Below are 72,089 nucleotides of genomic sequence, written 5' to 3'. Positions count from 1 at the left end.
GTATATGGTAATAACATTCCTGCAGTTTCTCGTATAACTCCCAGGCAGTTTTATCGTTCTCTGGGAGGAGTGTGTAGGACAGAAACTGCCTTCAATTCACTATATATATATATATATATATATATATATATATATATATACATATATATATATATATATATACATATATATATATATATGTTACAGACCTCTAATAATGTGGTAAAATTCCTGATCCAAATCTGAATTTGCTGCACATCATAGAAACACCCTTTATGGCAGAACTGCTCATATGACAGCACCCTGTGAAAGTTATTTTCAAAAATTCGGGGCATTTTAAAAATGGAAGAGCAAGCCCATAAAATGATTGTGAAGCAGTTGTCTCGGTTCATTGTCAGATTTCAGATAATAAAACCAGGTGTGTGATATAGAAAAGACAGATGGTTTCCACCAGGTGACCATAGACTATCCTGTTGTTGCAAGCATCTAGATTAAATCCTACACATCTGGTTTTGTTTTGGGCCAACCTATGATCATCATACTACTTCCCAAAACTAGATACCCCAGGGGTAAAGGTATCTCTATTTTATACTAGTGAGATTATAGAGTCACACAGGTATTTAGTCAGTTCTGGGCAATATTACAGGTTGACAACGACCTCATTACAATTGTGTGGCGATAAACCCCTCTTTTTTTTAGGAGGAATTGTATGATTTTGAAGAAGACTTTTCATGGTAATCAACATAGCTGTTCCCCTACACAAGTTGGCATACATAACTACACCTTGTGGTAATGTGTATTTTGGATATATTATTACCAACAAAGATCAATAGGGTCTTGTGTGACAGATGCGTGAACATCTTTATCATATTACGAAGGGCTCTTTAATGCCCTTTCCAAGCATATTATGAATAATGATGCCTCGCATACGTTCAGTTTTAGGGTCATTGAAACTTTGCAACCTAGTGTTAGGGGTGGTGATTTACCCACCCATACTGAGTATAGGGAGCCCTGTTAGATTATTATACTACATGCTAACAGGGGTAGTGGCTTAAATGAAAGGTCATCCATAAAACCTGCCCTTAGGAAAAGGAGACTTTGTAAATAAGTCTCTCTTAATTTTTGTTTTTTAAGTTATTTATTTATGTTTATATGTTTGTTTCTGTATATTGTTATGTATATATTTGTTTATATATTTATATATTTGTTTATTTTATTAGATAGGGATCTGTGTTCCAATTTTTGAGTTTTTGTTTTTGGTTTTGTTACTTTAAGTATTTGCTTGACTTAATTGATGTGAACATATCATAGGTTGTTTTTAACTCTTCCCTATTATATATAGTGTGTGTGTGTCAGTAGTTGCTTGATGGTGTGATGAAGCCATGCTGTGAAAGTGCTCACCTATGGTTGACTACAAATAAAGGATTTTATATATTTTTTGGAAAATCGTCATGTCCCTGAGTTCTCCTTCCTGCATGTTCTAGTATTTTGGACTGTATCTACCTTTTCCATGGTTTTGAACCTCTGCTTACCATTACCTGTGGTTTTTGAATTGCTGATGTTTTGAATTATTGGACTCTGGGCCGCTCGTTATCCGTTGCTGGTTTTATTTATATCTGTAACTGTGTTGTAACAGTGTCCATAGACAGCATTTATATGCAGCATAGCTGTCACTGAGTTGCATTACTACTGCTTGCTATTCATGCTGTTTGTATCATTTACATGGGTATTGCTCATCAGTTGGCGTCTAACATGAGAAGCCTTCACTTTTGCAGCCATACTGTGCAGCTGTCCTTGAATCTGATCTAGAGTTTTTTTCCCTGCTTTCTCCACACACTGACATTGTCTCTGAATCTCATTAATGATGGGAACACAGTAGTGTGTGTGCGCATGAGTATGTATAGATAGATATGTAGATAGGTGTACATATAGATATAATGACTCTATTCATCCACAACCCCTTTTCCCATTTTTACATAAGTGTTTGGGGTATCACTGTAACCGTGACAATCATCAAGAGCCAAGGTTCGCACTGCCGGGTGGTTGGCCTTGCCACGGCTGTTCCTCTATACCAAACTCCCACACCTATGGCCAATTTAGAGTGTCCAATCCACCTATTTCATGTCTTTAGAATGTGAGAGGAAACAGGAGCACCCAGAGGAAACCCATGCAAACACAGGGCGGACATGCAAACTCCACACACAAGGCACCCCAGCTGAGAATCAAACTGGGGAACCTGTTGCTGTGAGGTGACGACACTATCCACTGTGTAGCTGAATATAATGACAAAAAGTCTTGAGGCAAAGATATGGGAGCAATGGAAAAAGCAGCGTTGTGCCATACCTAAATTGAATGTGAGCTACTCAGCTGCACAAGGCAAATGCTTTGCTGCTTTTTTCTAAGTGTTTAAATTTGCCATTCATTCAGTCATGATAGTATTATCATCATGTATAGTTAGTACAAAAATAATCACCTTCGTGTCCATTGACCTGTTTCTAACTCGTTTGTTACTGGTAGTTTTCCAGAAATAAGTATTCAGGGAGAGAAAATGACAGACTGACATCCGTTTGTAACGCAGTAAGTAAAACTATACTATATAACATGATTTTACATTTTTTTGTTAATGAAAATTAATTGCATTTATTGGTGATCAGTAGCTATATGTTTTACAGGGTGAAGTAACGTTAATATCAAGTTGTCATGGAAATTGTTTAAAGCAGGGTACAGCTATGCATATGTTGTGTTGCTTAAAGTATAATTTTCCAATCGAGGTTTTATCACTTCTGTCATTGCAATTGTTTAACCAGATGTCAGTGAAAGGAAAATGACATGCAAATGCCAAGTTTTCCTGATTACATATGCTTTCCTTTCCTATAAGTAAAACCTTATATCTCTATGAATAAAGGTATGTAATTTCTGTATTTCTCCTCCTTCTCTGTACCCGATTCTGCAGTCTGTCTGCACATCATTTTAGCTTTTTGTAAAACTTTGCATTTTATAGAAAGTTTTTGTAATCCAGTACAACCTTTTTGTCATTTATAGCAATTGCTCTCACTTTTTCACAGATGAATGGGCTTACAGTCATGTATTACCAGAAAACCAGAAATATCAATAGCGGAGACACAAAGGGGTATCTCTACTAATACACTTAAAACATTTAGTTTAGCAAGCAATCTCTGGTTACTGTTTTTTTGCTAAACCAAGAGAAAGGAAGTTTACAGCTAAAGAAAATCAGAGAGCGCGTTGGAAAAAAAATTTACTGACGTTTTCTAGAAATACTCAGGGAAAGACCGATTTACGCTATTACCATTCTTAGTGTGCAGCGGTTAGTGTTGTCACCTCTCAGCAAGAGGTTCTCCCGTTCGATTCTCAGCTGGAGCGCGTTCTGTGTGGAGTCTGCATGTCCTCCCCACAGTCAAGTGACATCTAAAGACATGCAGGTAGATGCGTGTGTGACTGAGTGTGCTTTCTTTGAAGGTTGGGCGTTGGACTGGCAACTCGGCACCATAAAAATCAACTGCCAATCATTAGTGGACCGGAGTTCCGCTGTGGCGACCCCTAACTGGGATAAGCCGAAATACATACTACTACCATTCTTAGTCAGTGGAGAGAGGAGACTGAAGGAAAAACATTTAATTGAGGGTTGTATAATGCAGTGTTTGAAAAAATCTTGTCGTGGTAAAAAAGTCACAGCTGTATGAATGCCCTTTTATGCCATTTTAGATTACAGCAAATTGTACAATATTGCTAATAACTCAGAATGATCAAGGAACATTAATACTATGTAAAAAATGCAATATGATCAAGACTTTTTTTAGTGACTACCAGAAGTTTTACTTATTTGTATGTCTATCAATAAGTTGGTACATTAACTATGTTTATGTTTGTAGGAAAGGACAGAGAAGAGGGAGAGTACAAGAGTGATAATATCTGAGAATTTGAGCAAGTAAAACTTGATACAAACATATTGTAATGAATATCTGTTTTTAGACTCATACGGGACACCAGCATTACCATCAGTGCATTATTCTCAACCTGTTAGTTCAAGAATTGGCAAAAGATTAAAACTTGAAAAGAGACCACAGCTCTATCTCTTGTGAGTCACACAGAAATGTTTCCCACCAGGTTAATGCTGTGTTCTTAAACACCACGTTCTTTCTAGTTACCTTCCCCTTATGTTAATTTGACCATATAGCTCATTTCCTCTCTGCTTTTACTGGCTTTTGTGAGTAAGCACAAAATTATCATTTTGTGAAATCACTCCCCTTCAACTATTTTAATTTATTGGCCATCCTACTGTATTCCATAGTACCAGAGTAGAAAAGTGACCACCCCCTTTCAATCCGTCTTGCTGTTTTAAAAATAGTGACTCTCCACTAAAACTTTACTTTTTAGACAAGTTACCTACTTTCACATCTAACTCCTCTACTGAACACTGCAGTGTTTAGGATAAACCATTTTTTTCATCTTACCTTTAAGTATCTATTGCAAGATCACCAGTTATTGGAGAGCCCACATTCTGCCTCTCAGTAGTCATCTTGGGATTAGTGTTTCTGTTTTCTCCTGGTGAGAGAATGAGCACAGTTACCTTATTTCCTGGAGACTGCTGATCACCAGAAAGCTTAGTAACTGTTTATAGGTGACAGCTTGGAATCTGTGTTTATATTCTGATCCTGGTGAGAGTAGGAGCAGAGTGCATTGATTCCTGACTCATTCTGGTTGAAGAGTGAGTGTCTGTGCTTAACATACCTGATTGGTCTGGTTGCTGTTTGAGCCATCTACCAGAAAAAAGCTACATGCCTGCAGACCATTGCATCATTTGGGACAAGACTGTGGATCACCAAACAGGCTGAGTCCTGCTTCTCATCTTGGGATTGGTGCTAACATTTTGCTTCTGGTGAGAGAAGAAGCAGAGGAGTATTGTATCCCAACAGAGTGAAGCTGTGCTGAAACCAGCATTAGTAGTAGCCAGACAGTAGCCATTCTTGCGACTCCCCTCTTTTCACCATTCTTGACAAGCTCATTCTTTATTTTCAGTAAGTACTGCTTGATTTCTTTCTAACTTCAGAATATCTGCCTAAATACTTCATCCTTAAAATTTTCAGGGTCTACGTATTAGTTTCCTCTCAAGTGTTTGGCAGTGCCCCATACAGACTCGGACATCTTGAGTGACATTTTTTGTGTAAAAGGAATATATAAGGAAACCGCTCCAGTACTTAGTAATAATTACCATCCCTCCTAGGATGTCTAAAAGTCAGTTCCCTGTACTTTCTCCTATTACACTGCCTCAGAATCCCAGAGGTCACCAGGTTAACAACTTCCTCATGTACACAGCAACCCTCTCCTCTTACCTCCCAACACTCAGACTTGTAAGAGATGCACTTGTATATCCAAATTGGAAGCCATGCACTCTCAAGCCAAGACCGGAATAGCTGGTCAAGAGGAGAAGGTCAACACCTGCACCACACCAATTGCAACACATAGCCCTCCAGAATACCCACCATCACAGCTCTCACATAAAAACACAAAACCACACATCCACCTTTGCGGATGGTCTCCATAGAAATCTACCCAAACAGCAGAGACCTCCAAGGCAGAAACACACTCGACCACCACAACACAGCACAAACCACAAGACACATAGCTCACTTACACAGTGTGCCCCTTAAGCTAAGCCCCTAAGGAAAAACAACTTGCTCAATACACTAATCATAGGTGACTCGATAGTGAGGCACACTGATGTCCCACTCACTAGGTTGAATAAGGAGAAGGTAACAGTCCGCTGTCTATCAGGTGCCAGAATCTGACATATAACACATGCACTCAGGTCACTCCACAACAAGTACAAGTATGACTCTGTCACTGTCCATGTAAGGTGTGAATGACCTGAGATGCACCTGCCTGGACTACATGAAAAGAGACATGGAGGAGCTCTCAGATTATGTGGCCCAGGCAGGTATGACCCTAGCCCTGAGCATCATTCTACCATCGCCCAGAATGATACCGCAGTACAAGCAGAAAATTATTGACTTCAACAATTGGCTTTGTTTCTGGTGTCCTAAGGGGATCCAGTATCTGTCTGCTTGATTGCAGACCTCGATGCTTTGCAAGAGATGGCCTGCATCTGTCACCCCTAGGTATTTGGATACTGGCTAAGGCTTTTGCCACCCCATATAGTGCCTTTTTTAGGTGATGTTCCAAAACCAAATTACTACAGTAACAGCTATAAATAAATGCAATCTGAGGGTCATGCTGCTCAACGCTAGAAGTCTAAATCTCAAGATGCACTTGCTTGAAGCACTCATCAAAATGGAGAACATCGACATTTGTGCTGTAACAGAGACCTGGGTTAAAACAGCAGAAAGCACCCCTGTGCTACCAGGCTATAACTCATTCCACACCTTTCGGCCCCAGAAAATGAACCAAAGCTCCAAAGCCGGTGGTGTCTCCATATTCATAAAGGATATGAACACCTCTAGACTAGTAGCCCAGCATAACTCCAGGTACAACTAACATTGGGTAAGAGTTGATTCATGTTGTAGCCTGCTATAGGTCCCCAACCATGTCCCAAGACTCTCTCACTCCACATTCCTAAGCACCCTGGAAACTATTAAGATCCAACCCAGCACACTCATACTAGATGACTTCAACTACCCCTCCATCAGCTGGGAAAACTATTCATGCACCAATACATTGGCCCAACGCTTTCTGTAATTCATCAATTTCAATGCCCTGGACCAGCTCATTCTTAACCCCACTAGAGGAAGCAACATCCTTGACCTGGTTATTACTAACATGGGCAACTGTTGCTCTACACCAATAGTCATTTCCTCCCTGGTTAGATTTGACCACAAACTAATTACCATGGAAATCCACATCTTACCCACACCCCCCGCAAAAGAAGCCACCATGTAAAACTTCTCCAAAGCTGACTTTGGGCTCCTAAAAACAGAGGTGGCTAACTTCACAACACCCATGTCAATGGAAAATAGATGCATGACTGCTGAATCATACACCAATGCACTGTACGAATATGTACATAAATGCATGGAACTAGCCATACCCAACAGAACCAAGATGCTCTCCTCCAAAAAAAGGAAGCCAATCAGGTGGTCCCCTGCCATTAATAAACTCTACAACAGAAGGAAGAAACTGTTGCAGAAAAAGATGAAGTCCCAAGACTGGAAAAACTCCCTTATTAGCCTCAACAAAAAGTTGAGATCCGTCATCAAAACCTCTAAAGCCAACTATGAAGCAGAATTGCAGCAGACACTAAAAACAACCACAACGCCTTCTATAGTTATATAAAGACTCTCCACGGCAATACCCAGGTTTGCTCTGAGTTACTGCACAATGGTACCTCCTATACTGAGCCAACAGATCTTGCCAACATACTGGCTGACAGATTCAGGGCCAACTTTACCCCTCTCTCCCCCTCTAAAGGACCAATCACAACACTGGAGCAATGCCAGGCACCCAGCATTACTGCAGCACAGATTAAAGCGGCGTTGTCCAAGACCAAGAATACAGCTTCCATGGGACCTGACAATATCCCTGGATGTGTTCTACATGAACTACAAAGTGAATTGGCACCACATCTGTGCGCCCTGTTCAATCTCAGCCTCACCTCAGGCTTTGTCCCTACCAAATGGCGCACTGTTACAGTCATCCCTCTCCATAAAGGGGGAGTGACTACAGACCCTGGGAATTATCGGCCCATTAGCCTGAGTCTGATATGTAAGGCTATGGAGCACACCATCATAGACCTAATTAACAAGGATATAGGCAATCTCCAAACTCTAGATCACACGCAATTTCGTTTTGTGAAAGGTAGATCATGCCTGCTCAACCTGGTTGACTTCATTGAGTCAGTCACCAGAGGTGTGGATGAGGGCAAGGGAGTTCAAGCAGCCTACCTCGATCTGGCCAAGGCCTTTGATACCATTCCCCACTCAGGAATTATTGATAAACTCACCAAACTAGGCATCAACCCCTATATCACTAGGTGGGATGCAAATTGGCTCACAGATAAAACCCACAGTGTGAAAGTAGTGGACTCCAAGTCAGATTGCCAACCAGTCACTAGTAGAGTCCCACAGGGATTGGTCCTGGGTCCTTTCCTGTTTGGCATCTGAAGTCCAGGCTAACACTGAGGGACTCTGGCTGACCAAGTTCACAGGCGACTGCAAGCTTGGAGCCATTATTAACTCGCCAAGTGACGTAGACATTCTACAGAAAGGCCTCACTGAGACCAATGACTGGTGTCGAAACCATAGCCTTAAGCTTAATGTCAAAAAATGTGTCATCATCCCATTTGGGAAAAACTCTGTTCCCACTAATTACCACATCGATGGGAGCCCACTGAACACTGTAGGCATTAGATCTGGGGACGTAAGTTGACAGCAACCTCTCCTTCGACCACCACATTGCCACTGTGGTCAGAAAGTCCTTCTATGTGGTACATCTCATTACAAAGGGTTTTGCATCAAGGAAGAAAGAGGTCATCATCTCTCTTTACTCTTCCCTCATTAGACCAATCATCAAGTATAATGCCCCATTTGGCATATACCTCACTAGACACATACAACAGCTGGAAAGGCCACAAAAGTACCTCACGAAGCGGATCCCAGGCCTTAAACACATGTCCTGCATGGACATACTCAAACAAACTCCAGCTATTCTCCATCTCATATAGTCTACTAAGAGGCAATCTCTGCTTGACTTACAAAGCTATGTCTGACCCAGATCTGTTAGAAATGCCACATCTAAATAAATCCCAATCCCTCCTCACCAAACGCTCCAGAGACCTCAACCTCATTACCACAATCAACAGAACATGCTGGAGGGATAGGTTTATAACCCAGAGACTGCCCATGCTATGGAATAGACTTCCCATACATGTCAAGCAGAGCACCTCACTGGCCCTCTTCAAGAGAAATCTGAGTGGAAGGGAAATAGAAAGTTCACCCTGGGGATCACTCCAGTGGCTCTACTCGACAGAGGCACTTGAAACTAACGTCGGGCGGCATGATGCCAGGGCACCTCTATGGGCTAGGCTTGTAAAGGCTCCAGCGTCATTAGCCTAATACACACCTATGAACCTATGAAACAAAAGTAATATGGGTACAATGGGCCAAAAACTGGAACATAATTCATAAATTGCTCTTCTAAACCTAAAAATTTGCTAGAATAACAAAATTTGCATTAGCATGCCTTTTCTTTGGGATACCATGTCTGAAACTCAAATATCTGTCATTATTTAGTGACTGGAATATTCAATGATTTGTTAGAAAGCCATCAGTTTTGTGAAGGCAAACCAAAAATCTGGACATTCTACAAATCTCTGGGCAGTTGAGAGGGTTGCATCTCTGAAACTTGCAACAAGCAAGAATTTCCAGGTTTGGCTCTTTTTATCTTTAAATAAATCTTTTTGCTCTATTTTTTGTTTTAATCTGATAAGAGCATTTTCACCTACTCACTTTAAGGTTCTTTTAAGAACTTCATCTAATTATTTTTGATTGGATTTGTAGTAGGTCCATTTTGGCCACTGATCCAGCTGCACTCTTCCACTTCAGATAAAAGCCATCTTTAATACAGTTGACAGCATACTACAAGGGTTGGCTCGTGCTATCAGATTGCTGGACTGCAGCCCTCCCACCTACAAAAAACAAAAGAAAAAAAATCTGTGAAACAAAAAATCACGAGTCCCGACTCCTCTGCGCATGCGCGGACCCTCAGACTGCCTTTATCAGCAGTCCGGATGCAGAGAAAGAGGTACCCAGCAACCTGTGCTGTGGGATACCCAGGAATCTGTGCGGTCAAAGACAAATGGTCACTGGCTGGATGGGATGTTCGTGAAACGAGTAGGACAAATGGTCGCTGGCTGGATGGATGGGGATGTTCTTGAAACAAGTAGGTGAGGCTTTGGACATGTTCTTTTCATGAAACAGGTATGTGTGTGTGTATGTACTGCCCCAGTTGCTATATACTGGTGGCTCAAGAGAACAAATGGTGGTGGGTAGAGATACTCAGGCTTGAACCCTGTACCTTGGATGCAGGTGGCAAAGACCTGAATTCCCTATCCACCACCATTTCTAAAAGAATTTGCAGATTTTTGCCTCATATTTGTTCTGCTCCTCATAAAGTCTGTGGTTTCTGTATCTACAATTTTCCTTGGCTTGCAAAGTCTGTAGTGCAGTGGTGCACTGGTAGCATTGCTGCCTGACAGCTACAGGTTATCTGGTTTGATTCTTGGCTGGGGTGCCTTCTGTGTGGAGTCTGCATGTCCTCCCATCTTCCAAAGATGTGTCTGGAGTTTCTCCCTGCTCTGCCGAAAATTGTCTTTTGTTCCAAGTCAGACTAGTTTCCTGGTTAAATGTTTAAAAATAACAGGCATTTGAATTTCAGACTTCATATTCTTCAGAAAGTACATGGTAACACAAAACTGTTTATTCTAGCAGATGTCTAAGTTTATAACATGGATATTTGAATTTTGTCCCTATTTTTGGGACTGTATTCCCCCATTACTGGCTTTGTCCAGGTATTTTGTGCTAAGGTTGAGAGCTATCTATGGTGAGAACTGAATTCATTGAATGTTTGGGGGCTGTAATCTCCCCCCCCCCCCCATTACTGGCTTTGTCCACATGTTTTTTGCTAAGAGGTTGAGAGCTATGGTGAGAACTGAATTCACTAAATATGTTTGGGGGCTGTATTCCCCCATTATTGGCTTTATTCAGGTGTTTTGTGCCAGGAGGTTGACAGCTATGGTGAGAACTGAATTCACTAAATGGTAGCCATTTAAGTTTGTCTTCCTGTCTTTCACAAAACAGCTGATTTGGCATAGTGGTATGTTTCTCTGACTGTTTTGCACAGGGCCCCCTGGGTTAAAGACGTGGCAGTGAAATGTACGGTGGTAACACACCATTTTATTCTAGCAACTTTCCAACATTGTACAAGCAATGTTTAAAATGTGTCCCTGGTTTTTGGGCTTTTGCCCCCCCCCAATAAATTTCAGCTTTTTCCAGATTTCTTGTGCTGCAAAGTTCAGAGATACAACTGTGTGTCGAGTAGATTTTACAAGGAGCTGAGAGCTGCAGGGGAACAAAACTTTAGTGCTGCTTATTCTGAGTATGCTTGCATTGTTAATAGCACAACAGGTAGTGTACTTGCTTTTGATGCAGAAGGTTGTGGGTTCTACTCCCACAGTAGATAGATGCATTGCTGATACTGTACTGTGTTGTAAAGTGGGTGGATGCTGCAGTCCTTTTTGGCAAAGATACCTAGAGTAGTAACTATGAACCTGTTATCAGTTTGCCATACAGTCCCTGTTGTGATATTACTAGCTTATTTTTGTAATGCATGCAACATAGGCAATTTATTCCTCAAGGGCAACAGGCACTTTATTTGTAGATGAATAAACAATGAAATATAAAGTTGTTTGCTAGCAGCAACCTCTTCATTGTTACAGATTTCTTTAATGTGGAATTATTTAGATGACTTTTACACTTCAGAGATTGTGCATATTTACTGATACTGGTGGAGTGTAGTAGGTTGTGTAGACTTTTTTGATGGAAATGTTCTGAATTGGGTAGTTTTGTCATTGGTGCATGCATTTTGTTTCATTGTTTACTAATGTTCAAAACAATAAATTTAAAATGCCCTCCAACTGTACTGTATTGTACAAGGAATACAATTTAATACAATCGGGAAGGTGCATCAAAGAGTATGTGTGTTTCGTGTTCAAGGGGCCTATGATTTGAAAACAGTCCAAAAGGGGCCTATGATTTGAAAATAGCCCAAAGTTAATATTTATCTGCCACTGTCAAAATGATTTTTCTTTGAATGTGGGTTTCAATGCTGTTTCAATGCATGTGAGCTTCAAGGGCAGAGAAGTTTTAATGCTAAGTCTGTTTTCATTGTGAGACTGCATTGCTTTGTTTAGCAGATATCTATTGGGGTTTGTGCTGTAAAAATGCAAAATAAAACTTTCAAATGAAATCCAAATCATCGCAGAAGTAAAGCAGTATGCACATTACAGTTTTTATGGTAAATGGGGCAAAATAACCAAGAAATGAGACACTGGAATGGTTGCAGGGAGGAGGCTCCAATCGACCATGATTTTGAGAGGGGAAGGGCAGCAAACTCAGACAGCCCTGGTTGAACTATACCTCTCAGCTGTATATATTTTTGCAGAATGAATAGATATTTGCTTCTTATTTTTGGTTTGTTCCTCAAAAAAATGTGTGGTTTTCTGGCAAATCATTTAGGAATGAAGTCACTAAATGATAGACTTTGAGTTTTACGTCATAACCTTCAGGAAAATGCATGCTAAAGCAAGACCTGTTATTCTATCAACTGTCTTAAGTTTATACAAGAGCAAGTTTTAGTAGTGTTTGTATGTTCCCCCAATATATTTGGCCTTGTCCAGAGTTCCTGCATTAACAGGTTGAGAGGTAACGTGCAAATAAAATTGTTTTATAGAATTAGGCATATCCAAACCTCTCAACTGTCCCCAATTGTGGCTCAAAATGTTGCTCTTCCCCTAATAATCCCTCTGCAAAATGGCAATTTTGGAAGAAAATATGGAGGGTTTACAATTATTAAATAACTGTAATAATCAGTTATAGATTACTTTTATTTCAGAAATTCATGTAGATTCTTTTATTTTGTCAGCTGCTCAAGTTAGCAGTACTAATATTAAAAGTGTCCCTTCTTTGACAGGTTCCCAGCTGTATTGTGTGGCTATTTTATATTTTTGCATCACATTTTTCATATAATTGTGTTTTTTTTGGCAAATTAGTGGTAATCATTAAAGACTGAAGTTAGAAAATAATGAAAGACATTTGAGTTTCAGATTTCGTACCTTTCAGAAAATTCATACTAATGCAAGACCTACTGTTCTATTATCTTTCTAAGTTTATAAGAGCAATATTTAAAAATTGTCCTTATTGTTGGGCCTTTGTCCCACTTCTATGTATGGTTTGTCCAGCTTTCTTGCTCTGAGGTTGAGAGGTATGACAAATGTGTCAGGGCCATCGCAGTCAGCCAGAGACATTTCAAATTGTGACAAACTTGTTGCACCCCACTCCCCCATGTAGTGACTCTGGATGTGTCCAAGCAAGGCAAGGAGCAGTTATGTAGTGTAAATGTGCAGACTATTCCCCCCATCCAAGGCAAACACAAGTACTACAGTGGCTTTTCATCTGTCATTGATTTTACAGAATGTTCTGGTTTCTGTCATTTTTATACTGTTGATATATGCTTATTATTATTCAGAAAGTGCCTTTTACTCTGCGTTTAAGTAGCAGTGCTTTAATGACCATCAGGTAAGCTTGTCTGATATTGTAAGATGCAAGTAAGTTTTAATAAGCAGTATTGCCAACATTGAAAGCCTTTCTGTTGTTGCTATGCAGAGAATACTTACATAACTAAATAATGTATAAGCCTTGGGTATTGAAATGCATATGACAGTATTTGTAATAAAGGCCAGGATTAGATTATGTTAAGCTCATTACAGGCTTTACCTGAAAACTGAACAGAATGCCAATCTATCATCCGTGGTGCATATCCTGTGCAGTAATCCTTTAAGCAATATATGTTGAGCTTGTTTCTTGTTTGCTTTTCATTTTTTACTTTGATCATGTTTTCCCCATGAAACAAGTAGATAGTTGTCAGGCAGCAGGTCTTTTTTGGTTAAGAAACATTTTTACAAGTGAGGGCATCACAGAGATTGCTACTTTCAGCATGTTACTTGGTACTTTAATAAAGCTGAATATAAATTATAATTAGAACTGGAGTGCAAGGAGAAGAGATTTGAGTGAAGTGCTGCTTGTTTTTCATATACATGATTTTGACTGGCATTCCAGTAATGTATTTAAAAAGTAATTTATTTTTTCATGCCTGACATCCTTTTTGTTTCCATCTAGATATTAAGTAAGCTGTCATGCAGCCAATGGATTGAAATCTTTTTTTTTTTTCTTCTACACTTCATTTTGTCTTGATTGGACTCCCATAATGATGGTTTGGCACCCAGGGCAGCGTATTTAATTAAAGTTTTTGTGGGTTTGAGCATAGCTCCTCCCCTTTCTAGTTGGTCACACCCATTCCCATTGACCCCACCCATTCAGCTGTCTCCTGCAGCCCCGCTTTGATTTGAAGTCACCAGCCGCCACTGTGTACTACATTGAATCACTTCCGACCTAACAAATAGAGCTTTAAATGGACCTACTGTATCCGACAGCAGGAGTAACTCAAGGCTCAATCCTGGGTCCAGTATTATTTCCCACATTCATTAACAACATACCTTTTGATATATCAACTCTAAACTGTATGATTTGCAAAGATCATATCATTATCATAATTAGATAAGTTATACCACAAATTACAAGAAAGACAATAAAAACACTTAACCTTAGTAAGGAACTGGTTTTCTGACATGCAGCTTCTATTAGTGTAAAACCTCAACTAGCATGCTGTTTGAGATACACCAAAATTTTAAATCCAGTCCTACATTAAACATTACTGCCTGTCAAGGCAACCACCTTCTTAAGTTGCTGAACAAAGGTGTCCAAGTATAACTTTTTTGACTAACAACTCACCTTTGTTCCACATGTACAAAACATCACAAGTATCACTCATTCAACTTGTATCAACATACAAATGCTCTCACCTGCTCTCAAGAGAATCTAAAAAAAAAAAAAACTAGCATTAGAAATAATGTCCAAAATCGAATATCTATCATTTATTTGTTCTAAAAGTCTACGCATAACACTCGCACTCTACAAGTGACTGAAAACAAGATCAGCAGATTCATAACCCTGGGTGAGTTCAGAGAACAACAAAACCACACCAAGAACTTTATTAGATAAAGCTTTCGGGTCTACACCCTTCATCAGTATATACTGATGAAGGGTGTAGACCCGAAAGCTTTATCTAATAAAGTTCTTGGTGTGGTTTTGTTGTCTTGCTGAATTATAGCAGTATCACCAATTGTTGTTTTTCGTTTTGAGTTCAGAGAACATCATTGTATCTCTCTACAAAAATACAAACTGCTACCAGTAAAAACTAGGGTCACTTTCCTGCTCGACTTTAGTGCATACATTGCAACACCGGCAAACATACTATTTCTTTTTCTCCTCTACAGACAATTCTTTCTGTTTGTCAAGATCCCATTATAACAAGGCAATAGATGAGAAAAGCCTTTTCAAAACTTGAATCTGTAGTACTCACAGTATTTGAAAACAACAGGAATTAAATGCATTTAAAACAGAGTTTGTTCAGTTTCTTAGTAATGAATAGAAATGGTAGTGTTTCCTCGATGGTTAAATCAGGCCTAAAGCAACTGGTTCATGTATTTTCACAACTAAATGCTATTTTATTTCTAAACTGCATTAGAACAGTTGAATGACACGTTGTACATATGTAAATGCTGCTTGCTTTTCCTTGTTTAATCTTTTCTAGCTCTTATTTCTGTAAAGTTATGTGCTGCTCTCTTCAAACTGTAAATTGGTTCATGGTGTATCATTGCCGCTTGTATATCTTCCACATGTCACTTCATTGTTGCTCTACAAATGAATTATCACACTGTTTGAATTGCACAAATAACATACTCCTGGCCCAATTTGGGACATTTTTGGGGACCCCCCCAAGCCGCAATCCCTCTTCTCACCTACCCCACCCTATGCCACATTCCCTCTTCCCCACAGCCTACTGGATTTATTTTAGATTAGGATTAGATTATAGATTTTTATAGAATTCTAAAATGCTTTTCACCAAATGTCAAACATAAAGGATCCAAATTGCCATAAGACTAATGATGGTGGTGCTGTCAAAGAACCAGTAACAATATTATGCAGATTTCTCAGAAAAAATATACTGACCCTCACCTAAACTTACTTAGAAATATCAGTTAAAAAACATGGTAATAACTGGTGATGGTGACACTCTCCAAGCAGTCCTTCTGGATGGTGATGGTGACACTCTCCAAGCAGTCCTTCTGGATGATTCCCAAATGAAATATATTTCTGTCACATTCCTCGAGTAATTGAAAATACAGAACTTTTTAGAAGTAAATATCCAGTGCTATCTATCTCTGGTAAAATTATGGAAACTGTAAAAAAAAATCACATAACCAGAAATCAGCTATTTAAATTCACTTCCTGCTTGCACTATGGTACCATGGCGACTAACTCTTCAGCCAACCACTGCAATTAGTTTGTAGACCATACCTAAAAAGGAACAGCTGCAGCTTGATGGTCCAGTCTGAATTTCAGCAACTTAAAAGTAAAAATAAATAGATAAAACCAGGCTCGGTTCTTTGTGGACTCATCCTCATTAAAACTTCAGCCAACTACATTGTAAAACTGCACAGTCTCTCATTATAGACTGACTGTTATCCTTTGTAATTTGAGACTAACAAAATACTAAGGACAGATCAAAACTTTGAGAAAATATCAATGACAGTCTGCAAAAGTGGGAATAGTTGAAGGTTGCACCACACCCACATCACTCAACTATTCTAGTGTACTCCAAGTATAAGCAATGCAGACAAAATCTGGTTTGTGATTGTAGATACAAGGAAACCATGTAGTGCAGTAAAAAAAAAAGAAAACAAACATAACCAGAAAAGAGCATCCTGAACAAACCCAAAATAATGAGGGAGGGAATAGGCTCACATTCTGGGATCAATTTTAAATATTGCTCTTATAAACTTCTACATTGCCCACCTGATCACTTCTACATTGCCCACCTGATCATGAAGGGATTCACATCTAGATCAAGGGAGGTCATCGTCCCCCTGTACTCATCACTCATTAGACCTATGATTGAGTACAATGCCCCATTCGGAATGTATCTGACCCGACACCTGCAACAGCTGGAAAGGCCCCAAAAGTTCCTCACCAAAAGGATAAAGGGTCTCAAAAATATGTCTTATGCTGCCCGACTGAAAGAACTCCAGCTCTATTCAGTCTCATACCGCTTGCTCAGAGGTGACCTGTGCCTGACAATATAAGGCCATGTCAAACCCAGATTTGATGAATATGCTTCACCTCAAAAAATCTAGATCCCTCAGAACCACAAGGGCGGAGACTTAAACCTTGACACGGTTATTAATAGAACGTGCTGGAGGGACAAATTCATCACCCAGAGACTCCCTATGCTGTGGAACAAAATCCCGGTACATGTGAGGCAGAGCACTCTGGCCTTGTTCAAGAGGAATCTTGACCAATGGATGGGAGATCGCAGATATACCCCAGGGATTACTTCAGTGTCACTGCTTGACAGAGGCACAGCAAAATAATAGGCATAGTTTTATTCAAACTAAAGGGGTGGCGAAAGCCACATAACTATGGGCTAGGCTTATAAATGCCCTTGGGCAGATAGCCTAGTATGAACCTATGAACCTATTAAAATGTTATTAGGATAGCAGGCATACCTATCAACTGTCCAGATTTTTGTAGAATGTGCTGATTTTTTCTCATAAAATTTGTAGTTTTCTGGCAAATCAGGGGGAGGATTTAAGTCACTAAATAATGACAGGCCTTTGCGTTTCATACTTCAAATCCTTCACAAAATGCATGCTTAAGCAAAACCTGTTGTTCTAACAATTTTCTAAGTTTATAAGATCAATTTTTAAAACTGGTCCCAATTTTTGGGCATTTGTGCCAATATTATTTTTATTATTTTTAGTTTTGTCCAAATTTCTTGCACTAATAGTTTGAAAAGTATGAAAACAGGTTTTGCATTAGCATGCATTTTCTGGAAGATAAATTGTGAAATGCAAATGTCTGTCATTATTTAGTGATTTACCAGAGGACAGACAGCAATCCACTTATTTACCCAATGACTCTTGCAAGATCAGCACAGTGGTCTTTTTATTATTAGGCCTTTGCCAATATTATTATTTATGCGGGACTTGACATTATCGTATGGATAACCACTGTAATTGCTTAGTTTCTTCCATTATGTTAGATGTTCTGAGGTAGAATTCTATATTGTCAGTAATCTGAGCACTAGCTCCAAGATAAAATACCGTTAACAAAAATGTAATTATGACGGAGGTTTGTCAATTTCAGTGCTTTGCTCACTTTATTACAAACTTTTAAGTCTTTCAGCGTATCTAACTAATATTACGTCTAGGACACAGTCCACATCATAACATAATAAAGCAGAATGTTACCAGATCTAAGAAAACAGAATGTTACCAGATCTAAGAAAAGCCTCTTTCACCCCCATGCATGTACTGTTCAGTCTCCTCTCAACGTGTCTCTCATAGGTGGTTACACTGGTATCCCTACTTTATAAGCCTAGCCCAAATTTTTGTGGCTTACGCCACCCCTTATATGAAAAAATACTGTGCCCATTAGTTTGTTGTGCCTCTGTCCAGCAGTGACACAGAGATGATTCCCGGGATAAACCTACGATCTCCCATCCACAGGTCAAGATTTCTCTTGAACAGAGCCAGCGAGGTGCTCTGCCTCACATGGACCGGGATTTTATTCCACAGCATAGGGAGTCTCTGAGTGATAAATCTATCCCTCCAGCACGCCCTATTTATATCCGTGCTAAGGTTTAAGTTGCTTGCTCTAGTGGTTTTGGTGGATTTGGATTTTTGAGGTGGAGCATGTCCATTAATTCCGGGTTGGACATGGCCTTGTATGTCAGGCACATGTCACCTCTGAGCAGATGGTATGCAACTGAATAGAGCTGGAGTTTCTTCAATCTGGCAGCATATGACAGATTTTGGAGTCCCTTTATCCTTTTGGTGAGGAACTTTTGGGGTCTCTCCAATTGCTGCAGATGTCGGGTGAGATACATCCCGAATGGGGCATTGTACTCGATCATTGGTCTGATAAGTGAAGAGTACAGGGGAACAATGACCTCACTAGATCTGGATGTGAATCCCTTCATGATCAGGTGGGCAATGTAGAAGGTCTTTCTAACCACTTTAGCAACGTGAGTGTCAAAAGAAAGGCCACTGTCAACCTGGGTCCCCAGGTCCCTGATAACCTCTTCTGTGCTTAGTGGATTGCTACCTATATGGTAGCTTGGGGTTACCTTGTTTTTCCCGAAGGGTATGACTATACATTTTTTGGCGTTTAACTTCAGGCCATGGTTCTGGCACCAGCTATCTGTTTCCGTGAGTCCCTTCTGAAGGATATCCGTATCCGATGCACTTTCCACTATGGCCCAGTTTGCAGTCGCCTGCAAACTTTGTCAGCCAAAGTCCTCCCATGTTGGCCTGTACTTCTGAGAAGTAGATGCCGAACAATAGGGGCCAAGGACCGAGTCCTGTGGGACACCACTTGTGACCGGCTTGGAGTCTGACATAGCGCCAGCAACTCTAACCCTGTGGGTTCTGTCCTTAAGCCAGTTTGCAACTCATCTTGTGACATATGGGTTTACATTTAAGCTGGTAAGTTTTTCTACAATACCCGAGTGGGTATTGTGTCAAGGCCTTTGCAAGGTCAAGGTAGGCTGTATGGACTGCCTTCCCTCATCAATGGCCTTGGTGACTGTTTCTAAGAAGTTGACCAAGTTCAAAAGGCATGATCTGCCCTTGACAAAGCCAAACTGGGTTGGGTCCAATGTCTGCAAGTCCCCTGTATCTTTGTTTATGAGCTCCATTATGATCCTCTCCATAGCTTTGCAGACTAGACTTGTTAAGCTTATGGGGCAGTAATTACCAGGGTCCATAGAGGCACCGCCTTTGTGGAGTGGGACCACAGTTGCGGTACGCCACTCCTTGGGCACGTATCCTGTGGTAAGGCTGAGATTAAACAGCTGCCTTATGTGCGGGTTTAATTCCTCATTTAGCTCGTGTAGCACACAGCCGGGACACCATCCGTCCCATTGATGCTGTGTTTTTAGCTTTAGAGAGAGCAGCTTTCACCTGCGCATTTGAGATGTCTGGGAGGCTACACTCTGCTGGGATAGTTATCTCTCCTTTAGGGGAGAGGGGTGAAGTTTGCACTGAACCTGTCTGTCAGTATGTTGGCAATGTCTGTGGGTTCAGTGATTTTTGTATCATTTTGGACTAATTCTGAGCATATCTGGGAGTTTCCACCCAGGTTCCTAACATAGCTGAAAAAGGCCTTATGATTGTCCTTTGAATCCATGGCAATTTTTCTCTCAAAATTGGCCTTAGTTGATTTTATGAGTGCTCGTATTTTTTTACTAATAATGATCAGGGGTGACTTCCCTTTTATGGATTTTGTTCTATCATGTAATAGCTTTCTCCTCTTATTGTAAAGTTTGTTAATGGCTGGGGTCCACCAGACTGGACGTTTGCCCTTTGTGGAAAGAGTCTTGGTTTTATTTGGGATTGCCTGATCCATGCAGTCCTGGAGGTGTTCATAGAAGGCATTTGTAAGGGCTTCGCAGCTTGGGTTGTGGTTTCCACTGGCTCAGGGGCTTTGAAGGATACCACACCAGTCTTGAGTAGTGTAAAGTTTGCTTTAGAGAAGTTCTTCACTGTGGTCTTTTTGTTTGGGGTGGGGTGGGATGTGGATTTCCAGTGAGATTAGTTTATGATCAGATCTCACCAATGAGGGATATACTTCCGGTGTGGAGCATTTTGTCCCCATGTTTGTGATAATGAGATCTAGTATATTTTCTCCTCTCGTGGGAACAGTGACTAGCTGTTCCATGGCATTTGAATTTATGAACTCCAGGAACCGTTGGGCTAGAAAGTTAGGGCTTGAGTAATGTTCCCAGTCTATATTCGGGTAGTTGAAGTCATCCAATATGATGGTGTTTGGAGATACATTTATACCCTCCATTGTCTTCAGGAAGGCTGTGTGGGGTTCCTGAGTTTGAGAGGGTGGCTTGTAGCATGCTACAATTTGTAGAGCAGTTTTGCCTATGGTTAGTTGCACCTGGATGGTTTCAAGCTTAGGCGTTGCCACCAATCTGGAGGTGTGGGTATCCTTTATAAATATGGATACACCCCCTCCTTTTGTGGTGTGGTCCGGGTTTTGGGGCTGGAACGCATGATATGAGGTAAAACCTAATAGTGCCGGGGTGCTCTCAGGAGCCTTGAACCAGATTTCAGTTACAGCACAGACATCAATGTTCTCCATACTGAGAACGGCCTCGAGTGCGTGCATTTTGAGATTTAGACTTCTGGCATTGAGCAGCATTACCCTCAGTTTCTTCCCATTTTTGTTTTCTAGGGTGGTAGGTTTAGAATTTGAGCCTTGCCTAAAAAAGGCACTATGGGGGTGGCAAGAGCCTTAGCCAATATCCGGAATCCCAAAGGTGACAGGTGCAAGCCGTCCCTTCATGGCAGCGTGGCTTGTCAAGCATGTCATCCCAGGCAGATAGACACTGGATCCCCTTTGAATGACACCAGACATTAAGCCAATTGTTAAAGCTGATCATCTTGTCTCTATATTGTGGCATCATTCTTGGTGAAGGAAGGATACTGCTCAGGGTCAGGGTCATACCTGCCTGGGCTACATAGTCAAAGAGCTCCTCTATGTCTTTTTTCATGTAGTCCAGGGAGGTACGTCTCAGGTCGTTCACACCAGCATGGACAATGACTGTGTCATATTTGTACTTGCCATGGAGTGACCAGAGTGCTTGTGTTATGTGGTGGATTCTAGCACCCGATAGGCAGCTTACTGTGACCCTCTCCTTGTTCAGCCACTACTGAGGTTTGTGATTTCTGGCCACCCCACCCCCTTGAATTTTGCAGAATTAGGAAAAGAAGCTGATCATTGTTTTTGTGAAAATATATTGCCGAAATTGTACCCTCATAGTGAAGAAAAACAGGAAAAAAATACTTATCTAATAGTATGTTTGTATTTCTCCACTTAAAAAAAAATCCACTGGCAAACTTATGCTTTGCATGCAGAGTAATCAACATACTACAAACGGTCTTTAAGAAAAGTAAGATGGGGGTAGGCATGGCACAAGGGATTTATGGATCTGTATTCTGCTTCGCTAATCAGGATTATAGAAAGAGTGACATACTCATCCTGAAAGGCCTTGCTCCACTAATCACATCATTTTAGCCCACCAGGACCAAAGTAAACCTCTCATTGGACTGCTGAGATGGTTCTTTGCTGGTCTTCATGGTTGAGGTTACAGAACTAGGACTGGGTGTACTAATTGTAGCAGTGAAATCCAAGGATCATCTTAGCCACTGGGCATTATTACATCCAGTCAGCCTTAGGCAGGCCCTGCTCCCACTGTATCCTTGTCATTTATACTTATCGTCCCTAAGTAACATCATTATTCTTCTGCGAATGAGCTGGCACACTTTGAATTGCACAGATAACACAGAATTGTAACTATCAGTTGAAACTTGTGAATGCCTAACTGGACTGAGCCATGGCCAGAAATGGTCTGTGGACCAGTCTACATATTCTGTCAAAGTTAATTAATAAATGCCCCAATGTTGCTTTCACCTACTCAGAAACATCTTTCACTCATTAATGTTTTGATTATGTGTATTATTGTCCCTCCTTAATTCATGCTTCTTTGCCTTCCAGGGCTAATGCCTGTACATCATTTAATTCATGATTAAGTGAGGGATTCGGCATGCCTTCTGACTGCTATGGAATGCACTGACCACTTTGGATCTCTGTGGTCCTCTTACATGTTTCTGATAGTGTGTAACCTATGCTGCTGCATGAAAAGTAGTGAATCCCCTTCACATTGATTTACTGATCCATAACTCTCATAATTATATGCAGTGAATTATTATTTCATTCCCTGCCAGATCTATTGCTGACTCTAGGCCTCTTGCAAGGCGATTGGATTAATCCAGTGGTGATCTCCCCTTACAGGTTGCCGATCCAGCTGTGTGGGAATTCATCATTGAAGCAGATTAGACCTTCATTAAGGACTTAAAAGTCTAGGCTATAGAATTTAGATGTCATGTCACCATATTAGATTTGCTGCTCATCAAAAAAAGAGCAATAACAAAACTGAAATGACTTTAGTTTTGATAGAAAAACTATGTTTATCATGCAGTGACAACTTGGATTCTCATCCTTCTGTATATTAATCATAATGAATTGAATAGTTGCCACTTAAGTAGTAAAAAACACAACTTTGTAGCACTTGCACTAAGTTCAAGTATCCGGTTGCCAAAATGAATAAATATGGCAATAATTGTAGTGGCAAATTATCTGGTGTCTGTTTTGGTGGTGTTAATGGAACTGCAACATCTTAATGCGCTTGTTAGCAGTGTGACTGTAATGAGGGAGATGATAAAGACGTTTACAGGAATCCCTGTTGCACTTCCTTGCCAAGTTTTGAGTTGTCTGCACAGAAAGTTATATTTCATCTGAAAGGTGTAGTTATTGTCTTACTTAACTGATGTACTTTATTATCCTGTATGGTTGCCCCATTTTCACTAACGTACACACATCTCTCCTGAACAAACTGCAGTTGTGCTACTATACAATAGCTACGTTTGTATCTAACATGCCAACTCGCACACATCATTGCCTGGCCATTAAATCTATAAACTGGTTTGAGTTCCCTTATTACCTACATTACTCCCTAAATATTCCAAACTACTGTCCATCCCTACACACACACACACACACACACACACACACACACCCTCTGACAAACAACTTCTTACCATAACTAAACCCAACAAAAGAGCTGGACAATGTCTCTATTCCCATGCCATTGCCAAACTTTCTATTACTCAACTAGACTCTCTAAAAACATTTGAATTTGCACTAAAAGAACAATAACCTTGTCTGTTCTTGTAGTCACATGATTAAACCACCTTAAATGTTTTGGCCACTATACACTACAAATACTTTTACTAACTTAAAATAGTTGCAATTTACACTATCTTTCTTCATATCCAATCTCTCTTGCTTTCTTTATATCTGTGGCTGAATAAACTTAATTGATTAAACAGTATTCTTACTTATGAGAATATACAAACAGAATTACTAAGTAATTTACACACTGGGTTTATTTTCTTGTATTGTATACCTCTATAATATATATTTGTCTTGTATATCTACTTCAATTTGTATTATGTAAAAACTTTCTTGACTTTCAAAGTTAAGCTGATGTTATGCAAAAATTTCTGTGATTGTATGAAGCTTTTCTCCCCAGGCCTCCACTGAAAATGGGTCGTTGGGCCCAGTGGACTTTCCCAGTCAACAAATGTCAATAAATAATAGTAATACATATAATTTCTAATCTTAGAATACCCCAAACCAGCCTGCTTGGTTCATGTTGAAGTCTACAGTGAGTCACTCAAAAAGTAAAAATATTCTGTCTTGAATACACACAACTGCTGTCAGAACAGAGTGAAAATACATTTGTCCAAAATTAGCATTTTCTGCAAGGAGGAAGTTCCCCATATCACCTGAATAGTCGCCTTTGCTTAAACCAAAGGCAAATGCTTGAATTTTGAAAAAAAAAAAAAACTTGACAAGAAGAAATTAATTCCATCAGCTATATGCTTCACTCTTCACTCACTCTATGCCCCCTAGTGTTTAATAAAACAAATATTGCACTGTATCTTTCAGATGGCATTTAGCACTAGTGACAGTATGTTTAGATGAATTTACTGTACAACCTCGAAGTATTGAAATGTCGAATTTCAGTATTTCGAGACTGAATAGTCGAAAACTCACATACACGAAAACCCACAATCACAAATACCACAACCGCGACCATTCACACACACATACACCTACCTAACTAAGCAAACATAACACACACAAACACACCTAACCTACCTATAAGCAGGGGGGCAAGTCCCCCTGCGCGCCCCCACACCCCCCTACTTATTATTCTAACTCAGAGGTTGCACTAAACACACAGACACACAAAAAACACCACCGCACACACTCATACACAGTAAAATCCCTACCCAATATTCTCAAACACACAACACTTACCTGAAACCCTAGTTAAATCCACAAACCACACCACACGTAACAAATGCGACACCATGATAGCAGCGGATTCGACATTTGCAGATTTGACACGTCCGTATTCGGCATAGTGTAATTTCGAGTAACTACACTTTCCACTATTCGTTCTTGACATACTGAAATTCGAGATTTCAGTATGTCGAGATTGTCTAGTGTATCCCGTTAGATTGACGCATTATTGCTTTGATCCATATGCTGGTTCTTTAATATTTTTAGCACCATTTTGCTGATTTTTTTTTTTTTTTTTTTTTTTAATTTAATTCCAGTAAAATTTAACTGTCATTGGGGCAACTGGTGAAAGGCATAAATTGTAATCCAGAATATTCCATACTTTTGCAGTACATTTTGCATCAGGATGAGTTTAGTTTCTGTGGCCTGTTTCCCGAAGTCATGTTGCCATTAGGAAATGAGTAATAACATTAGAACAGAAAGTGCTGACTTCCTTGTACAAGAAACCATGGATGCTACTGATGTTCTGCTTCTGTTTCACTAGTGTTGGAAGAAGAGCTGATCATTTTAATTTCCATCAATGTCTACCCAATCATCTTGTTTACAGCTGTGCTGTATTTAAAACGTTTATTGTCATTTGAAGATTCTGATGTTTTCGCATTCCCCAACTTTTCATCTGTTTACTTTTTATTGTCTGAAAGAATAAATTCTAAAACTGTTTCAGCCCTAGTCTGAAAGGGAGAAATTTGGACCAGCTCAGGTAAAGGGAAAAATGAAAACAAATGAAAAACTGTTGGTCCCAGTGCATGAAAATGTTAGGAAGCAGAGTGGGTTTAAGTGAGGGGGCACTGAAATGTAATGAAATGGAGTTTAGGCAGTGGAAAGTAAATTATTTTTCTATTAAATTCACTAAGTCATGCATGGAAATATAATTTTGTTGTTAAAGGGGTTAAAACCGGTTCTTTTTTGTCAGAATAAGTTAATCAGTTTGGTAGCTGGTAGCACCAAGCACAATATCTGAGTTTACTTCATTTAAGGGACAATACCTATTTACATTTCAATATTACATACTGCACAGTCTCAGAACACCAATCCCATTATCTGCAAGAACAGGTACTTTGCAATCCTAGTTGGGAGGAAGATGAATATGAAAACCTTAGGGAAGACATGCCAGGCAACATACTGCCATATTCCTGTCATAAGGAGAAGAAGCCTATCCCAGTAGTAAATGGAGGTATCATTCTCTTCCAAGTAACTAAGGTGTGACAGTAAAGTAGGCTTTAAGTGGGGGACACGCCTACACAAATTACACTTTTTGTCCCTTGCATGATGTATGTATTTGTGGGTTTGAACACCAAGGGTAAAAGAAATTATGTATTAAGATGATTGCTGTATCTGTGGCATTGTCTTCTATGTGGAGTCTGCATGTCCTCCCCGCAGTTGGGTGGCATTTGAAAGACATGCGTAAATGGGCGTGCCTTCGTTGAAGGTTGGACGTCGAGCTGGCACATCTGCATTCGTGAAAATCTACTGCCAATCATTAGCAGACCAGAGTTCCACTGTGGCAACCCCTAACTGGGAAAAGCCGAAAGACAAACAACAACAAGAAGCTGTATCTGTGGCATTTGATGATACGATTTCCCTGCTGCTCAGCTGAAGTGCTGAGTTCTAAAATACCCCTCCCCCATAAAAGTGAAAAGAACCCATTGAAGGCTTCACGGTGATAGGGGGGTCAGTAATTCAGGGACAGCAAATGGAATTGCAGTGTGCATGGCTGTCAGACAGAGGTCAGCAAATCATAATATTTAAAGTGACAGAAGGAAAACAGAAGGTGAATCATATTACAGATGTTGTTTTTGTATATACCTGACCAAATATTCTGCATAAACTGGTTTCTGATATTTTTTAACTTTCTGTAGTAATGTTTCTGATTAGTTCCGTCCAGGAGAAGTTGCATCTTTTCTCTTGTTTTATTATGTGTTCTGGATGTGATTGCAGCAGTTATACTATACATGGGAACAGTTTGGTAGAAGTACAGCCATTGAAATTTGTGAGATTGTAGACAAGTATAGGGAAGCTTACCTTTAACCTCTATGCAATGTGATATCAGAGTTAGCATGTATAGAGGTGTGTGTTTGTGTGTGTTAAAGCTGACATTATGCATTGCCATTGTAATGTCTTAATTTATATGTGTTCCAGTGTAATTAGGTTTATTAATTGTAAACAAAACTTCAATATATATTAAGTACACCTTTATATATAAAAAAGAAGAGAGACTGAAACTGATCGCTCCCCTACCCTGTCCCCATTTCCCACCCACCTCCACTTTTGTGAGTTTATAATCAATTAATTAAACTAAGCCACACCTTCTAACTCATTATCCTGTAACTTACAGCTACCTCATCAAACACACCCACAATCATTTCTTTCACTTTCCTCCCGCCCACCTCACTAAACATTGTTTTATCCCTCACTTAGCACTTTGTCTCCTACCACATCACTTTGTCAGTACACTTCTCTCTTTACTAAACTTCACACAGCAACCCACCCATATTTTTCTCCTATTTCTCTATTGTTCACCATGTCCGTTATCACGACTCTTCTGAGCAACTCTGTCCTACTCTTTACCCTCAACCTAGCCTCACACTCTACTACCTTCATCACATCAAACATAACACACCACTCCTGTCCTATACTCCCCACTATTACATACTATAAAAAAACAAATATGCATTTTCACATCTGTTCTAACCTCTACAATAACTCTTAATAACTCTTCCACTAAAAATATGTTCATACCCCAACCCTCCTTCCTATCCAGATTTCTTTCATCGACTAATATCCAAGCTTAAATTCTCTCTTCTTCTACACTCACTAACAGAAATCAAACTATAAACGGACATACATCCTAACCCAGGGCCCACACAGCTACTCCCACCCAGTAACACCCTCAACACGTGCTAATACTACCCTCTATCTTTCTCCCCTAAAAAATTCCAAATCAGACTTCTTCATAACTAATTTTAAACTCAGAAGTATCAGAAAAAAAATAGTGAATTTTATGCATCCCTAGCTACTTGCACTCCTGATATAGTAATTATTGCTGAGACATGGCTAAAACCCCACATTAACAAATACAGAAATACTTACTAGTGATTATAATGTTATTAGACAAGATAGACTCAACAAGCATGGTGGAGGCATTGCTATAATGTATAAAAATTTCCTCAGAATTGAAAAATGAATCTGTACTCACCCAGATCTAGCAGAAGCAGAATGTTAACCACCTAATTTGAAGTAAATCCACACAAAACCATCATAATTATTGCCTCCTACCTACCACCAGGAAATAATCTACCTACCATTGAAAGTCTCCTATCCTAGGCATCCTCTACTTTCAACTAAGAAGCTATAGTGCTAGGCGATTTCAACTTGGACTGCCTATCCTGCTTTTCTGGCAACTCCAATTTTATCAATCTATTCAATTTCACGCAAACTATAAACTCCCCCACTAGAATCAATAAACACACTAAGAAAGAATCTTTTCCAGTCTGGATACTAACCAATAAACCCAACCTTGCCCACCATGCTGGGTGCCTCTCCCCGATTCTTTCGGTGATCTCTCCCCTACCTTTCTACTAAAGAAATGCATTCACTCCCCCTGTATTATCATTTTCAAACATATACACAACAAAAAACCTTTTCCCCTACTATCTTAAAGTCTCTACTTCAAAACTGCAACTGGTCACCTCTAAAATCACTCCATCTAGACCAAGCCGTACAATATTCTAATGATACCTTCCTCAACATCCTTAATAACCTCTGTCCAACAAGAAAAATATACTCCAATACCAAATAAGCCAACATTAGATAACCAAAGACACTAAATATCTCATTAAACAAAGGGATAGAGCCTGGACTTCTTATCAAATCTGCAAATCCTCAGAAAACCTTACCTCTTGCAAACAACTAAGAAACCTAGCTAAGAAGCAAATATCATCTGACAAAAAAAAATCTTATTTTCTACCCTGTAAGCAAAAGCACATAAATAACCCACACATATTTTGACAAAACATTAACTACCTCCTCAATCCTGGCAAAACCTCTACCCCTGCATCATCTACAACAAATAGCCTTGAATGCTTAGCATCCCAATTTAACTCTTCATTTCATCACAACTATCACCTCACTTTTAAATAACAACAAATCTAACCAACCCCTTACATTCCCTACCTCTACTAACTCTAAATCCAGCTACTTCTCTTTCAAACCCATACAAACCTCTTCTATAAAAAAACTCCTAACAAAACTAAAACCTACCTGTCTAGCAGGTGACCAACTCCCTAGTGACTTCTTAAAAACTGCTGCCAGCTCCATCACCTATCCTATATCTAGCCTAATCAATCAATCTATCTCACAAGAATATGCCCCCATACTCAGGAAAATGTCCCATATCATCCCCCTTTACAAGGGAGGTCCTTCCACAGATCTCTCTAATTATCAGTCTATCGCCATTCTCTCACCCTAGTCAAAATCTTAGAGAAGTGTATCCATAAGCAGCTCCTAAACTACCTCACTACAAATAACCTCTTATCTTGTTCACAGCACGGCTTCTGTCCAAAACACAGTACCTCCACAGCTCTCATAAGTTTCTCTAACTACATCAATCTCCTCAAAAACAATGGACAACTAGTCTCTACTATATTCCTTGATATGTCCAAAGCTTTAGATACGGTATCCTACCAACTACTACTCGACACTCTAGCCTCCTTTAACCTCAACTCTACAGCTCTTAATTGGTTCTTTACTTGCCTTACTAATTGACAATAGGCAACTAAATGGGATAATAAACTCTCCCCATTCCTCCCAATCTCCATTGGGGTTCCTCAGGGTTCCATCATTGGCCCTCTCCTTTTATTATATTCACAAATGGTCTAAATACTGCCCATATATCTGCTTCTATCATTTAATATGCCAACGACTCTTATTTGCTATGCTCCCACACCTCAAGAACTCCAGGATAAACTTCAAAAATTATTTCTAGATATTGCAAATTACCTAAATGAACTTCAATGCATCCTAAAAAAACAAAATTAATAATCTTCTCCAACAGGAAATCCAAAGCAAACCCACCTCCTCTCTCCATCTGTTCCATCAATGACACTATAATAGAACCAGTTAATCAAACAAAACTACTTGGTGTTACAACAGACAACAACCTAACGTTTGATAAACACATATCACTCACAGTTAAAAAAAGCTCACATCAAACAGTTAACTATATAGGGCCAAACATTATCTCACTCAAAACACCAGTCTAGCCACAGCCAGATCCCACCTCCTATCTCCTCTTCTCAAATTTTCACTAACCTGCTCATGTCTGATTTAAATCTGCTTGATTCCTGGTGTGACAAAATAGCAAAATTTGCTGCTAATGTACCCAACAGAACTCATCATTGCCTTACTCTTCAAAAACTCTTCCCAATCTGTTAACGCTCAATCAGTTACCACTGCCCACTCCATTATGCACAAACCTGAAAACTGCCCTGCACTCTCCAACCTAGTGTGACTAAATACCAAGTGCAGGACTGTTAGCTCATGGGATAAACTTCTACTCAAGGAAACAAAGTCTCATAATTACTTGGGGACTCTCTCTTCTCCTGTGAAGTACAACCAAAACATCACCGGTTAGACAGCCAGAACCAAAGTACTCTTTTTTTTTTTTTTTTTTTTTTAATGTGAACAACATTAATCCCCAGTTAAGCGCTTTCATCTTATCCAGACATCTTCAGAACTATGGAGAACCAAATTAAAACACAGGTTAAAATAGAGAGTGAACCTCCCCTATCAGCATCAGCCAATAAAAGACATACTTCAATTAATACCTTAAAGAAGTGCAAATAAAGCTTAAACAACAGAAGCTCTCATTCTTAATTCACTATTAACAGAAATACTGTCATTAAGTTATGGAAAATTTGAAGCATCAAGTTTCAGTTGCCAACACATTTCTCTGTGCAGAATCCTGTTTTTCCAGTCACCACAGTAAATAGATCTCCACACTTGTTCTAATACAAAAAAGGTAAAGTTTGTAAATCTCTCACAAGTCAAGGAATATTTTGCAAGTGCACTTTTACAACCACCTTTCAGAGTAGTGTACAAGTGCTGATAAATACGCTTAGAAAAGGCATTTTTAGTTTTGTCTATATAGAAGGCTGAACATGCCTCACCAGGAGCCTTGTATTCAACTCTAGATGATTTGCAAGTGCAAACTTTAGTAACATCAGTTTGTCCCAACATTCCCCTTAAGAAACCCGTGTAGTTGATGTTAATATAAGGACGAAGGTGACATGACCCACACCTTCTAGTAACTGGCACTCCTTTGGACTTACTACCAGACTTTTCAAGTAACATTTTCATATTGGATTTGTTTCTATAGTTGAAACTAACACTTTTGTCAAACAGTGCCTTAGTAACATCGTCACATTCAAAATTACATCAGTTTCTGTTAGTCTGTAGGTTGAGGGGAGTGGTGTCTTTACACTCTCTTAATACCCTCAAGTCTGTGCAAAATAATTTGTCTACCACACCAAACCTCCTGACTTACTTGCTCCAGGAGGCCATTGGGGTAACCCCTCTCAGCAAACATCCTTGTAACTTTGTTGAACTCCGATAAACAAGTATTGTCCTCAGAGGTCAATCTTGCCCCCCCCCCCCCCTTATAAATTGGCTATTAACAATGCCTCTTGGTTTGGTGCATGGGATGACAGCTAGTGTAAAACAGAAAAGAATTACAATAGGTAGGTTTTCTGTATACTGAGGCAGACAATTTGCTGCCTGTCCTGTTGCACAACTCGACCTCTAAATATGCAATTTTTTGATAATCATGATGGAAAGTAAAAGACAGAAAATCAGCACTTGTTTACATGGACTCATAAAATACCACAAACTGGTCAAATGTACCTTCCCAAATGATCAAAAGATCATTCAAAAAGTTGGTAGTATGCTTTGCAGTACTTGTACTGTGGGTGGAGAAATAAAAAGTTCAGTTCCCACCACAACATCACAGCATTGGCAAGTAAAGGGGCACAGGCTACCCCCATAGCTATACCTGTGTTTTGCTTGTAAAATTCCCCCTCAAACAACAAAAAATTACAACTAAGAATAAGGTCCATAAAGTCGCCAACAAGAGATTGTTCAGAATTGGAAGTCCGTCCATATTTACTGGTAATCTAGTTGAACTATTGCAACCCCACCTCATGGGGAATAATTGTAAATAACCTTTGCACATCACCTTCATACTTTCCTGAGCTGATGTCACTTTTCTCAATTTGTGCAGCAAGTCCCATAAATCTTTAAGAATGTGGGGAAAGACCTTAAGTAAATGTTTTAACTTGTCTATATATTTTTCAGATGTCCAAGTAAATGATGATGTGTATTCACTGGTGTCTATTAATGAAATTAACATCACATATCATGGTATGAAGGTGGTACTTGACTTGTTGCTTTTCGACAGGAAATCACAGGGTCTATATGACTACCTAAGAATAGACTTTCCAGTGATTCCTACGATTTTCAGAACCCCCAAGATTCATTCAGAACTTAACCCCCCCATGTCCTGTTGTTGCAGCAAGAGGTTTGGTTACTGAGCCTTTAGCCAAATATGTGGACAACAAGTTAAATCATTTACTTAACGGCTTTCCCCACATTCTTAAAGATTCATGTGACTTGCTGGACAAATTGAGAAAAGTGACACCAGCTCAGGAAAGTATGATCATTACCTGTGATGTGCAGAGTTCACAGCTTCAAACTCCTAAAAAAATATCTTACTCAACGATGGCTATGCTCCTGTAATACTCCTGGCTAGCGTTTCATGCCATCAATCAAATGTTCTTTCCTGCTGTCTTCACCTTATCTTACTTCTACCAAATGAAAATACCACAATGGTTTATTTTAGTTATGTATCTAATGAGTTTCATATTGCTGTCTTGGGAAATGTAATGTTTTCGGTTTACATTCTCTTTTTGGAAATTGTGATTTCAGGCAACTGTTAAACGTTTTGTATATTCTTTGTAAATCTTTGTAAAATTTTTGTAATCTTTTTTTGTACTGTTGCTTTGGAGTTTTTCTCCCTGGGCCTCCACTGAAAATGGGCTACTTGCCCAGCCAGACACTACCCAGTTAACAAATGTAAAATAAATAAATAAATAAATGAGATTTGAAGCAACCTTTTACATCGCTGACATTTAGAGGATTACCCACACATTCGGAAAGTGTAGCTTTCTTAAAGGGACAGAGTCACAATTAACATTTACTACATTCATTGTCTTAAGTTAAAGAAAAAGCTGTTGTTGAAAGTTCTTTGCATAAATAAATTTAAAGCATGTAATGTGTTTTTTTTTTTTTTTAAATTGACTGTTTATTCTTTCTGCTTTTAAACATGTGTACTGAGAATTGTTGAAAAGCTAAAGATATCCAGTAGTGATTTATGTATTTATTTTATTTATTTAACATTTGTTTACTGGGAAAGTCCAACTTGGAACGAAGCTAATTTTCAGCGGAGGCCCGGGGAGAAACACTCTAGACGCATGTTTATAACCTGGGAGGAAACTGGAGCACCTGGAGGAAACCCACATGAATGCAGGAAGGATATGCAGACTCTGCACAGAAGGCACCCCAGCCAAGAATCGAACCGGAGAACCTCTTGATGTGAGGTGACAACGCTACCACTGCACCATCCAATTTTTACTGATAAAAAATTCTTTATTATGATTATGATGATAAAAAATGATAAAGAATTCAGATGTTCTTGTCTAGCTAGCTATCATTGCTCATATGCATCATTAACAAATACTTGGTTGTATTATATTGTATAACTTTGCTTGTTAAAAGTGTTCAATTTTCAGTAATAGGATGGGCCTAGGAGGTGCCACATGCTATGCCAGAGAAATTTGAAAAAAGTAAAAAGAACTGTAAATAACAACTATATGGACAAAACAATCTTAACAAATTCTGTTGAGAAAGAGTAAATTAAAATAAACAGAGCATGTAACTGCAGGAAATTGTAGACATAGAAAACATACATTACAGAGAGGCAGCATCCTGTGTGCATACCTGCTTGTGAATTCTTTTTCTTTTTCTTTCTCAGCATTGTCTCCCCATCTGACATCACGAGCACTCACCCACTGTGATTCTCATAGCAACATGCAGATTTTTTCAATTGTTATGATTTGATTGCCACTTGTTGTACTGTTTTTGTTAAGTGGATATCCACATGAGTGTTGAGGTACCTTGCAGCATTAGAGAGGGGTGTAGGAGCCCGTCTCATTGGTGACTGGGGGGGGGGTTCTTTTCTTGCAAGTAATTAAGGTGTGACAGCAAGGTAGGCCTTGTTGAGTGGAAGGCACACACACACACACACACACACACACACACACACACACACACACACACACACACACACACTAATGACAGTGCTTTTACCCCTTGAATGCTGTACTTTGTTGGTGGGCAGACCTGGGGGAAAAATGGTGTAGTAAGATGATTGCTTTATGTGTGGCATTTGATGGTATGGCTCCTCTGCTGCTTGGCTGAAGTGCTGAGCTCTAAAATGATAAATTCCTCCATAGATATGAAAAGCACCTAGGTACTGCGGTGGTGGTGCTGCGGTAGCGTTGTCGCTTCACAGTAAGACGTTGTCCCGTTCGATTCTCAGCTAGAGCGGCTTCTGTGTGGAGATATGCGTGAATGGGTGTACCTTCGTTGAAGGTTGTGCGTCAGAGCTGGCAACTCGGCACGTAAAAATCTGCTGCTAATCATTAGCGGACCGGAGTTCTGCTGTGGCGATCCCTAACCGGGAAAAGCCGAAAGACACAACAACAAAAAAGATGTGAAAAGCACCTAGTGAAAGGGGGATGGGAAGACAGTAATTCAGGGACAGTAAATGGAATCCCAGTGTGCATGGCTGTCAGACAGAGGTCAAAGCATTAGGCTGAAAGTGATGGTTTATTACATACCAGCCCAAACATTCTGATTAAACTAAACTAGTTTCTGATTTTTTTAACTTTCTCTAGTAATATATTTTAATATTTTATTATATACTTTGATATTTATCTTACATCTTTTAATTTAAAGCATTTCATGTAACCGAGCTACATACGTAGAGGAGAAGCATTGTTTGTGCTCTTTTTTTTTTCTTTGTGTTCTGGGTGTGATCACACAGGTTGTACTGAAAATGGTAAGAGTTTTATTATTTTTTAATTCACTCCCATGTCAAGTCGAAGTACAGCCATTGGAAATTGCAGGATTGCAGAACCATGGGGTTGGGGTGTTTACCTTTAACCTTGATATAGTACAATGTCGGGGTTGGCAAATATAGAGATGTAAAGGTGTTAAACACTGTTTTTATGTGTTTTGTGTGTCGTTGTGATGTCATTTATGTCTTTGAGTGTAATGAAGTTTATTACTCATACATGCAATGTCAATATACATTAAATAGACGTTGGACTACAAAAGAAAAAAGAGACTGAAGCTGATCTGACTTAGAGAGCTTTTTTCATTGACAATCACATGATCACCCACATGATCAGAAGGTGTAGCTTTTTCACAGCATTAGCTTACTTAAATGGACAGAGACATAGTTACTATATGCTACATTTCTTAAGTTAAAGAAAAAGCTATTTGTACAAGGAAAAGGAAAGATACTAAAAATTACTCTTACTGGAAAAATTTTTAAGGAAGCACTTTTTGCTATCAGTATTTGATAAAGAATTATTGGTGTATTGCTTTTTTTTTCATCCTAGAGTTCATATTGTCAAATCCCTTGTAGCACTTCTTTTAAGTAACTCCTGGGTAGCTTAATGACTAAACACTGAGTCTGTGTTATTAATGGCTTGAAGTTCAGCTGTTATTTTCTTGGGTCTAGATCCGTGGGACAAGACTAACAGCCTGTGGACTTTGTGTACCTGGGATAACATTTGCAGCCTGAGGACTTTGTGTCCCTGGAATAGAGTTTGCAGCCTGAGGACTTTGCATACCTGGGACAGAGATTTCAGCCTGAGGACTTTGGGTCCCTGGGATTGAGTTTGCAGCCTTTGAACTTTGCATCCTTGGGATAGGGTTTGCAGCCTGAGGACTTTGTACCCACTGGGATAGTGTTCCCAGCCTGAGGGCTTTGTGTTCCTGAGATAGCGTTCTCAGCTTAAAGACCTTGCATCCCTCGGATAGTGGTCGCAGCCTGAAGACTTTGACTTCCTGTTGAGCCTCCCTCCTCGGGGGGCGGCTCTATCTCACAGTAATTTTGTCTTGCCCTTTCTCTGCAGAAGCTATTTATTTTGCTGTTCCCATTCTTTTTCTTCTCCGTTGAGTATTTGTTGTAGTTTCCGGACCTTTATTTGAGCTGTTTTGTACAGGTGGCATCTGTTCTTGTGTTTGAGCAATGTGTGAATGTGGTGTTTCATCTAACCACAGTGAACAGCTTAATTTTGCCTGTTATTTTTTTTTATCATTGGGTCTAGTATTCTTACACTGCTGTTTCTTTTTCAGCCTTGTATTTCTTTCAGGGAGTGGGTTGGGCATGCTTTTATTATTTGAGGTACATTACCACATATAGTTGCAGCAGTTTGATGAAACCCATCAAAATATTTGCAGGAGACAAAGTTACTGGTTATAGAGAAGTATTTTGAAGCTCTAATAGTGCAAGGTGACGGTCCTTGTTGTCATCCAGGATGCATTTTTTTTTTATAAGATTCTTTGCTGTTTGGATGGCCTTCCTAACTTGACCATTTACCAGTGGGTATTTTATGCTTGTGGTAGTGTGATGTCTATCCTTTCATGACAATGATCAGAATCTTGGCCATAGTTTCTTTCAGGTTGGATACCTCTTGATGTTTTGTATAGTAGTCTGTGACTATCAGGTGCTATGCATCTTGTTCCTATAACAGATCTACTGCAGCCTTTGTCCAGGAATGGGATGGTATCTCATGTGGGATTATTTCTTTTTGCAGTAAAGTTTTTTGTAGTATATCACATGTGGTATGTGACATGGCCATGTGTTTGATTTGCATGGACATTACTGCACAAAACATGACATGAGATACATTGGCCAGTATCTGTTTTCATGGCCATGGAGACACAATTACATGTTTACCATACTTCTAAACTTTTAAGCACAAGAAATTTGGACTAAGTCAAAAAAACAGTTGGAGGGATAAAGGCCCCAAATAAGGAACCGATTTTAAATATTGCTCTTCTAAATTTAGAAAGTTGTTGGAATAATAGGTTTTTGCATTTGATGTATTTTCTGAAAGATATGACTTCTGAAACTCAGAATATGTAATTACTTAGTTACTTTAACCCTTGGAGATTTGCTAGAAAACCACAAATTATATGAGGAACAGATCAAAAATATGAAGCAAAAATCTGAACATTCTCTGAAAATGTGGACAATTGAGAGATGTTTACCGTTAAACACCAGTCTATTTGTACAACTTACAAATTATAGAAGGTAAAGTGTAGCTGTACAGCTAAAGGGAGTCTTATTTCTCTTCAGGCCAAACTTTTGAGATTATTCTTGTAAACTGATCCATTTGAAAATCAGATTTGGTTTGGATTGGGTCTGTCAGAACCGTGTGTGTGTGTGTGCATATCAGTGCAGCATTTGGTTAAGTTGTGTATCAACATTTTTTGTTGTTTTTTTACATAGAAGGGCAGCATGAACAGAAGGAGTGAGGTGACTGAGAAGCTAGCATATGGATAATTCTGAATTGAGGCAAGTTACTGAAATCTTTGAGAAAGTCTAACCAGGAGATTTTAGAGTTTGAGAAAAGGAGGATGTTGGGGGAAATATTGTAATGGATGTTATATCCAGTGATTACATTAATCTTCTTCCAGAAATCTTTGGTTTACATAAGAGGAGAAGTTGTCAGGCTTTTTAATAGTTGTTTTGTGTGTACATATGAATTGTTTGCCTACATACATACAAACATTTCAAGTATGAGTGTTAATGCCCTTCTAGCCTGACAATATACTAAAACAGTTGTCCCAAAATAATAAGTGTCCAGGCTGTTCTTAAAAAAAAATGTCTAAACTAGTGCTTCCTTTAATGTAATTTGGTAGTCTATTCCATGTATCAGCTGTTCTCTCAGAGAACCAGTTACAGTAGTACACTTCTAATTCCTATAGAATCTTCTACATAGGTTATCTGATAATTCTCTACGTTTTGAAAACCCCCAAACATTCCCATATGCAGTTTTCCCTAGATGCCCTATATAAATGAATAAGGTCTCCTCTTAAATATCCGTGTGAGACACTGCACAAGTTCAGATATTTTAATCTTTCATAATAACTTTAATTTTCATATCTGTGGATGTCCTTTGTATGTTTCCGCTGTACTGTTTCCAGTTTACTCATGCTTATTTTCTTGTAACGTTTCCATATTGTTGACCCCATGAGCAAAAATGGAATAAAGGGGTTGTGGGTGGACGGAGGGATTCCCTTTTCAAGTTTGCTTCTAATGTAACTAACAAACAATGACTTCATAATTTCTGAGACTTTATAAATCTTTTTATACAACCTATAGTTCTATAGCTATCATAACCCAATTGGTTGATATGATTAGAAAACTCCTAGCTGGAGCTACCCTTATACCCAGGTGCTTAAATGAGTCTACAGTTTCAATCACTGTGTGCTGTATTAAATATTCAGCTTTCAGTTTATATCTCCCAAATCTCATATGCTTAGTTTTTGATGTATTTATCAGCATAGTATTCCCCTATGCCCAAGTCATCAATTTAGTCAAGTTCTTTTGCAAACGTGCCCTGTCCATATCAGATAGACATGTAATCAGTTTACTCAATTTCAGGTCATCTGCGTACAGACTTTAAACACCTCAGATGGAAAAGATAAATCTGAAAGATACAATCTAACAAGTATAAGCCTAGGACAGAGCCCAGTGAGCATGTCTCTCAATCTATTAGCACAAGAAATCTGGAAAATCCTAAAACAATGGGGGGAGAAAGGCCCAAAAATTGGGACAGATTTTAAATACTGCTGTTGCACAAAGTTGCTAGAACAACAGGATTTCTCTTGCATGTATTTTCTGAAGGATATGAAGTCTGAAACTCAAATATATGTCATTATTTAGTGACTTTAAGCCTCGGTGATTTACCAGAAAACCAGAAATTTTATGAGGAACTGAGCAAAAATGTTAGGCAAAAATCTGGACATTTGGTGAAAATCTAGGCAGTTGAGAGGTATGCATGGGACACCCTGACTGTAACCAAGAATTTCACCTGTCCAGTTGCTGTATGATACTTGTTGTCCTATTTGTAAGCAATGCAGCTATCCATATTATCAAGAGTACATCAATACCTAGCTGTTCTAATTCATTGAGCAGTGTTTTATGTATGCCCCTGTCAAATGCTGAAGTCATATCTATATGAATTACATCACAGCACAATTTTTCATTCATAGCTATAATTATGTTATAGAACATCATGTTACACATGGTAATAGATCTATTTTCAATGTATGCATGCTGAAATTTGGTTTCAAGTCAGAAACTTTCCATTTCTGACAATAACTTATCCAGTATTACATGCAAGTAGACTTAAGGGTCTATATGACTCTGGGTTTGTCCTACTTCCCTTTCCCTTAAAAACAGGTTTAATAAGTGCATGCCTCCAATTTTAAGGAATCTCCCCATATTTATATGACCTAGTAAATAATGGATATAATGGTACTGTAAGTTCTTGTTGAAGTGTTCTTAGGTCATTATTACTAATTCTGTCTCCTGTCTGTACTTTGGATTCAGTTTCCATAGTTGTTTTCCAATATAATCTAATTTAATTTCAGTATTTGAGGTTACCTGGATGCCACTAATACAAGTTATCACCCCTTTGTGGAACCAAACTGCTTTGTATAAATCATTTTGTAAATGTATCTTATTATCTGTTGTGTCTGAGAATACATTTTTAGAATAAAATGGTTTCATATTATGTTCAATGTCGTTATAGAAATTTTCTTTAATTTTTTCATGATATTGTCTCATACTATGGTTAGTTTGTCTGTCCAGCGTGTTTATTTCAGTTTTCAAACTTGAAGTTTTACCTGTTTTCCATTTATTGTATTTTTTTGTCTCTCACCTTAATCAAGTATCTTGTTGTTATGGAAATACACCCTTCTGATGTTGTGTGCCTAGTTCTCAATGTTAAACTTTTTTTTTTTTTTTTGCATTCAAATAATTTGTCTTTCAAAATTTTCCACATTTCTTTTGCAGTTTTTCCACTGAACACTTACTCCAATTAGTTTTACATAGTGATTGTTTTTCTTCCATAAAATCTGTTATTAATCTTCTGTGCATTTGTTTAGATTTCAGTTTAGCAGAATTCTGTAGCACCAAATTAATCTTTATAACCCCATGATCATTGCATAACAACAGTGGTAAAACTTGACATGAAGTAACAGTAATTTATTTAGGAACACAAACAATGTCTAGTATGTTCCCTTCCCTGGGAGGTTGTTTATAGTCTGAAACAGTTGTTATTCATGAACATACATTGTGAATAATTTCCTTACTAATGTTGTTGAATCAATATTATTCCAGTCTTTTTCTGGTAAATCTCAAGTCCCCAGCCACTGTTATTCTTTCTTCCTGCGTTTCGTTCAAGAAATGCATGACTCCCTCTAGGTCATAAGCACTTGACTTTGGTGGTCTGTACACTCCAACAACTGTTATATGTTCAGGGTTGTCTTTATTGTCACAGTTACACAATCTACAGTGTCAGGTATGGTGTTATCACTGAATACTGAACATGTAATAATGACAGGACTCATAACTATCTTTAATCCCTATCACAGCAACCTCTACCTGATTGCTAGTTAGAATGCCTGTTACAGTGAAAACATTTATACCGTGATAGAGCTGCTTTCCAGTCATTGTTCTTTAACCATGTCAGCCTAGGTCACATCAAATGGTGAAAGTGGATCAAATTTCTGTTGTGGGGTTTTCTTTTCATTTATACAAAGCCTAATCTCTTAGATTCAGAAGATAGATTTCTTTTTGTCATCCATCCATTTTTATGGAGACTCTGTAGTCTTTTTACTAGGGGGAAAGCATTTCCCCCCTGCAGTTGAAGATATTTATGGTTAAGATTATGGGCTGTTTCATTTTGGCCTTGATGCAGACTGAAGATGACCACTCCAAGTAGAGAGGTGTTTTTTACGTTTGGTAATATTATTGGATTTTGGCTTGAATTTGATTAATTTGAGGAAGGGCATAAGAGTTTCATTGAAAATTATAAAGGTGATGGGTAGTGGTCATTGAATGCTGGTGGATGTATGGCATGTTTGGAGGTTAAAGCAGCATTGTTTGCGATAGCTGGATCAAGAGGACATGTGTGAGTTTGGGTGAGTAGGTACAGAGGTTAGTTGGAGAAGTTTTAGATCAGCCAAAAAATGTGCAGTGTCATTGGAGTGTAGTCCAAAGAAATTGAGAAGTCTTTTAAAATAATACTATTACTATATTTGCGTGACGTAGAAATGGTATCCTGAAGTAAGAATTTAAATGTAAGGAAAGCAAGGGATAATAGGCAGGCACTAGCAATCAGCAGAGGTTTATTATTAGAAAATGCACATTTTAGGAGTATCCAACTAGGTCCTAAGTCAGAGGAAACATTGGTGTAGGCAGTGGTTGTAGGCTTAAGGTAAGATTTAAACAGTGGAAATGTGCCTTCTCCTGTAATTTTCTCTGGTGTGGGGTTTTGGAGGTTACGTGTGCTGGAAGTTGAGGTAGCCATTCAGAAACCATTACTCACTGACTGCTAGGATGTGTGGATTGTGACATGCCAAATGCACGGATGTGAACCAGCTTATTCTTGATGCTATGTGCATTTATGAGGGAGCAAGTGATGATGTTTTATAGATGTGAGATGTGTCATATTTGCTATAATAGCAGTGCCATGGTTAATTTCAGTGTTACATCTTAACAGGAATATTACATTTATAGGTGGCAATTTGTAAGGAGTTTTTGAGATGTGTGGCCCTGGTTGGTATACATTTTTACTGGTGTTTAGAATAATGTAGGATTGTGAGTCTGTAATATGGATATTGTGGGATACTGAGGTGAGGACAGTGTAACATATAGGCCAACAACGTGGTGGTGTATGGTGCCATGCTTCTAGAGGCATTATTTTCATATTTATTTATCGATTTGCTTTTTATAGTGATGAAATGTGGTGATTATTTGCTGTAAAATAGATAAATAAGGCACCCCTGTTAAAACAAAATGCACCAGCAGCTTGGTGGGTGCCCCAGGGGAGAGGTGCTCCAATTGACTTGACCATTTAATTCATATCACATCAGACTTGAACATTGCAAAGTCACGAAGCAGAGACTTTGCAACATTCAAATGTAGGCATGAAACCTCATGATGCATACTTCTGAACTTCCTTGCTCGGGAATTCAAGAGGTTTAGTATCAACATGCATTTCTGAACAATAAGTATGGATCTTATACCTGGTTATAATGACTGACTGCGATTTTCAGCAGTTTATCAGAAAATCAAATATTTTGTGATGATCATGTCAGAGGTATGAGACAAAATCTGAGACATTCTGCAAAATTCTGGACAGCTGAGAAGAATGACAAGATGTAATGATAGAAGTATTATCATTGCTGATATTATTTTTATAAAGATGCTGGCAGTGGTCAACCATATATTTTCAGTAATATGTTTTATTTGCTTTGGGAAGGTTCAGGACAAAGCCAAAATTTAATGAGGACTGGGGCAGGGGAGCAAAGGTCCAACATCAGTGACACATTTTAAGTATCACTCTAATTTACTTAAAGCATTAATAGAGTAACACGTTTCTCTATCAATAGTCATTTTCTGAAAAATAAGAAGCACGAAGCTCTAATGTCTGATATTATTAACTAACTATAATCCTCAGTTATTTATCAGAAAAATCATAAATTTTGATAGTCACAGCAGAAATATCAGGCAAAACACAGAAGAGTGTTGAGAAGTATATTGGCTGGCTTTTGTAAGACCAGGAGAGAATAAGATCTTTTTTCCATATAAAAACCATGTCATTTGACGCACACACATACAGTGTCGTGATCACCACTGGAACTGTCTGAGGAGGAGAATTGACTAGCTGTTAATTGCTCCCTATGCAGGCTTTGTGATTTGTGTGGGGAAATTTGAAATACTTTAGTGTATGACAACTTGTTTGTGTGGAGCAAACGTGAAATAAATTTAATAACGATCCAACATCTGAACTGTTCGGAGATGCCAACATGTCGAAAGCTAAATAATTTCTACCCTGAAACCTTCAGATCTCTTCTCTCTGAAGTAAATTGTAATTTCCTAAATCAACTCCCCCTACACGAATCAGTACAGTCTTTTAACTCCACCTTTCTTAGCATTCTTATCTCATTTGCTCCTATCTGAACTATCCATGTAAAATCTAATACATCACCATGGCTACCTAAAGAAACCCGCACTTTACTAAAAAACAGAGACACAGCATGGAAAACTTGGACGTAAACAAAGTTCCAAGTTGATTTCCAGAAATATAGAGAACTTAGAAACCTGGCCAAAAGGCACATTTATACAGACAAGAAAAACTTCTACTATAATCCACCCTCAACCCTGAAATCCAATGCTAAAAAATTCTGGAACTCAATAAATCAAATACTACCTCCTGGAAGTCTTAGCTCCCCTAATCCATGCCTTGATGAGACACATTAAGAAATAACGTCAGTCTTTGACACCTATTTTATTGACTCTGTATCCAAGATACTCAACCCCTCCACCGATAATAATAGCTTTAACAACTCAGACTCGGCTCTCAATTTTAACTACACAAATAAATTCTTTCTCAAACCTGTACCCACCAGCTACATCAAATCTCTACTCTCCAAATTAAAACCATGCTCCGTCTCAGTAGACAATATTCCCTCCTTTTTCCTACACCTAGCAGCTGATCCTCTTGCTGTCCCAGTCTCTATCTTAACCACTCCATCTCCGAGTCTACAGTTCCTTCCATCTTGAAACAATTCTATGCCTTACCTATACACAAAGGAGGTAACTCCTCAGACATCTCCAATTTCAGACCTATCGCTACACTGTCACTACTTCTCTCTCAAATTCTTGATGAATGTATACATAAACAACTGCCCTGTTGTCTTTCCTTAACTCTATTTCCCTAGCTAGAGACAAAAGAAACTTATCTCCTGACTGTTCATAGATCTCTCTAAAGCATTTGATACCATCTCCCACCCTCTTCTTCTGCAAAAACTTACTAACCTTAACTTCTCACCTGCTACTGTTGCATGGTTTGACAGTTACCTCTCCGACCGATTTCAAGCAGTAAAATGGTGCTCTGCACACTCCCCCTCTGCCCAGTTAAAATGGGTGTTCCTCAAGGCTCCATCCTTGGCCCATTACTTTTTAACATCTTTACCAATCTTCTCCACTCCTTGTGTCCTCTGTCATCTCTGGTACAATATGCAGGTGACTCTACAGTTATCGCCATTGCCAACTGTCCTACTGAACTTATCTCTGCTAATCAGGCCTCCAACTCTGTAGAAAACTGGCTCTCCAAAAACCAACTTATCCTTAACCCAAAAAAAAAACAAACTACTACTTTTTCTCTCTAAAGACCATATCAAATTCTCTTTCTCAGTATTGTACAACAAACAGGTAAAATACAGACAAAATACCATTGTTTGGTGTACAGCTTAAATAATAAAAAGCCTAAAACCTTAATAGGTAATTATAAAACCTCAATTAATTAATTAATGCATGCAACAAACAATGAAATATGTTAAAATTAGATTTAAAGGGCTAGCTAAAAAAAAATAATAGATGCATATATATATATGTATTTATTTTTTAAATAATAAACAACAACACAAGAGAGAAAAAAAAATACACAACAAAAAAAACATGTATAAACATTTGGGTTTATAAATATGTGGAAATGTAATAAAGTATAAAAAGTAAATATATATATATAAATACATAAATACTTAAATGTTGGTAAAATGACACTAACCTACATTTAATAAAATATATAATATAATTAATATAATTAAATATACATGTAAATCAATAATATTATTATAATGTTTTAATATGCATCTAATAGATGCCATGTCATTGAGTCCTGATGGAAAAATAGAAATTAATGAGAAGGAATACTTCCTTAAGGGAATTATAATTGTGAGTCCAGTCCAAAGTTGTTGTTGGCTTTGTGTGTTGTGTTGATTGTCTTTACATAGAAAGACGAAAAAGGAAAAATTTAAAATATAAAGCTTAATATATATACTATAGAAGGAAAGACACAACACACAACAAATGCACTACATGCAAAGCTACACACTGTCCACACACACCTTTTTTTTTTGTTTTTGTTTTGCAAAAAAAACCTAAACTCTTAGGGGCCCATGGCAGCTCATCTTGAAGAACAGAACAAATTGAGAACTGAGGCACATTTGGCACATTGAGGCACTCAATGACATATGATAGATGATAAATAAAAAAACATAAAAAACTTAAAGATTTTAATTTCAGTATATTAATATCATTATTATATATATATATATATTACTATATAATAAATACCAATTTTATACAAGTAATCATATTGATTTTAATGTATATTTATATATATATATTATATATTATATTTTATTTAATTTTTGTTAAATCTCATTTTTTATTTGTTAAATATTTATTATTTATATATTTTTATATTTTTATATATTTATTTTTATTTTTATATTTATACACATATTGTTTATACATATAAAACCCAAAAAAGTTTTTAAACAATTTTTAAAAAATGTTTTTTAATTTTTGTAAACTAAAAAACTTGTAATAATAATGTAAATTGTACTGCAATATGTAAATACAATATAGTTTATATATGTGTTTTTATATGTATAATATATTTTTAATTAATCTACTTATTGATAACAAATAATTTATTAACTCAGCAGTGTAATTATTTGTGTAAATTATTTTGTGTAAATTATTTTTGTTTCTTATTTTAAAATACATTATTTTAGCATATTTATTTTTATAATATTTATTTTTCTATTATTATTTTAAGCTAGTTTTTAACAATTTTTTTTTTTAATATTTCATTTTTTATTTAATTTTAATAAATAATGGTTGAGGTTTATATATAATTATTTAATAACTTTTATATTTGTTTATTGAAGTTTTGTCTGATGGAATTTGAGTTGAGAAAGTTGAAGGTTGATGAGAAGCGAAGTTGACTTTAAAGTATTGACATTAAAAGTTCCTTTCTCAGTATTGTCTCTAAACAACACCCCAGTTGAGTTTGAACCCAGTAAAAAAACTCTTAGGTGTCATTATTGATGACCAGCTTAAGTTTGACTTGCATATCAATTAACTGTATCAGGAAAACTCATCAGAAACTTGGTCTCCTTTATCATAACAAGTTCTTACCAGGGAAGCTAAGATAACTCTCCCTTATGCCTATCTCCTAACTTGTTTACTCTACTGCTCTCAAATTCTCACTAGTCTCAACTCTGGACTGCTAGCCAAACTAGAATCAACCTATAACAAGATAGCCATATTTGCTGCCCAAAATACTTGTAAGTCCCATTACGGTCTCTCATTGAAAGACCTAAACTGGCTCAAATTACCTGTAGAGCTACAACCCTACCAAGGCTTGGAACAGCCTCCCACCTGAAGTTAGATCCTTTGAGCAACAAAAACAATTTAAGGCTGCTTCTAAAGAATACTTGCACAGCAAATGGACTTGCCATTGTAATTGTCCTCCGTAATCTTTCTTACAGCCTTAACTTCATCCCACCTTCCCCCTCCCACCTACATACTATCCCATATCTCTCTTCCACTTGTTACCTCATTACTTAAACACTGCTCTAGATGATGTTAAGCTATTTAATAATTTGTTGATGTGTATGTGATCTTTTAATTTTTTCTGTACTAGTATCTATTATGTTTTTTTCCCATTAGTTTACTGTGCTGATTATATGCTTTTTTTCTTCTTCTTTTGCTGATCAATGTATACTGTAAATACCAGTCTGTATTTACTTGCTGGAGCTTTTCTCCTCAGGCCTCTGCTGAAGAAGGGGTACTTAGCAAAGTCGGACAATCTTGGTCAATAAATGTAAAATAATAAAATAAATAAATGTGACTATAACTACTGGGTTGAGGTTGGCTAGATGTCATTAACCAACTGTTTTGTTGTTAGCTTAGTTTAAACAGTCACTGTCTGGCTTTGTAGGACTAGTGTGCATTTGTGAAAAGTAAGATGGACTAATTATCTGGACAGCTGATGTGCACAGGCAGAATAGGTATAATTGATGGGGTTGTCTGTGCAGGAACATTACTAGGTGTCTACTGTTTGCTTGTTTCCTGTTTGGAGTTGGCAAGGCTTATGTGATTTGTGTGAAGTAACTTGGGAATATTTTAATGTGTTGCAACAAAGGTGAAATACATTACAAATCCAACCTCTTTTATTACAGTCAGACATCTGAAATGTTCATAGAACTGGTTACAACTTGGTGGGCGGTGTCTGGATGAAGGTAGCTTGCCCTCTTGTCACTTGCTCAATTTAGACAGTTGTCTCTCACAAAATAAGTGATAAAATGCATCACAGAATACCCAGACCTTCAGAGGCTCTGAGGGCCTGGTTATCCCACATAGGAATATTGTACAAGTGGATTTTGGCAGAGGCTGAATCCCACGTAGTCTAAAGTCAGTCCTACTCAGAGATGTACACAGAAGATTGCTGTAGCTTCTGTGACAGAGCTGTGAACAATGCCATTATTTATTTAATTTTCGTCACAAACATCAGAGGTCATGATATTTTGTATTGGGATGGGATGTAGACAGTGTAGTCATTATTTCTTTAACTTTCTTCACAAACGTCAAAGAGGTGCACAACAGCACAATCAATTACTGTAGCTTGTATAGGAGAAGTACACTGTCTAGATGTAACAAACTGGAAAAACTGCTGCAGTCATTTTTTTCCACTTTCCTCATATTCAAACAGCAGATGCGTGTACATATATATATATATGTGTGTGTGTATATATATATATATATATATATATATATATATAAAATCATGTATGTATAATATATGTGTGTATATATATATATATGTATATATATCATGTATGTATAATATATATATGTATATATATCATGTATGTATAATATATATATGTATACATATATATATATATATATATATATATATATATATATAAAATGTATGTATGTGTATATGTTTATACACACACACACACGCGCACACAGGTGGCTATCTTTTGGGAGAGAGTAATATGCTATTTTTATCTGTGTGATAGCAAATCTGTCATTGTTCTGTTTACTTTTCAGTATTGTCCCACTCTGATATAAGAGAGCTGCACAGAAGGTGGCTGTCTTTTGGGGGGTAGAGATAAGAAGGCATTCTGTATATACGTATGACAGCAGCAATTTGAAATGTATGACTGTGGACATTTGTGCCTTTACCTTTTTTGGAGCATGACAAAGAGGGAGATACTATTCACAGATATGATTTATGTATCTTCACAAGCATTTGTCTTTTCAGTTTATTGTGAACTGCTAGTTGATCAGTTTATAGAGTTAAGCCTTGGCTACATCTTATTTCTTCCATGAAATAAAAAAGGCAAGATTGAATTTCTTTCCTTGTGCATGATTTTAGTTCAGGCCATCATTGCATCAAAAGGTTGATAAAAAGCTCTAAAATGTATCACATTGGCTGTATAACTCCATGACTAATGGCTGCTTAGTGGCCCTACAGATGCATAGCATAGTTAAGTTATTACAGTGTAATTTGCTAAATTATGGTGTGTTGAAAGGATGCAGGAAAAGCATAATTCAATAGTAAGATGAATTTCTTTCCTTAATTGTGGTTTTCATTCAGGCCATCACTGCATGAAAAGATTGCTAGAAAAAACTCTAAAATGCACCCCAGAGCTTCTAGAACCCCCACGGTTTCCTATGGCTTAATGCAGTTATTGGCACCACAGTAATTACAATATAGTCTTGGTCAGTTAGGCTGTGCTGATGGGTTGCAAGAAAAAGCACATTTGAAGAGTAAGACTAAATTTCTTTCCTTAATCATGATTTTTATTCAAGTTGTAATGCTTAAACTCTAAAATGCACCTCAAAGCACGGTTTATAAAAATGCATTACTTCCTAGTTAGAGCGCATTGGATCATTGGATAAATATATAAATGCAGGAAAAACTGAAGAGTAAAGCAATCTACAAGAAAAAGGAAGAAAAAAGTAATCTGGATGGTGTGGATAGACCAGGTAGGGATGGACCAGGGGGGCACCAGGTGATATGCATGAGGGGGCAGTGGAGGATGCCATGGAGACCTTCGTGGACAGACCAGGTAGGGGAGGGATTAGGAGGGCAGCAGGTGATATGCATGAGGAGGCAGTGGGGGACGCAATGGAGCCCTTTGTGGATAGACCATGTAGGGGAGGGGCCAGGAGGGTACCAGGTGATGTGCATGATGGGGCAGTGGGGGACGCCATGGAGCCCTTAGTGGATAGATCATGTAGGGGAGGGACCAGGAGGGTACCAGGTGATGTGCGTGATGGGGCAGTGGGGGACGCCATGGAGCCCTTCATCTAGTGCACCAGTTCACCAGTTCACCTCAGGCCAACCCTGTTGATATGACAGATTTATTTTTGGGACACTGTACTCCTCCTTTTTTTTTTTTTTAACTTACATTTTATGCAAATAACTATTTTTTTCTCATTTGACTATCCCAATGTCTTTAATGTCTTCCCTTCCTGTTATATGCCAAGATCTCTAGTTTTCTGTTACGTTACTTTGAATTTCTACTTTACTAAGAGTGATCGAAAATACTGTTACTGTCTCAGTCATCTTAACGTTTGCAATTAGTTTTAAATATAATAAAGAATGAAGTATACAACAAGGGAGTACCCAATTCATGTTATTTCTTATCTCATGATAGTATGTGGTGTCATTAAAAATTAAATATGCATTAAGCTGTAAGAATATGAAAGAGGCTGAAATTGAGACTGTCTGTTTCTGTAGTATCAACGAGACCATTCACATACACAGAAAGTTTGTCTTTTGACAGCACCAGCTTTCTTAAAGAAACAGTGTAACAAATAATATCTATTCCAATTGATCCCTTTTTACTTTCTACTGTTAAAAATTAGTTCAACAGTAGGTAGGAAAAGACACTTCTCTTCAGGATAAAAATAGAGTATTTGTGTTCTGACAATAGGACTAAGGTGAGAGTCTAGATTTAGCTGATCAAATGCTGTTCCGATATAAAAATATGTTTCTACAAGGTTATGCTTTTTTTAATGGGGATGAATAGGCAAAGCCCCTGCATCCACTTGTTCTAATAATCATTTAGTTAATATGATCCAAGCTGCTGTCACTGAAAATTGGGGGGGTGGGGGACATTTCCCTCTAAAGAGCAACCTCAGTTCTCACAGTAATGCTCAGCTTTCTTGCTCTTGTCTGTCTTTTACTTCACACCTCTGCATAAGTGTAAAAGGATTATGTCCAGAGACTAAGCATGTTAAGACAGTATTTTTTCTGCAAGATTTCCTATCTTTTATATTTATGGAGGCATTTTAACAGAGGTTTTTCTTAATGCCATTTTTAAGTATAAAGACAGGAATGTTCACCTTAAAATATAAGGAGGAATTCCAAGTTGCTTGTGCCTGCACCTCTGTTCAACTATCCTGGTTGTCTTTGTATTATTAGGTTCCAGATGTCAGGTGAGCAGTTTGCTGATGCTCATTCTGGTTATATGAACTGATTAATGTGTTTTTCCTGAAGAAAATATAAACATGAAATTTTTGTGTTTAGAGAAATACCAAAGATTGTCAATTTTTGTACCTAATATGTATACAATTGCCCCATTTATACCATGAACCATTCTTTTCTTTACCTGCATAAATTCCTATGTTATAATTACCCAGATCCCACTCAAAAGCTCAGCTTTTCAAAAAGTCAAATTTCATATGGTTAAGACCATATGATTGCCTTTTCAGAAAGTTGAACTTCAGAAAACAAAAATTATGTTTTTTCAGAGCGCCATGTGGGGAATTGTGCCCCCACATCTCCTGCATATTATATATACCAGCTCTGAGATTGTTGTAGTGGGGAAAAGGGAAAATTCCCTAATTTCCACTGTACCATGATCTCCATTCAAAAGCTTTGACTTTCGGAAAAGCTAATCATATGGTCTCGACCATATGAGGTTCATCTTTCCAAAGATTCAAGCTTCTGAATTGACCCCAATTTCCCACATGTTCTTTTACTTTAGCCCTGTCATCCAACAACCTGTCTGTAAAAAGAACTTTTTCATGTCACAGTTTTTACTGTTTCCCTTATCTGCCAATTTTGACCTGTCTTCTGTATCTTCTTTGAAGTAATTGCATGTCCATGTTATACCAAGGTTTTCTTTAATATCCATCAGTGAGCACATATCAAGTTTGTTTAACGTGGGCCTCTGTTATACCAGTCCTCTACAAATTGCCTAGAATCAAATATGCAGATTTATTTCACTGTCAGAACAACATACGCATTCACTATACATTTCTTAAAAGACAAATAAGATACTAGTAGATCATAACGCTTGTTAACCTATTTCTTGAGCTTCTCATTCGGGATCATTGCCTTCACAAACTAGCAGGTTCACTTTCTTCAGTCAAAGTGCTCCCTTAGATTAACATTAAGTGGGGCCATAGTTCTCAGTCAACACAGCAACAAATTGTGAGGAAAAGAGTCTTTTTGGCCTTGGGCCTTTTTGCTTGGAGCAGTTTCTGTTTCTAGAAACATACTTTAGATACCTCAGCAATTAAGCCAAATGCAAGTATGTCTAATTTAAAGTTTCTTAATTAAAGAAGATAATTAAAGAAACTCTTGTACTTGTATATCTGAAGAATCTTAATTAGTGGAAGATAAGCAGTGTAAAAGGCTATGAGCTTAAATAAACAAGTCATCTTCAGCATTACTTGCAAGGTCTTCTCTTGTACTTTTTATAGAGCTAAAATTCTATTTATAGTTGTTGCTGAAGAACCGTCTTGGAAGAAGAGTTATTTTCTAAGATGGCAAGTGTTTGTGTAGATTGCAAATCTGTGTATAACCTTTATGCTACCTTACTGGGGAAGCTGTGTGAGAAGTGTACTGGAAAAGTTCTGACTTGGTACAAAAGATGGTCTGTTTCTCTTCCCAGAAGAGGAAAGGAAGATGCAGTGCGAAATGTGGGAAACACTGTGGAATCTGAAGGTGTACGTTTTTGGGTCTGATATGTATGGAAACAAATGTGGGAGTAGTTTTATGCAGCCAAGCATCAAGTCATCATTATAAAGAGCAAATGGCGTGCCATGAAGGGTAACTTGTACATGGAAATGACTGAGCTTGATTAAAAACAGAGGCCACTGTTAACATAGCTAGAAATTTTATATCATTTGTGAAAAAAAAAACAGTTTTGTTCCATGTTGTGGAATTCCATTATTTAGTTATATGCTGTAGAAAACCTGTACTTTCTACTGGATCTCTTTTTGCAGACCGTTAAAGTGCTTCATTTTTGCATACAGTTCTGGCTGCAGTACACTTTGTGTGTAACCTTGATGACTGTGGTCTGTCAGTTAAAAGCCTCATACACAATAATTTATGATAGTACATTCTAATATATTACTGAAGCAAACCAAAGGAAATCATTATTATTACAGCCTACATTAATTCCAAGTTGCTGTGCAGTTAAAACTTAAATTCTGTTCACAATTTTGTCTTCGTTATATTCCATACATGTTGCATATTTGTACATGTACTTTAGTGACATTGTTTTCAGAGTGATGTAGGACAGAGTAGTCCTGGCACATTTACAATACCAGCATTTCTACTAAAATAGTGTAGTAGAGAACAGAGCTGTCCTTAGTAAAATAAGTGAGGGCATGTTTCTTATCCTCACCCTATAATCTTTCAACCAAGATAAGTTGATTGAGGGAGAATAGAGTTGCCTACAGCAACACAGGTTGCCAGCCCACTTGTTCACCATTAGTAACCTAACCAAGCATTTATGAACACTAATAAACTGCTCAATTGTTGATGTATTCAAAAGACAGAATTTATAAACAAATAGCTAAGGTCAGATGGTCCTACAGTGTTAATGGCTCCAAAATCATTCTGCCCACATGGACATCCTTATCTCAAGTGTGCATGGCTATATGCCTTGAATGGTGAACATTTTAGATATGAAATCCGCTTTTCCCAGATGGCCACATTTTACTTTTTACATAATACTGTCAGTCTGACATCTTTTATTACTGTGTATTGCTTAAGGAATGGTTTGGTATCTGAACGTGGAGGTTTTATACATGCTTCCACCTTTTTTGCAGGGAAACGGTGCAAGTCTAGCTGTGAAGGGGACCATTGACTTGGGAAAATTTTGCATTGTGGATCAGAGATTCAAGGAATTAAAAATGTTATAGGCATACTATGTTACATTTCAAGTACTCTTTTAAAGGTAGAATACAAATGTCTGTCTTACCTCTCCAAATGTCCTTCAGATGTCTGACCTGATAAGATCCTAGTAGTGCCATTGGTCTTCTGCAAACAAATGTACAGAACTGACATGTTTAATATTTAAAAATGAAAACATAAACTGGTAGTTTCTGTGAGCCTGTGGGATGCAGCTCACACACCTACTGCATCTCACATCATCATGCCTAGCAACAGGATAAGATGGTTCTGGTCCAAGACGTACCTGGTTTCTGCAGTAAATAGGAATCTTTAAAGGAAAAAAAACAAGCCACAGAACATACATTCTGAAATAGCTAATATTTCATAAGTACATGAAATTATCTGTTAAATATTTATTTAAATGTTCTGTAGTTTTATTCTCTTGTGCATTTCCATTCACTCATCCACTGACATACTAAGGGAGATGTACCCATTTCCCGTTGTAAAAGTTGTTACACACTGCTAGCTTGGGAAAACTGGTTTGAATATGAGGCAGCACTTCATAAAAGTATGAGTTATGGACTACTGTAATAGTTACATTACAAGACAGAAAGGATTTCACTCCTAAGATTGTCATTAATTTATGCTCTTCATAAACTCACAGCAGAAAGGGCTAAAATGGCAGTGGATGACATTTTTTAAAGTCATATTTTACATAGGTGTGACTCGTGTGAAAATAGGACCAGAACAGCCCCTAACCATGAACTGTGCAAAAAGGCAGAAATAGAATGCACGTTACATTGGTATGTCATATATCTTTGCATATGATTTTTAATAATGAGTTTCAGGCAGAGGGTTTCCCTTCAAAGGAGTTTCTAGTACTGGGGCATGATACAGATTAATGTTTCCACAAGTCAAAATATTTTTTCCCAGAATTCTACTTTTTTTTTTTTTTTTTTTTTTTTTTGCAGTGTGGGGGGAAGTGATGGTGGATGATTGTCATTTCTACCATTTCCCTTACTACTTTTCCAATTTAAAAAAGTTTGGTCAAAGCCAAAGATCTTTCTAATTATCAGTTGGTGTCCCTGGCTGCACCAGAAGCAATTATGGCCTATGCCAGGAACATTTTGGCCAGCTGGCTGGTGAGGATATTTGTTTACATTTCAGGATATTTCAGGACTTCCCCGGTTGCTGGTCTTATTCCTCCAACTTTACTGGTGGCTATGTACATGGCAAAGGAAACCTGCTATGCAAAGTCACAGCAGTTCTATGTGTAGGCCGGGAAATAACCCTTTGCCTCAGATTTGCAGAAAAAAAGAGACCAAAAGAGTGCTCAGTGAAATGACCATTTTTTTTTTATCTAGCAGGCTTTCCTCCTCCACTCCAGTGACTATTACAAACAATTACAGGGTTATTGTATCAATGGAGGCAAGATGGCCCTTCTTCAGTGATGCATCTTCTTTGGCAAAGTGTCCAAAAACTGCACTTTTGCACATCTCATGTCTGTATATCCTACTTCCTGCCTCTTTGACCTACATTAAACACCTTCTCAATTTGGGACTGTAATGTGCTGTAGTCCAAGTTGATACTTCAGTTTCTGACATTGTCACCACACTGACAGTGTAACTTGTGGCTTTGCACAAGTTAAATCAGTTCCTAAAGTAGATGGTCTGGTTTCTAAAACTGATGACGCTTTTGTTTCCTCGTTGGGACTGAAATGCCATAGTTGACAGGCTAACCTGTCTGGGTTTGAACATGCTAATTCAATGAACTTGAGCCTCATGTTTTGAAGTCCTTGTTTCTCATACTTATCTAGTCCATCATGCAGACTGTGGAGCTCCCATGTCCCCATTTGTATGGAAGTGTGTTTTGTTTTCCACAAGGACTGGATCTCCATTAGGCAAAACTCTAATTTCCTACAAAAGGTGGTTTCATATCTTTCACTCGGGCATCCTTTTTCTTGGCCATTTTCTTTTCTGAGGTAGAATCCATGGGGGAGGGAGTCCTGTGTACCTTTTGACTTGCACTGCTGTTTAATTTCAGGGAAACCGACCCATTGTTTGTCTCCTTTGTAAAAATGCAGAAGGCTTGACGGTTGCAAACAGAATGTTCTTATGTGGACTGACAGCTGAGTCATACTTTGCCACCTGTAGCCAAGCAGCCTTTAGTTATTTCAGACAAGGATGACGGTACTAAAAGACTAGCTGCTTCCATTGTTTTCTGGAGTAGTTTGTTCCCTGATTTACTTCAGGAATGTGCCTGCTGCAGACATGTATGCCCTGACCACATGTTTTTTTATGGTGAGTGCATTTACCTAACACAGTTGCTTGGCTATCCTCTACAGATGTGAACTTTGCCTTTTCAGTGCTTCAAGATGCAGGCTTTGGAGCCTTCCCATGTTTGCCCTCTATGGCTACTACCTCCCCCTTTATGTTGTGGTGTTGAACATGCTTTTCTGCACCTTTTAGCCTCAGCCATGGGTCCTGCAGTATAAAATATAGCCTGTCCATAAGTATATTTACATATAATCTGATCTGTAAGAGGGCTGTCTGCAGTGCGCATGTATTTGTTTTCCCATCATTTCCTCCAAGTCAATTGAAGGCACCATCTGCTTCTGGTAGCATGTCCTCTGTAACTGTACCAAGCCTATAGCATTATAACCTTGATTTTTTTTCTTGCATGTGCGCCACAGCCATGTTTTAATTTTTTGATTTATTGATCCACTGCAAACCCTTTTCAACCATAACCATCACAAGTGCAAAGGTAACTGCAGTATATGTAGATAGTTTACAATGTCGAATCATGGGGGTCAGTATTGGACACCAAGGGGTTGCACATATCCTAGTCCAGTGCTGCAATATCTTGCCATTCGCAGTCAAGTTGTGCCCCAGTTATGGAAGTTCCCAATCTAAGAATTACCATGAGAGTGTTTTCAGTAAAGGTTTGCCCAGATGTTGCATCCTGCAGGGGTCCTCAGCAAAGATCACGTGAAGCGGCTGGTGCTCATCCAGCAAGCTGAATAAAACGACAACTTTAAACAGTCATAAGGCAAGGTAACAACTTTCAAAATACTTATGAAACTTCTAGAAATAATATAAAAATGACTTTCTTTTAAAAGATATTGGCAGGGTTTGATTTATTCTATAATACAACGTCTTTTCGGTATTCGGAGACATACAGTCACATCGATTCATATGCAAAACACGCAATGAAGTAACCACTTTCAGATTTATTTCTAGATGTATGAAAGACTAAAAGTTCACTTAAGCAGTTTTGTTTAGTATTAGTGGGTGAAACAAATCCTTTCTCTACCATTTAAACTTGTCATTTTCTGTTTCTATACCTTAAATAAAACAAAGCATAAAAGTCTTTGAGAGGAAATATATGCATATGTCACTGGTACAAGAAAATATGCTGAAATTAATTTGTCCTAGATTTTCATTTCACAGACTTGTGTCTAATGGGGCAGAAAAGGGCGAGAAAAATAGTTGCATTGTTTTGCATTTTAACACTTATTCATTCATTCTTTGATTATCAGCTTAATCCAATTCAGGATTGAAGTGGGAGACCAATCCTCTCCAGCACTCAGTGAGCAAAAGACATAAAAAGTAGTCCTAAATATATTACAGTTATTACATTTGTTTGATACAAAGGCTTTGTGGCCAACTTTCAAATGAGAAAAAAATACAACCTGTCTTTCATGTCTGCATACAAAGACCGGACTTCTTTGCAGTGCACCTTTTCATGTTAAGGAATGCAGCAAATTGGCCGTTAGTCTGTTAGGCTTGCAGACTGACTTGCAAAGCAATTCAGCAGCCTGTTTTTGCAAGTTAGCAGACCCATATCCTGAAAGAAAAATTAGAATGTATAGCTAAGCAGTGTCCTGAATGATGGCCAAAATCTGGGTTACTCCAGCAAAGAAAATATTGGTTCTGTTTGTTGATGAAACTGCAGAAAGGTGTTGTAGTATTTAGAAATGGTTAATTCAGCATTGTTGTATAACAGAATAAATGGCAGATGACATTAAATGTTTTGCAGGTGGTAGGATTGTTTGTACCAAAACAGTACCGTAGGCCATGGCATTCGTAGAAACAAAGCTACAGACTAACACATTGGGGCACATGAACTGATACTGCTGTCATGTTGTGTCATGCTTGCTTTGAAGAGTTCATCCACTGTTTCAAAGTATTTCCGCCTTCCCATGAGAGTGAATTTGTTTCTTGTTCCCAGCTGATATAGAGTCCAAACCACATGCAGGAAATTATACTGGCAGTGCATTTTATTTGTTAGGTAGGACTAAATCTTAGGACACTAGGACCCTCGCAGAATTTGTCAGCTAAGGCTGACTCATTCTGAAGACTCAGTCCATCGCTGAAACAATAATGATAGTCAGAGCTATGAGACTGCAGTGCTCTTTTTTTTTCTGTAGCACAGCTGCAACTAAAAATGAAGTTATATTAGAGAAGATCGTTTCACAAGTCTTCAGGGTAATAGTTTTTGTTTTGTTGTACACTTTATGATATTATACTGTGATCAAAAGACAATGCAATGCATCCAGTGCTGGTGCAGAAAAATATTATTCTTTTATTTCTTAGCCCTGCAACATTTAGGCAATTAGGAAAAAAGGTTTCAAGAATGAAAAACGGATATGTGCCAACATAACTTCCTATGCCATGCTATGAAGTGGTCTGTTAAAAAAAAAAATCCATGCAGTTGTACTGGAATGAAGGGTCACAAAAAGGTGATGGATTCCACTGAAATACCAGAGGCATTGTGATTTCCCAGTCAGCAGCATTTCCATAATGTCAGCCTATCAAAGTTACCACAGAAAAGAAGAGACCTATACTTGTTTAATTTTGCTCTGGAAAATAGATACATGCCTACTGTAGGCAGCCCTCTTGCAGATCAAAAGTTTTTCCATGAAAGACTTATAAAACTTCTATATCTGTCTAATCACAGCAGGTAAGAGGAGGGCAGATAAAAAGTTACTTAACCAATATTTAGTTACTTTTGCTTGCTTATTTAAATTTGTTTTGTTAACTAGAAGAGTTCAGCTGGTGTAATGGTAGCAGTTTTAAATTCTGAAAATCTTTGAGTGCCAGTCCCGGAATAGGAATAGTAAGGCTGTATGAAAATGGGGACTTGGTATATACTAATTCACAGAATAGTGAAACTGTAAGAAAATGGGGACTTATATATACCAAGTCAGAGATTATTGTGTCTTGGAGTAGTTCCTTTTCTCCCAAGTACGTTAGTTTTGGGTTAGTAATTATAAGTAATAGGGGAGTGGAGGTACAGGGGGACTTGCCCTGTCCTGCAAAAAAAAAAAAAACTTTTAAGGAGAACTGAGATTGTCACCATTCACTGTTCTGATTTTCTCCATTTTTTCATAATTTTTCATAATTTTGGAAATTGCAGTTAAGGATCACCAAATTACAATGGCAAGCCTGACAGAAGATTAATGGAGGTCCCCAGTAAAAAGCTTCAGTTACAGCACAGAGGCCATGTAACAGTACAATACCAAACCATTAAGCACTGTGGTAAGATGTTAGTTGCTGTAGTTTGGAGGATATCAATACCCACACATCTGGCAAACTGTTACTATAGAATAATGACAGGTATAGTAGATAATAGCAGGGAGTACCTTCTGTGTGGAGTCTTCATGTCCTCCCCGGGGTTGGGTGGGCGTTCGAAAGAGCGTAAATGGGTGTGCCTTCTTTGAAGGTTGAACATCGAGCTGGCACCTCGGCGTTCGTGAAAATCTACTGCCAGTCATTAGCGGACTGGAGTTCCGCTGTGGCGACCCCTAACCGGGAAAAGCCGAAAGACAACAACAACATAGTAGGTAGTAATATTTCACTATACATACTGAGAGTACATACAGATTTACCATGCTGTTATTTAAAAATGTTGGTAGTGTTAATAATTTCTATTTAAAGATTGTATACAACTGTGTCATGATAATTTTCAGGACATCTGCTGACTATGTCATTACTGAGGAATTACAAGAATTTAGAACTTTGTTAAACAACAAACATTTTTATTGAATTATCATGTATGACATGGGCAATGTTACATTTATATAAATGAAAATAAACCATAGCGACACAATCTTAGTTGCACACATTATACATTCCAAACTGTGCTGACACAACTGTAGCTGCAAACATTATACATCACTTATAATATATTCAGTCATTGTTAGTCAGCCATTACATAGCTCATTCAAATCCTGACTTCTCTCCTCTGCATGTACTGGTCCCACATTCCTGACTTTTTCCTATGTAATTTACTCCTATCCTTTTCTAAACATCCCAGTTCCCGTTGTTTTATCTCAGTTACTATCTTTGCTTCTTCTAGTAAAGCTGGTTTAGACTTTGATTTCCATGTTCTAGTAATTGCTTTTTAGCAACCATCATAATTAGACTCAGCAAGGCCTTATTGTCTAGGCAATTCTGATTCTGTATCACAGCTCAAAAAAATAATTTCCTTAGTTACACCAGTTTGCTCACCCAGTATCTCTGACAGAGCAGTATGCAGGGAATCTTTAAAGTCTGCCAACTCATTACACTTCCAGAAAATATGTTCCCAGTAACCTCTTTCTTCCCCACCACTCCTCCAACATTTGCCGTCTACCTATGTAAACACTTCTAGGCAAAGATCCTAAATCCTCTAGACTTTGTTGCATGTTTGGAAATCATACATTTATCCTCCCATTATTTCTTTTTGAATTGCTTATCCAGTCTTTTCTCCCAATCCTCTCCAACCTCCTCTGATTGATTCTTATAGTTATCATGCAATATTTTATATGCTTTACAAATTATTCCTTTCTTAACAGCAACTTCTGTTCTAAATTCTACTAAAAACTCTACCAGTGCTGATCTTCATTTTAGGACCTCCCCCCCATTTCTTTGCCTTCCAAATCAAGGATTGATATCCGAGTATAGCCTGCAGTCCAAATACGTTATTGGTGTCTTCCCATTTTATCATCTTTCCCTCTCTAGTTATTTGCTCCCAATACCTTGTTTCCTTTGCCAGTTTTCTCCGATATATTCCTGCCCCCTCTTGCCTACTGTCTGTATCCTTAATTGCAGTCACCCTATCAGTAGAATCTCCTTTCCCCATTCCCATGTTGGCTTAGTTCTTAGAAGGCTTTCTGCTACTTTGTGAATATAATATTCTGTATGTGAATATAATATTCTGTATGAATATTATTGCTATCCTTAAAGGCCTGTATCCAGAATCCCACCCTCTCCCTGTTATTTGAGCTTCCCTCCTGTTTCAGCATCATCTATTTCCACTTTGAATTATAGCTTTCTGCCTATGCTATGTATAGGAGCCTTAACTGTGTTGCCCTTCAACCCGGGTAATCCCAATCCACCCTGTTCTATTGTAGAAGAATGTAGAACTTTGAGACAATAGTCCAACCTCCCTTCACTGTGTAGAGACCTAGGTCTTGTCCCCTCCCAAGCTGACCCCGGTTTGATTACTTGCCTGGTTCTGGAGTACTTGGACTGAAGGGACTTGACTAGATGTTACCAGCTGCTATCTCAATAACGCAAGCAAGAGGCTGTTGGTGGAATTCTGTCACAGCAGTGCCATCTGGAGGAAAGTCTGTTACTGCAGCACTTGTATTATGGTCTTTGGGGAATGCCAAGGAGTGTGTGTATACATTCCAGCTAAAAGTATGGATGAACATAAGAGAGAGGTCACACTGGCACCTGCATACCAGGTATTGCACCAAATTTCCAGCTAGCGATTGCTGTACCTCCACAGGTTAATGACCATGAATCCGACATTTCATATTGCTCTTCTGGGGTGTTGAGATGCAGGTGTTCAGGAGGGCTAAATGCACCAAAGGGGGTTGGAAGGTTGGTGTTGGCAAGCAAAAAAATATGCAGAAAAAAAAAAGAAAAAGAAGAGGAATTTCTACTTGTAAAAATGGATAAGTCCCATACTGCACTGTGCATTTTGTGGCTGTATTAGTTTGGTGAAAAATGTGTGTGCATATTTAAAAGGTGGGATTGAGGAGACTCTGTGGATTTGTCTAGGATAGTAGGCATACGAAAAAGGAGAAAAGAGGGACAAAATATAGGTAGCATTTAAGAAACATACAGTCAGTAAGAGGTGACAAAAGGGAAAAATGATTTGCACTGGACATGGAGAGGATGTGATGAATGAGATGGAGACTTTTCAGGCAAGGGATCCAACACATTTTCAGATGACCAGCAGTCCAGTTTTGGAGTCTACTTAAGATAGAGTCTGACCTGATTCCATAGGGCAGTTTGTTTCAAACTGGTGAAAAAGAGAGGAAAAATTATTCATGATATGCTTAGGACCTGTGATTTGAAGTTGTTAGATAAATAGCCCCCTGGAGGGGAGTACAAGATGAAGATTTTACTGATTGGGGATAGCAGTTTTTAAAGTAGTCTTTGTGCGGTCTTTATTTGTAGTGGCCATGATATTATTTTGGTGCTCGAGGTGTATAGGTCATCAAAGCTAGAAGAGTGATGCCTTAATCACACAACTCTCCTGATCACTGCATGTTCGGACGTTAACTTTATATTTATTGTGATTCGAAAAAAAAACATTTAAAGTGGGTGACATTGACTGGGTTTGTGAAAGTCACAGCATCGTGAAGGCGAATAGAAAAATGGGAAAACAAAATTATTGGCTAATAGAAAAATGTGAAAACTTAATTACTGGCAAATAGAAAAATGGGAAAACTAAATTATTGGCGGTATAAGAAGAAAAGTGTGGACATGGTACTCTGGGTACTCAGAAGGAAGGCAGACCCTTCCAGTAGCAAAGAAGGGCAAGGGGAAGCAAATGTACATGAAAGAAAACAAGAGGCTGGGGGAGGGGGAAATAGGGGAAGAGGAAACTATAGAAGATGAAATATGGGGTGAGATGAGAATAGTGCATGTAGGAAGAGATGTCAGGAGAAGGGATTGACACTAATACATTTTTTTGAAGTTCTAGCCAGTAAAAAACGTGATTCTAAGGATCAAGGATTATTTGTACATAAACCCAGTAAAAAATATTCAGTTGGGGAAAGGGTAAAAATAAGAAAACAAACATTTAAAAATATTTACCCTATACTTCGAAAGATGGAAAAGCAACACTTTATAAATATGAACAATATTGACACTCTAAGAAGGCTATGGATGCCGGAATGGTGTGCTAAATGTGATGTGGATGTTGTTATTCTTTTATAGGATGTAGGATTCCTGAAAAGGGAAGAAAGACTGCAAATAAAAGAATTGCAAGGTAGAAATATAATATGGAACTTACCAAATGAACATTGTTCTAGAGCGTCTATGTTGTGTAAGAAGAGAACGGTGAAAGTATTGTAAATAAAATGTTGATAAGGAGAAGGTTAACTGTTGTGGATATGAGGTGGAGAGAATGCGTTTTTATAATTATAGCATTGTATGCATGTATAACTAGTAAGAGAGAGAGAGAATCTGTTTCATTAAATATTCGACTGTGGTGGTTAAATGGAAATTATAATTGCAGGGAACTTAGTTATGATTTAAGTGGCAAATGTAAAAAGAAAGGGAATAATGTAAAGAAGTGATTAAAATGTGGTAAATTAACTGTGTGGAACAAAAGTCAGTGGACTTGTAGAAGGTGCACTTGGATCTGAAATTGATTATTTTGTATTATCAGAAGGTTTGGCAGTAGCAGATGGTGATACAGATTTTTTAGACCATTTAGCAATATGGATGGAGATGATAGAAGATAGGGAGTATATTAAAGCAGAAAAAGAATAAATGAGGGATTATAGGATGAAACTGGAGAGTGGAAGTATTGCAGTTATGGAAAGATCATCTAACCATGAAGGACTTCTAAAACTTGTCTGAGTGGTGAATTGAATTTAAAAATAAGTACAAAAAAGTGTTTTTTTCCCAATAGCAGGATGATGTAAAAAAGGAAGAGAAGCAAAGCATGGGGCAAACATATATAAATGAATTAGAAGATTTAGAGAATAATACAAGAGAGTATTATGATGTAGAAAAAGAAATGTAAAGAAGAAACGGAAAAAAATAAGGCATTACTGTTTGTTCAGCAATAAGGGAGATGGTATCTGCATATTTGGGAAAAATAGAAAAGGAGGATATTGGTGTAATAAGAGAAATGAAAACGTAAAACGAGTGGGAAAAGTAACACAGGAGAAAATTATGAGCATTGTGGTACAGTATTTGGAAAATATATATAGCAGTAAAAAGAAGGAAAATAAGAGAGAATGGAATGTCCTAAAACAAATTCCAGAATGAGTTAAGGACATTTTTTAAAAAAAATATTACTATTAGTGAATTGGATGAAGTACTTATGAAAGTAAATGTTCATTCAGTGTCTGCCCCAGATAGTACGGGGTATGGAATGAACAAGAAATTAGTGGACTGGCAAAGAGAGTATTTTGTAAATGTACTGAATGAATGGTTGAAGGAAGGTTTGTTTATTAAGAGTTATGTAGTGGGATATTAAAATTTATATGGAAGAAGGATGCAAAGAATTAAATAAAAAATGGATAAATCTGAGACCCATCACACTAAATTGCACAAGTTATAAAACATTTTATGATAATAATACTGAGGAGAACGGAAGGAAGGATGAGGGATATTGTGGAAGAAAGCATATATAGTACAAAAGGGAAGAGATGCCAGAATTGTTGTTGGTTGTGAGAGAAATTGTGGAGGATAAATAAAAGGGATATGAAATATATGGTAGATGATACTAGTAAGGGATTTGATAAAGCAGGACTTGATGCTTTGTGGGATGTTATGGAGAAATATGGAGTGGGTAACGAAACTAAATGAGAGTATATGTCAGCATATCAAAATAATAGGGTGAGAGTGTTAGTGAATGGGTGGCTAAGTAAAAAAATATGGATGAACTGTGGTATAAGGTAAGGATGTCCCATGAATGGAATATTGTTTGCACTGGTAATGAATGTGATAGTAGCATATATGTAAAATGTTTGTATGATCCCACAAAAAATATGAAAAGGAAATTGTGAAACTGGTGTTTTCTTTCATACGGGGTTCAAGATTAAACCCAGTAAAGAGATGTTATATATGAGTGAAGATGAAGGGAGATTGGTGGTACTAAATCCAGTTGTTTATTCTGCTTCTTTAAACTTGTAAAGAGTACTAAAGTGGGTAACAGAAGTAAATGAGAAAGTTATAGTGAGAATGTTAAAATATAGAAAGTTCTCAAAGATGACGAGAATAAGAACAAGAATACGTAAATGAAGACATTAAAAATTATCAAGAAAAAGTACTAGCCTGGAAAATAAAAAATGATATAGTGAAAGATAGAAGGTTGTGGTGAAACAATATTATTATGTAATTTCATGGGAAATTTTAACAGAATAAGTTATTAAAGCCATTAATGTCAGGAAACAGTGGTGTTACTAAGATTACTAAGAGTGTCAGGATTTCCTATGGAGACTGGTAATAAGTTACCAGTAAAGGGGAATATGCCATATAAAAGAAAGTTAAAAGAGGAGTGTGTTTATTTTGTGGGGAGGAAGAGACAACAGAGCGTGTTTCTTTCTTTTTTTTTTTTGAAATGTAAAAGAGTGGTGAAACTCTGGAAAAGTTGTGTGCAGAAACTTTTTTTTTTTGAGAATATTAATGATATAAACAATATAGCTACTGATATGGTTGTATATCGATATTATAAGAACAAGAAAGAATATGTGAGAAAGGTACATACATTATTTTATGTAATATGGGTTGTTTGGAATGAAAGATTGAAAGAAATTATTTTTCATGGAAAATGGATTTTGACAAATATATTGTGAAAAATTAGAGAATGGCTGTGGAAGAATAACAATGGAAGATGTTATAAAAAGCTATAAATAATACTAAAATAGAAATGTGGTCTATGTGTGCCTGTAAATATCTACATTTTGTAAGTATGCAAATAATATGTTTTTAAGTTGTGTAAAATAAAGGGCCCCCAGTTCTTTTTGGTATGAGCCGTGAGATATTTTACATCAATCTGAGCTACCACCAACTCAAACAGATAGGATTTCGATTAAATGTGTCATCCAAAGGACGATACACTCAGGAGTGCAGCACCCCCCATATGCTGTACTACAGTGTCAGCAGCCGATCAATAAGGAAGGGTTAACAGCATTATATTTATTACAGGCAAGACATCGAGAATGTTTGCATACATTTGATAGAGGTGAAAATTTTTAATGGGATTAAGTCATTAGGGAATTAGTGACAGAGATATGGTAAAGGATGATAAAAAAAAATATTAGGGTCTACTACATGTGCTTGCATCTTGTTAGCTTTTGACACAGTTGCTTTCTGCCATTTACTTGAAAAGACAAATGCTGCAGCTCCATTAAATTTTACTTCACTATTTTGCCCTTCCAACACCTGACCATATTAAATTGTATGGCTCTACCAGAGCTGTAATTCTAACCCTAAAACTCCCACTCAGTTCCACAACCTGAAACTCCAGCTCCACTCCTTAAACCTAAATTCTCTGACCATTTGCTAACCCTAAACTCTCCTTCCACTCCCTAACCCTAAAACTCTTGTCCTGCTTCCTAACCCTAAAACTCTTGTCCTGCTTCCTAACCCTAAAACTCCTGTCTTGTTCCCTAACTCTAAAATTAGCTTCCCACTCCCTAACCCTAAAATTCCTCTCTTACGCCTTTTTATGGCTGCCAGACTTGCCTCGCATGAATGGTCATCGTGTATTTGAGTAAGGTGCAGTCTGTATGAGCTACAAGACACTCAAGTCCCTGACATTATTACACTGGTCTTGGAGCACTTGAAGCCTGAATGCTTGTAGCAGAACTCAAAAGTTATTGTTTCTATTGAGATGAATATATTTCAGCATTTATGAGAATAGGAAGTAGTTGGTTTAAAACAGAAGTGAGCATATGAGTTAATTTATTATTCTATTACTAAATACCATCAAAGGACATTGATAAGAAATAATGCTGTGTGGTTCAAGATTTGCAGGAAAAGACTGTTTGTTTGTTTATATATATATATATATATATATATATATATATATATATATATATATATATATATATAAATACAAAGTATACACACCTCTGTTGAAGTGCCATGTTTTTGATATAAAAAAATTGGACCACAATAAATCATTTCAAAACTTTTCCCACTTTTAATGTGACCTATAACCTGTACAGTTCAATTGAAAAAAATCTGTTAGGGGAAAAAATATAAAAAAATAAAAAACATACAATAATCTGGTTGCATAAGTGTGCACACCCTTAAACTAATACTTTGTTGAAGCACCTTTTGATTTAATTACAGCATTCAGTCTTCTTGGGTACACACCTACCATCAATTAGAGACTCTGATTAACCCCAAATAAAGTCCAGCTGTCCTCGTAGGATTTTCCTGACATTTACTCAGTTGCCTGTTACAGCAAAAGCCATGGTTCACAGAGAGCTTACAAAGCATCAAAGGTATCTCATTGTTGAAAGGTATCGGTTAGGAGAAGGGTACAAAAACATTTCCACAGCATTGGATATACCATGGAACACAGTGAAGACAGTCATCAAAAAGTGGAGAAAATATGGGGCAACAGTGACATTGCAAAGAACTGGACGTCCCTCCAAAATTGATGAAAAGACAAGATGAACACTGGTCAGGGAGGCTGCCAAGAGACCTACAGCAACACTGAAGGAGCTGCAGGAATTTCTGGGAAGTACTGGTTGTGTGCTACATGTGACAACAATCTCCCATATTCTCCATATGCCTGGGCTGTGGGGTAGGGTTGCAAGATGGAAGCCTTTTCTTATACAGAAAAAAAATCCAGGCCCAGCTAAAATTTGCAAAATAATACATCGTCTACCAAAAGCATGTGGGAAAATGTGTTATGGTCTGATGAGACCAAGGTTGAACTTTTTGGCTACAATTCCAAAAGGTACATGTGGCACAAAAACAACACTTTGCATCACCAAAAGAACACCATCCCCATGGTGAAGCATGGTGGTGACAGTATCATGATTTGGGTTGCTTTTCTTCAGCTGGAACTGAGGATTTAGTCAAGGTGGAGGGAATTATGAACAGTTCCAAATACCAATCACTTTTTGGCCCAAAACCTTCAGGCGTCTGTTAGAAAACAGAAGATGAAGAGGAATTTCAGCTTTCAGCACAATGACCCCAAGCGTACATCCAAATCAGCAAAAGAGTGGCTTCACCAGAAGAAAATTAAAGTTTTGGAATGACCCAGCCAGAGCCCAGACCTAAATCCAATAGAAAATCTGTGGGGTGACCTGAAGAGGGCTATGCACAAGAGATGCTCGCACAATGTGACAGATTTGGAGTGCTTTTGCAAGGAAGAATGGGCAAATATTGCCAAGTCAGGATGTGTCATGCTGACTCCTACCCAAGAAGACTGAATGCTGTAATTAAATCAAAAGGTGCTTCAACAAAGTATTAGTTTAAAGGAGTGCACACTTATGCAACCAGCTTATTGTATGTTTATTATTTTTTATATTTTTTCCCTAACAGATTTTTTTGTTTTTCAATTGAATTGTACAGGTTATAGGTCACATTAAAGGTGGGAAAATTTTTTTAAATAATTTATTGTGGTCTCTTTTTTTTTTTTATCACAGAAACCTGGCATTTTAACAGGGGTGTGTAAACTTTTTATATCCACTGTATATCTATGTATGTATAAAAGATATACAAATACTGACGCATGAGAGATTGCTTTAATGAGTCATTTTATAAGATGCATCATGGTCAATAAAAGGCATTTAAAAACATACAACCGTGATTCCTGAAATGTGAGGAGGCCTTTTCCTGTGTCATGCGGAGTATAATGTCAAAACAAGAAATACATGTTTGGAGTTCAGTGAAACGATTCTGCAGTACTTGATGCACTACAGCCAAGTTGTTGGCTAAGCACAGAAGAGCAAAGTCATCTTTGTGCCATACTAGAAAAACACTGCTACAGCATTGTCCACGTGATACAGAAGTACGATTGCCCAAAAACTAGCTCCAGTGAGATCTCCACTGGAACCTTTGGAGGGAGGGCTTGATCCCACTTTATTTGTTGCCTACCTTGGCAGTAGCTTGAGAATAAAGCTGTATGATTCACCTTGGTCTTATTAATGGTTAAAGTTAGTCTTGTTTTTTATTCCACGGTGGTACAGCGGTAGCATTGTTACCTCACAGCAAGAGGTTCTCCCATTCGATTCTCGGCTTGGCTTGGGAGTGCCTTCTGTGTGGAGTCTGCATGTCCTCCCCACGGTTGGGTAGCATTTGAAAGACATGCGTGCGTAAATGGGCGTGCCTTCGTTGAAGGTTGGGCGTCGAGCTGGCACCTCGGCATTTCGTAAAAATATCTACTGCCAATCATTAGCGGACCGGAGTTCCGCTGTGGCAACCCCTTATCAGGAAAAGTCAAAAGACAAACAAACATTTATATATTAACAGAACATTAGTAGTTAAGGCTTCATTTGACCAACACCCCAGAGCTTTTTACTAGATTCTTCTGTGGCATCATTGTGTATTTCACTACTCCTGAATCAGAAAATCAGCTCACAAACGTATGAGGATGTACGACTTTTGACTGATGCAGTTGACTCATTCTAGATAAGTTGCATCACTGTGATTAACAAAGCTGGAGTTGATACTCATATAGAAACTCTTGTAGTCCTCTTCTTGAACAGTATATTTAGTGAAGACCAAACCTGTTTTAAATGACTGAATTCAAGTATGTTAGTTAAACATACCTGGCTTTTTCTTTCTTGCTTGCAATCTCTATTTCATTAGCTATGGACATTTAAGTTGGGAAAAGCACTACTATTAACTGTTCAATGTGTCAGGTGAATAAAGTATAGCATTATACTTCAGAAAAGGAATTCTACTCCAGAAATGTTATAAGTCTGTGTTTCCACTCTGGCCTGTCTGGCTTTTCCTGGCTCCCCATTCCTTTGTTCCTTTGTTATTGTAGGTCATGTAATGCTTTTTAAACAAATCTTCTTTTTCTCCCTTACTTAATCTCACTTTTTCTTTGCATAACCGTCCTGTATCTTGATAAATGTGTGTTTGGAGTGTTCTTCGATGTTGTAATTTAAATAGTGTAATGCAGAAATACTGGTTTTCATGAGGTGTATCCCAAAAGCCTCTAAGCAGTTCTCTTTTCATAATAGACATGTTTTGAGTGACTTAATTCACCTATTCCTTCCTTCTGACCTCCCTTTGCTAGTCCTACACAGGTGTGTATCTGAATGGATTCACTTCAGAAGCTTGAAAGCCCAAAATCTGAATTTCAAAAGACTGAGACCAAAATCTTGAAAGTTCAAAAGACTGAAACTCAAAATACTGAATCTCAGAATACTGAAAACACACAGGATACCAGCGCTTACTATATTCCAGCACAACTAAATGTTGTTGTTGTGTCTTTCGGCTTTTCCCAGTTAGGGGTCGCCACAGCAGAACTCCAGTCCCCTAATGATTGGCAGTAGATTTTTACGTGCCGATTTGCCGGCCCTGACGTACAACCTTCAACGAAGGTACGCCCATTCACGCATGTCTCCACACACAAGACGCTCTAGCTGAGAATCGAACAGGACAACATCTTACTGTGAGGCGACAATGCTACCGCAGCACCACCACCGCAGTTATTCCAGTACAACTAAATACAGAAACAAATAAAAGATAAACCATTTGCCACTTCTCCTTGTATAAGTATGGGGACAAGCCCCCCTGCACCTCCCACACTCTCTGCTACTTAAATATATCAACTCCGAGATCGCACTCCACAGAACAAAATGGCCAACAGACCATTACTTGTTTCATAACTGCCTGTTGTAACATTAATCATGTTCCCTTCTAACTTGCTATACTACAACATAACTCGTGTTAGTGAAGTGCAATCTTGGAGTTGATATATTTAAGTAGCAGGGGGTGTGGGGGGCACAGCCCCTCCACATTGGGGGTGCAGGGGGACTTGTCCCCCTGCTTATACTTGGAGAAAAGTAATATGGTTTGTCTTTTATTTGATGATTGTGTTTCACTGTTGCAGTCATTACACTTGGGTTATCCACTGGCAGGCGACCCGTAGTCGGCTCGAGTTCCAAAGTCTTGGTCCGGCGTCGGTTGTTGTCGCTTCTTCCCTGACGTCAGTTTTCCAGGGGTATAAATGTTGCAACCAATGCCATTTTCTTCAGTCTTTCTTGCCGCACGGTGCCCGAAGCAAAAGCAGTTCGCAAGTGCCGGTCAGCAGACTCCTGAGATTTTCAAAATTGAATTTCAGAACCGAAGTCTTCAATAAACTAAGTACCCCGTTGGGGAAGCTTTTTCTTGCTCCAGACCGATGTCAGTAAAAGTTAAAATTGTATTTCTTTTGGGAAGCAAATACCCCATAAGGACTTTCACTCTTACTGCATTCCTTCCCTAGGCCCTGATCACGACGTTACTAGTTGTCGGTTTTGTGCTAGATTCAATAAACGCACTATAAAACATCGGTTTGAATTTGCTTTACATTACTTAGGATGAAGATTTAACTATATAATGCTGTCGGATCAGCCGACGCCCGCTATTTATAAAAAACGCAAGGACAAAGAAAGAGACAGGCATCCGAGGTCCAAAACTGACGATGAAGCCTCTTCTAGGCCAGTCGCCGGTTCTCAGTGAGGTGCTTTCGCAGCCCCTGACACCCGCTACCTCAGAGCCACAGGCCGCAACCGACAGCCACGTGGAGGCCCCGAGGCCTGTGGAAACTCAAGGTATTGGGCCTACGGAAACTATGCCCTCAGATGGGTTCGGAGCCGCTGAGCAGGCACTGGCTTCTGAGGGCGTCTTCAGACCTTCACAACTTACTATTAAGACTACTACAGCAGCAAAGGCAAAGTCAAAGACAAGGAAACAAGTGCAGCATTCTCCAGAGCAGTCTTCTATGCCAAAGAAACAGATGCTAAAAATGGCTGAGGACCTAATTACTTTAATCAGAGGCTCACATCCCCCTCCTGACAAAAGGCCTAGGCAAGACACTGATTAGGATTCCTCTGATCAAGTTTCCATTTCTTCTGATTCTTCTTCTGATCAGGGCTATTCTCTCCCTCCTTATGAGGACTCTGATGCTGAAGAGTCCATTCCTTCAGCCTCTCCACCTGAGGATTATTCTTTTGGGGAAACCCTGCACACCATGAGGGAGCATTTCAACTGGGAGAGCCAGGATTACTCAGAATCCAAGAAAAGGCTCAGAGATTTCCTTTTACTGCCTCAGCACAGACCCCTGGCTATCCCCCCTGTGCTTGATATTGTAGATGATGTATTTACTGAATCCAGTCTGTCTCCAGATTCTTTACCCCCCTGCACCAGTAAAGCCAGACAGGTACTACAGGGTCCCTGACTCTCATAAATTCCTTTACAAAAACCCCGCTGCAGACCCAGAAACAATTTCTCAAGGTCCTAAAGGGGTTAAAGCTTCCACTGCAAAAAATCCTGTCCCCTCAGATAGGGATTCCAGAGCTCTGGACAGATGTGGGAAAAAAGTTTACACTTCTGCAAATTTAGCTGTAAGAGCTTTAAACTGTCAGATTCACATGCTTAAATATCAACAGTATCGCATGTCATTGTTAAAGCAGTGGTTACAAATACAGAAAGTCCAGACAGTAAAGAAATGCAGGAATTATTGCATGCAGTTGAACAAGTGGGAAAGCATACTCTGCAATGTGGTTTTGATTCATTAGAGGCTTCTTGTAGAGCCGCAGTTACAG

Source organism: Protopterus annectens, chromosome 14.part0 (assembly GCF_019279795.1).
Source record: "Protopterus annectens isolate FY-2018-M chromosome 14.part0, PAN1.0, whole genome shotgun sequence".
NCBI lineage: Eukaryota > Metazoa > Chordata > Ceratodontiformes > Protopteridae > Protopterus > Protopterus annectens.
The sequence above is the reverse complement of the archived record's forward strand: the minus strand, read 5'-3'. Positions refer to the sequence as shown.